The 71252-nt window shown below is 44.6% G+C and overlaps 1 protein-coding gene across 4 annotated transcripts; it reads left to right on the top strand.

Moving 5' to 3' along the window:
- The first annotated feature begins 23940 nt into the window (after nt 1-23940).
- On the top strand, nt 23941-62818 carry MRAS (muscle RAS oncogene homolog). Of its 4 annotated transcripts, none has more exons than XM_051787039.1 (7): nt 23941-24064; nt 24555-24727; nt 45460-45673; nt 54082-54235; nt 57431-57530; nt 58850-58929; nt 61872-62818. In XM_051787039.1, the coding sequence occupies exons 3-7, from the start codon at nt 45481-45483 to the stop codon at nt 61969-61971; spliced, it is 627 nt and encodes a 208-aa protein (XP_051642999.1). In that variant the 5' UTR covers nt 23941-24064; nt 24555-24727; nt 45460-45480; the 3' UTR covers nt 61972-62818. The 4 variants fall into 4 exon arrangements, with proteins under 4 accessions (XP_051642999.1, XP_051642998.1, XP_051642997.1 ...); XM_051787038.1 differs by lacking the exon at nt 23941-24064 and adding an exon at nt 24173-24299 and having other exon boundaries at nt 45463-45673; XM_051787037.1 differs by lacking the exon at nt 23941-24064 and adding an exon at nt 24173-24299.
- The last annotated feature ends 8434 nt before the right edge of the window (nt 62819-71252 follow it).

The raw sequence follows: 71252 nt of genomic DNA, 5'->3' as shown, positions 1-71252 counted from the left end.
TAAGCTGGTGAACAGAATGTGCTCTGGGATGCTGAGGTGATTTGTAAAAACTGGTCTTGTGCTGCTTGAATTTTCCCAATGTTTTTCAGTCTGGTAGTTTTATTAACTGCTTTTCTAGTACTGTATTATAAATCCATTAATTGATTTGGTTCTAGCTGTAATATTGACTTGATGAGTGGTGTTTCACAGTCCTGGTTTTTAAGAATAGTAATTAAAGAGTTGATTGAAAAGACTAAAAAAACTACAGCGGTTTGTTTACAGGCAGTCAAACTTTTGTAAAGGATCTAGGCTAAAAAAGGTTTTTTTAATAAGTAGAACCACTTGTACTTTGTTCTTTTGTTTTACAAAAGGGGAAGAAAAATCAGCCAGGATGAAACTTCATAATGCTTTCTCTGTCACATAAACAATAAATGCTGAAGCCTTGTCCTATGTATTACTAGTCCTTTAAAATTATTTATGATTAGGACAAGATCTACATGGACACAGATATTTTTCTCATGTACTTTGGCAAGGTGATCAAAATCAATGACTTAAAAAGTCCAGAGCATTGTATCTCAGAAGAGCCATGTCCCTGAAAGAGGTTTACAAAGTCACAATTCTGCCGTGAATCATAACTGATTAGCTGCTTTAAACACCAAAATATTTATAAGAATCTAGCTGAAAATCATGAGCTGTCAAGATCTAAAGGGCTGTGGGACTTCTGAATTATCCTAGATTGGATCAAACTTTTTTAAGAGGTAGGAATACAGGAAACTATAACTGCACACAGATCATTATCTCTAGAGATTTTAATTAATTTCTGCCTGCTAAAAATCACTTGACTTTGGATTTAACAAAGATGAAACTTTCATTTGTTACAACACCATATATTCTGCAGTGTTAGCACTTATATAATAGACGTGTTTTGTTTTTTCAGCATATACTCTAGGAGGTCATCTAATTTTAAAGTTTCTGATGACTCCAAACATAATGATTCTGGGGAGAAAAATCTCTCAAGTTTGGGTCAATGAATCTTACCAAGTAATACAGATGCTACAAGTCACAGTCTTCTAAGCCCTTAATTTAAAATTCTTTTGAAGCTCATATTTTATGTCTGAGTCACCTTGCTAGCAGGTGCACTTGGTGGAGGGAAGATGGTGCTCTCAGGGGGGTTATTCAGGCTCTGTTTGTTAAGCTGACTTAGAATGACCCTGGTATGGCTGAGACTTTCTATATTTATTTGAAACCCCATTCTTTATCCTGGCTCAACCCACAGATAAACCCAGAGCATATTTGATCATAAGAAGGCTGACTTGTGTCACTTTGGGAAACCCAAAGATTACCTTTTCAGAGGGAACTGGGGAATCTCTCTTGCTGGAAGAGGGCCTAGGTAGGACCCCACCTCCAGATGCTCCAGGGATGCCCAGGCTCCTGTGTGAAACAGCAGCGAGTGAAGACAAATGAATCTGGGCAGGGCAGATGCTGAGGTTTGCCTGCTTTCATAATGTGGCTTTTGCAACTGAAAACAGCATTCTGGTGTTCTGAGGAATGCCTGCCCAGGGTAAAACTGCAAGTGTGCCTGGGTATTGCCAGGCCTGCCTTCTGAATGGGTTGTTCTCAAAAATCAACTCAGGCTGGACAGGATGTGGTCTCACCATTTTCCTGACACCCTGGTGGATTTTCACCTCAAGGATGTATTTCCTGATCCTAACATCACTTGTTGTGGGGTCTTTTGAAAAGCAACTGTCATCTTGGCCTATTTTGTGTCCTCTCTCAGTTGCAGGGGAGAAGCAGATGGAAGCTTCGGGCTTCTTCACTTTTTAGATATAGTATGTTAAGAACATAATGGCTTCTGTAGCCAAGAGTGGCTCCTAGCCAGGCCAGAGGACAAAACATTTGTTTGCACCATATGTGAGCCAAGTGCTAAGCTTTAAGAAATGTCCAACACCTCAAAGTAGGGGTGTATGAAGACTTTGTCTGTAATCTGTGAGAAAGATGTGGTAAGATGTTCAGCTGCAGGTAGGGCCTGTGTGTAAGAGGAGGTTGTGAGAGCAGGCTGCTATAGGTGTCTCTTCTGTGCTTGCTTCTCCCCAGGTACTACACAGAGACCCATGGCAAATTAGGGCAGCACTTCAGTCCCTCTCTTCTTACGTATATTTAGATCCAAATGTGTCAGAAACTCAAACCCTTTCTATTTTCTTCTTTTTCTGAATTTATCAGTTGGCCTCCTACTCTGTGTATCCTAATTGTGACAGCAATTTTTTAAAATTGGAGGAAGAAGTACACAGTTTATCAGCTCATTCATTTTGATTTCCCTGAAGTATTACTGTAGACAATATTTCCCAATCATAGCCCTTCAGAGGCTAAAGAAAAGTTAGAAGCATAGAAATATCACTCAACTGAGCTCAACTGAATTGTGCTAAAATAGCCCCATGCTCCTGCAGGCTATTGTGAATCGTTACACTTGCAGCTTTAATTTAGAAGTGCAAGTACTTTATTCATCTCTCAAGCCCTGCAAAGTTGTTTCTAAGGCAATTCCTGCAGCTTTTGGACAGTCCGAATTGACCCAGACTCAGAGCAGTCTTGAAATCCTTTACAGGTCCCCTCAACATCTGCTGCTCCCAAAATGACTGGAGTGGCCATCTGTCATTTTTAAGCCTTCAAATGTCAGGCAGAATGAAAACAATGGGGAGAAGGCTGTTAACTCTTCACAGCTGTATCTGTTGTCTGAGTGAAAAACGACCTTTTCTTACTTTCCTTATCTGTGGTGTCCTTGGACTCCCTGCTCTGCTGGCTCTTCTGCCTCTCAGCTGTCCCAGGTGTGCTCACAGCAGAGTTGCCTGCTCCTCTTCCTAGATTCTTCTCCCCTCTTAAGGGAAGAATAGGGAGCTGAGTAGACAAGGGATTAAATTTTAGTGCTTTCTGATGACAGAAGTTTTCTCTAGCTCCAGACAGACTGTTTCCATCCTGGCTGAGAAGTGCTTGAATGTGAAGCGCTCACACATTAGGTGGTGCTAAACTCTAATAAATGCAAGCAAAGTGATCTCTGGAGGTGTTACCCATCTCACTTGCTGCCACTTGGCAAGGCTCCACACTCGTCTTCATGCTCTGAATGTTGCCCTGCACAGCACTGATAGCCAGTTCAGAGGCTTGCCAGTTTGCAATCAAACCTGCCATCAAATAATTCTAGATAAAAACTTTCCTGAGTACTTGTTTTCTTTTTCAAAAAACTACACCAAATATTATCATTATATTATATTATATTATATTAGGAACCTGAACTTAATGTTTTGGGACTTTTCTGTTCCTCGCTACATCTCTGTTGCATCTGAGGGGCAACATAATAGTGAATCTGCAGTTGGGTATCTGGTAGAGCTTGAGACCATTCTGCAGAGTATGAGGAAGATGTCCATGGTTTTCCCTGTACGCTGCTGAGCACAATTTTTTCATGCTCTGCACACAGCTACAGGCTGCATGAAAGGTGGTGGGATGCAGTGAGAGTCTGTCGTTGCAGACACCTATCAGAGTTTGCTGTTAAAACATTTAAAAAACACAGAAACGTTCCTTTGAGTTCTTTTGCGTGGGGGAGGCTTTGAGTCAGGAGATCAGGACATTACAGGATAATCGTGGACAATATTAGAAATGAAGGCATGTAAAATAGCTGAAGAGGTGCTTTGAAACAAGCTGTCGAGTAATGAATAATCACAGAGAACTTAAATGAGACTCATAGTACAGCCTTTTGTTTCTTAAGGCAACCTACCTCTCTTGGACTTCTTTTCCTCTCTGAGAACAAAAGGCAGAATCAATAAGCCAGTCAATGAGACTACTGGAAACCACTTTGAAGTTTGTGATGAAAGAGAATTTTCCTTCCTGTTTGAATTGCAGATTCCTTAACACAAAACACGGCCGGATCACTTCCACCTCAACAAATCCGATTGAGGAGCCTAAGCTCTCATCCCACCCTACCACCCAACCCTCCTGAGTACCACTCCACCAAATGAGTTCAGTCAGCTGCAGTCTGGACTGCAGACAGTGCTTTTCAAAGTAGGAGCTGAATCTATTGTTTCACCATCACAGCTCTCAGGGAGTGTTGCAGTGGCTATTTTAAAGATGTTATATATTATGGGGGGGGGGGGGGGAGGGGGGAGATGTTTCTCTAAGCTCTTTAGCCTTTTGGTTTTTGCTTTTAGTTTGTGTTCATGGGTCGAGAGAGCTGCAACAGCACTATAATCATTAACAGTGAAATAAGTGTTAAGTTGCACATAAAATAGCACTTGATAGTCCCAAACAGTTAATGAACTACTGGTTAGAAACTGGTTGGGGGAAAAAATGCTTAATTCCAAAAAGTGAACAAGTTTGAGTGCTACGAATCATATCAGTCTTACTTTTTAAATACCTTAAATATACCTTTTAAATATATAACAGGGTGAAGCTGGATTTCTTGACTTTCTAGCTCATACCTGCAGGACAGCACCACTTTGATTCTGGCAGCCAGAGGATGTTTGCTCACTATTTGACTCCTACTTTACAGACACAGTTTCTCTTATGCAACTTCAGAACTGCTTGGTGGCAGGGCACCAATGGAAGTAACTAGTGTACAGTTATCCAGGGACTGTTACATTTTAATCCTTTGATGCTTCTTATTCTTTGCTGCCATTAGGAGCTAGTAACCTTGACAGAGATATGGGTGGTCTTACAAGACCATTTCCCTCATGCAATACAAGATTGTCCTTGACCAGGGCAGCTCTCTTTCCAAACTACCCCAGACAGAGATGGCTTCTATGCTCTACATGTTTGCAGCACCTGGCAATTTCCTTTCCATTGAATCTCCTTAATATTGTCACCAATTAATATTTTACCCCATTCAAAGATGAGACCTGAAATATTAGGATAGAAAGTTCCAGACAGATTAGTAACTGGCAAAGCAGAATTTATGTAAGCTTCCTTAACCAGAAAAATTACCTTTCTAACACTGGATGGTTCACAACCTTTTCTTGCATCTTACTGCACAGTCACTCAGCCTTCAGTTGGTTGGCTTTCAAACCACCAGGGTCTGCTTTCTGTCTGCAATGGTTTGTGCTGCTCATCTAGTGGGACCCAGGAGACCTGTCCACATCCCACCAGGCAGCTCCCTGTAGGTCCTGTTTGGTCCTTCTATTAATCTCCCTTTTAGAGGGGAAATGAAGAATGACAAACCTTGGTGCCTCATCTTACTAGTGGTAAGTGGGATCTGGGATGAACAGCATTTTAGAGCTCAAGAGAAGACATCTCCACCTTCCCTTAGCCTCTCCCAAACACATTTCAAAAGACCCAGGTATGCCACTGGCTTCAGTTGAAGACTTTTAGTGTCCCTGTCACTGTTTCACTGCTCATAGAAATCCCTCCCAGTCATTTCTGAAGGAAGCTTACCCAATAGAAGTGCTTTCCTACTGCAAGTTGTGTTAAGCACTGGGGTTCCTTCTGAGTTAGGTTAAAGCTGCAGGGAGACATCTTGAAGTGAAGGGTGGGGAAGAAAAGGTTAACCAGCTGACTGCAAAACCATTCCCTTTAACGGAAGACAGGGAGGTATGCTGCATTTTTTATAGCTTGGGACACAAAAGTTCACAGTATGTGGCATGGATGCAGAGTAAATATTTCATGAGTCTCCTGACAGACTTTTCCCTGAGAGGAAGGAGCTGGCATGGCCATGGCAGCCCAAGTGCTTGCAGCAGCAGTCCATGAAGCCTCTGGTAGCTAAGGCAGCTTTCTCAGAACCTGAGGATCTTCCCTCTTGGACTTCTATTGCTCTTCGTTAAATAAAACTTGGGCCCCTTCTTCTCAGAGGGTGCTGTGCATCCAGCATACACTGCACTGGACATCGGAGCCTGACAGTACTGACGATGTGTTTGATGGCAGCTCTGGTGGCTGAGAACCGGCCTGTCCTGTACTTGTGAATACATGAATGCTCTGTCAGACAATGTAGCATTTTAGCAGCATTGTTGCAAATGCCCTATGGGCTACAGAGATCTCTCTCTGGAAAAAAAAAATGTCGTTTTCAACCTAATTTCGACATGGTTAGCAGAGTTTGCAAACACAATAATAACCTTGAGAAAACTGTTTCTATGAGAGAAGAAGCTTTGGTTTAGTCTACAACTGTTATTATTCTATCTCTTATGCTTATCTCAGCTCTATGGCAGCAGGACAGATTGCAGAGAAGTTTGTTACAGCTTGCCGTGAAAACAGATGGTGCAACAAAGGAGTCAAAAACAGGGGTAAGAAAATAGAGGATATATATCCCTAAGATACTTTGGCCAATTCTTTAAAAAATGTCAGGCATCAGCTTTCTGGCATCTAATACAGATGTCAGATGGGTTTTTTTTCAGTAACGAAGTAAATTACTCTACATCCTTCTAAAAAATCCCTTTGCCTCAGTTACCAGAGAACAACAAGGCATCTTTTACCCCAGCTGTTGCAAATTCTAAGGCACTTCTATAGTCCCACCACCAAAAGGTGCTAAAAAAATATCCTTCCCCTTATAACAGCATAGTGATCCTTACCATTTATAAATGATGATACTTTACAATCAAAGCAAACCAAGGATTTCATTCACCACTTCCCATGAGCAGGCAGGTATCAGGCATCCCCAAAAAAGTCAGGCTTCATCATGCATTACAGTGACTTGGGAAAACAAATGCCATCACACCGAACTTTCCCCGCTTCCTTCTCCCCACAGCTTTATATGCTGAGCATGTTGCCATATGATCTGGGATATCCCTGTGGTCAGTTGGGGTCATCTGTTCCAGCGGTGTCCCCTTCTAGCTTCTTACTGGTGAGGTAAGGAGCAGAAAAGGCCTTGTCTGTTTAAGCACTGCTCAACAGTGATTCAAGAAGTGTTGAAAGGTGTTTAAGAGGCATCTGGATCTGGCATGGGAGATATGGTTTAGTGCTTTAGAAGTTACAGTGATAGTGCTGGGTTGATGGTTGGATATTTGATCTTAAAGGTCTCTTCCAACTTTGATTATTCTATGATTCTATGAAAACATCCATGAATTATCAACACTGCTTGCAACACACATCAAAACCATAGCCCCATACCAGCTACTATGAAGAAAATTAACTCTATCCCAGCCAAAACCAGCAGAGTCTTCAATATCACACTGAATAAACTGAAAGGTTAAGCTGGCCAGAGCACCAAAGCTAGCATGAAGAAACAAGTCTGGGAGCATGGAAGGACAAGGGTTGTGATGTTCACTCTGCCTGGCACAGGACCAGCTCATATCATTTATTCTGTACAGAACTTGAGAAGTATCTTAGTGTGCACGTCTGGAGGTCAGTAGTGCCACTGCTGCGTGTGTGAACACTTGTGTGAACATTTTGCTACTTGGTCGGGCCCCAGGCATCTCCAATGACCGCTAAAACCTAATTATTGTCCTGGCCTCCTGGCGTGGGGATCTGTCCTGTGCCGGCAGCCACCCACAAGCTGCTGCAGGCAGCAGCGTGTGCTGTTACAGGACTCTCCACTTCGTGTCCTCGCTTGCCTGCTTTTTGGATCAGCTAGGAAAAGGGAGGGCTCAAGTTTCAGGAAGGACAGTGGCTGAAAAGCAAGAAGAACTAGGTACTCGCGTTATTTACGACAGGAATTAATCTGAAAAATTCAGTCCTCTCCAGGCTCTGACTGAGCACCTCGGGGTTGCAGCATCTTTGCTGATGCCTCTTGGGTTTGAATGGCTTTAAGATGGGACCCACACTTTGTAGACATTGTAATCCACATTCAGGGGCTTGCCTTAGCTCCTCGAAGCCTGTGAAGCATGGCAGACTGACCAGGGGGCCTGATACAGAATTGAAAATCCCCAGGAATCCCTCTTGATCCAAAGAGCATGCCTGTCTCATCATGGATAAGCAAGTGTGAATGCTTTCACACCATATCTGCTAATGAGTTACTGGACAGACTGTATTGGTCTTATTTGGAGTCCTGATTCTGTAAAGCATCAGTGTGTGCTTCATGCTAGAGGTAATTTTTTCCTTGCATATTCACTGATAACTAAATGGTCCAACTGGGAAAGCTCACATAGATCCCTGTGTCTGTTTCAGACTGGAGAAAAAACCTGACTGAGTTTTCACAATTGTCCCTGTTAAGTATCTAGCTTTATATTTCAACTAGCTCATTAATAAAATCTTATTCCCTATTTGTCTAAAGCTTGCAAGAATAAGGTCTGTGCAACTCATTCATTGCAATCATCTGCACATCACAGGCGACTTAATACCATGTGGAATTGCACTTCACACTTCCTCTTTGCCCAGTTCTTCGAATCTGAAATGGGTCTATTCATAACAGAAATTATTTTAATAAATGTAATGAAAGAATTTATTACTAATTTGATAACTTCATTATGGTAACTATTGCTCACCTTAAGGAAATAACTTTGCAGCATTTATATTATGCAAACAAGGAGTGCACAGAACAATGTACCTGCTCCAAAAGTTTTCACCAGCTTGGACAGAGGAGGATTGAACCATGTTGCAGAGCAGCCCTGGGCCTTGCCATACCAATTACTTCAGGAATCTTTCTTTTCTGTCCTTGGGAGATTGGAGCCCTGGGAGCTTTAATTCCGTAGCTGGTAGAAGACAAAAACCTATTTCAAAACTGAAGTCTTTTGTGAAGAAAACATTATATTTCAAATGATTCTACTTTTACCAAGTTCTCCTACTTTAAGGTCAAAACCTGTGAGTTTTTTCAGATATTTTCTCACACAAAAGTACAAATGGGAGAAAATCCAGCCCTTCCACCAGGGGTTTGTTCCAATGACAAAAACTATTTTGCCTTATTTCTTTTGTGAAACTTTTCTAGCTTAAGTTTACAGCAAATCATTCAAGCAATGCCATGCACTGCAAGGGTAAACTCCCAAGGGATAAAATTTCCTGTTAATGGCAAATATTCATGGGATCAATTCATGAGTGAGACTTTAACCCAGTAATTCCACCAACAGTTTAGTAGCATAATAAGAGGATTATCTCCATCAGCTCTCGTTCATGTTCCCCAAACTCATTCCTCATCAGTCCAAAGTCTTCTAATTATTTTCTAGGACTCCTGACTTTTGTCCAATTCAGCATTAACTTAAACAATTGTCTCTGACAACATTTCAGGTCTATTTAAATCCAGCATAATTCAGTCTTTCTCTTCTGCTATGTAATTCTTGATTCCTTTTCTTTGTCCAGAAAAATATCAGGACACAGGCCTCCAACCTGATCCCTTTTCTTATGAATTGTTAGGATCCAGTTTGTGGGCACTGGGAGGTGGGTGGCAGAGCAAGTTTTGTGTGCAAGATCAGGACCAGAGCTGAAAAAACAAGACCATATATTTCTCCAGGGTGTAGACCAAAAGCAACTGGAAGGTTTGGGCTGTCGCTAGTGTATTAGGTGGGAAATACCCACTACATTTAACTAGGCAAATCTCTTACAGCAGAGCCTGATATTCATGGCACAAGAGAGAGAACTTCATCAATGGCCAATTTTCTGTGTAGCTGTAAATAACACTGTACATCTTTGCAGAAAATGCACTGAGAGAACTGATTCTATTTGGGTGACTTGTACTGAAGGAATAATGCTATTTCAAAAATAACCATTATTGGCTTTAGTTTGATGTGGAATACAATAAAGACTAGGCCAAATTATGCAGGGTTACTATAATTATTTTGAAAGCTCAGCATGGAAAAATTTGTAACAGCTCATGTGCTCCCATCAGGAATCGTTTCAATTTTACCCTCATGAACAGTTGTTCATTCATTGCTGATTGCAACAACCTTTTAATCAAGAAAACAGCCTGGATATTCTACTCCAGCTGGTAACAGGGATTGAGGGAAATGGTGACATTAATTTTACAAGCTGAATTTGAGAACCAGATTTCTTCAAAGAATACTTGCTAAATAGAAAGAAGTGGCTTTAAAGCTGCTTTAAAAGGAAAAACAGTGTCAAATTCAGCCTTTAGGCAGCGTGTTGCAAATGTTCTTGGGCCCAAGAAGCAGCAACGGGAAGGTCTGTGTCAGAGTCAGACTACAGAGGGAGCTTTTCCCCATTGCTCTTCATGTAGTAGCAATGGGCAGCAGCTCTGGTTTGCTTCACCAGCAACAAATTATAAATCACTAAATGCATGAGCCAACAAACAACAGAACAGCTGGAAGCAAGGATTTTCCCTTCCGTTTTCCTCGCCGCTCCAATTAGCTCATGCAGCGCTTGCTTACTCTTCAGTGTCCAAACCCAGCATCTAACTGAGTACCTTAAAGGCTGTGTTATCTGACAACAGAAAGGTGGACAGACTCTGCAGCTGGCTTCCCAGAGAGGTAGATGTAGGGAAGGGATAAGATAACAAGTCTGTTCTCTGTTTGCTTCAAGTCCCATATCCCTTGCAGGTTACTCACCATCACAGGTGTCAGGAAAGCACCTTTCACTCTTTTCCCATTCTTAATGTGAAAGAGGGGACAAAGACAGACAGGAGGATCTCTTTAATATTTGTTGTTGTCAACTTTTGTGGTTTTTTTACTCCTGGAAAACGTTGAGGTTAAAATTGTTGGAGGTAGCTAGTGAAAGCATGAGAATTCTGGATGAAACCTGCTTTGAGGTTTCCCCCCAAAGCATACACACACGCTTTTTCAACAGAAAATGGTATTTCTGGAGGAAATAACTTCTCTGACCACTGTTTGATCAGCTCTAGGACTATCACTGATAGTCCTAGACTGATTGGGTTTAGGGTTTTTTTTTTCTGTTGCCTCTTCTGGAATGTTAGTAGGGACTGGGAAACTTGAACCTATTCAAATTGATCTCTTCATATTTCTCATTCATTTGTGTATTGAGATTATTCCATAATGATAAAATGTTTGGATTTGTCATACGGAATCAAGCAGCTTTGATATACCATACTTTACCCCACCCAATAGGGTAGGGTATAGTAGAGATTGACCTCTGTCATGGTGATATTTTCCTTATCTTTTTAGCGGCATGAAAACTGGCAAGTAAATCTTCTATAGAAGCTCCCAGCACAAAAATGAAACTGAAATATTTAATCCCCATGGAAACAGCTTATCATGGATGGAGGATTTCCCCCAAAATCAGATTGTGAGCTTCCAAGAACACATCCTGAAAATGGTGATTTCACATCAAAGCTGAAAAGGCAAGTGGGAGGAGGAGAGAGGAGATTTTGGGGAGGAGGGGGAACCTGGCTGCTGGTGTTTACCCAGCCCGTGCAGTCCCTCCCTCTGAGGTCTAACTTCTGTGATTTTAGTGTACATGTGAGCACTTCCATAGATTTTAAGCACTACGGGGAGAAGTGCCATTGTTAGGTATTTAATCTGAACGTAAAGAGGATCATCTTTCTTCCTTTAAAATCTAAATCCCTTGTTCGCTTAGTTTCTTAAGAGGGGAATGCAATCAGATGGGTTTTTTTCCCAGTACGACTGAGAGTCAGACTTCTTTTTTGTCTTCACTCCCAAAGAAAAGTACAAGTTACAAAGGAATGCTTACTTTTATTTGCAGCTTTTTTCTGATCACTGAAGTACACGTGGTGTGTCAGCTCCTGAAATCCCTTTATTCTGTGCCTGAGTCTGAACTCTTCCAAGTATTTTATTTTCAGTCTACTATGTCGCTTTCTGCTTTCCTCAGAGGTTTTCCTTCTAATTGCATCATTTTAAAAGTCAGTACCCACATACCATCACACATCAACATCAGCTTTTCTTAAGTCTTAGATTTTCCGCTCCTGTTAGTGGATCTCCACTTCTAGGCAATGATCAATGCACTTGATTGCTTATGCCATCTTCCAGCAGTGAAAGAAGGGAAAATCTCTCATGAATAGCCCAGACCACTTTCCACAATCCATGGTTGAACTAGGTCCCCCTGTCCCTGTGACGGGGATTTATTTTCTTTCTGCAAGTGACTGTATTGTCCTCATAGTCTTTTATGATAAGTTCTTAAATGTTTCAAGTATGGCACTTGGACTGCTCTTTTCTGTGGCTTCCCTGCTAAAGAAACACTGCTTGGGCGCTCAAGTTATGTAACTGCTTTGCACAGCTGAGGGGGAACAGATGGGTGGGTCCCAGCTAGTAGCCCACTTCAGAACCTTTTATTGCTAATCTTGCTGATTTGGATCTTGGCTGAGGCCTGTGTAAAAACTGACAGTACCTGACAGCTGGTTTTGAAATGAACTGGCAGTTTCTATTTTCTAAAGGTACATGGTTGATATGGAATACTGGAAATTTTGGGCAAACGCTTTCAACAGAGAAGAGGCCAAGGATGGAATTAACATGCAATCTGAATTACTGCAGCATGCTGAAGCATCTTTTTAACTCAAATTAACCTCTTGTCAGTGCCAACCACCTCCATGTACTCAAACCATTTACATTATTCCTTTGGAATTCAGACTGTTGCATAATTCAAAAGATAATGTCCTCAGAAATAAAGACCTGTGCGAGCAACATCATCCGGTATCCAAATGGATTTTGGAGAGGAAATATACAGAGGGTGAGGTAGAACCTCAACACTGCAAGCAGCTTTCCATGCATCCATGCAACTGTATTCAAGCAGAGCCTCTTAAAGCGTTAGCAGCCTTCTTCAGCTGCAGGCTTCCACTGAAACCTGAGACCATCAGCTTTGCTTCTTATAAAGAGGTATTTGCGAAAATGTTTGGCCTTCCATAAACACCACCCACTCCTGGTGAGTGAGGGGATGGGGGGTGAAGGGCTTAGTCCTTCTTCACTAAGGCATCATATCATTGATTTCCTTCGGAAAAGAAATAGTCCACTTTTACTGAAACTTGGCAGCAAGCAGAAGTATGAAGAGTAGCACAGTCCCAGCAGCATCCCCATAAGGTCTCCATGTGGTGCATGGATGCTGGTCAAGCAGTGACTCTTCAGGCTGAAATTATTAGTCTGCCTTTGAAGCTCTTCCAAACTCAGCTCCTCTTCAGGAAGCACTGAAGAAGGAGCAAACTTGTACCAACCATGGTGGCAATTTTAGTGACTTTCCATTTCAAGACAGTCGTTTTTTGAGTAAAGAGTTTCAGTTTGTTTGTGACCCGATCTAATGCCTGCCAGATTCACTGAGCTGCAAGTAGGTTCTCTCCTTCTTAAATTTGCTTTGTTTGAAGGTTTTCCATCAACTATCTGTAAAACAATGGAGCAAAGAGCCTTTTTTTCCCCATTTCCCAGTGAGGCTTGATTTACTGATGTTGGTAAAACAGATGGTAGGTTATGCTTGGGGATTTCAAAGGTCTGCAGTTCTGTCTAGTCTAAGTACCCTGACTTCAGCAAAGCTATGAACTAGATGAATATCTCCATCTTGTGCTAGTAACTCCTTACTAATCTTATTAAATCCCTTCCAGACCCAGATCAATATCTGAAATGCACTCTGTCCTGTAATTAATCTGATGAGCCATGCTAGTCTTGTTTACAAGTCCCTTCAAATTTTTCTTCAGAGAATTTTATTTTAAAATTAAACTGGTTTAGCAGAAGCAGGGTCATGATCTCTGTTTCTCGGTAGCTTTTTCATGCCCTTATTAAATCTTCTGTACTGAGTGCATTCAGTAATTCAATGATTCTCCTGGTGAATAGAATTTGATACCAGGGTCTTAAAGACCCTGCAGAGGGTCAGGTCTGGCAGTTTGATGGCTTGTGTGTGAAAGGCATCAGTCAGACCAGCCTGACCAATTTGTGGATTTTTTCATCGAGACAAAAATGTGTGATGAAGCATGTGGAACTGCATGAGTTAGAGCAGTGTCAGCACTCCTGTCTCCTACCTCACACAGTCACGTGTCCTAACCAATACTTGGTCTGCTTCAGCTCCTGAGGGTAGAGTCCACCTCTTGGTGAGGATGGTTTTCTGACACCTGGCTCTTTAGGAGCAAAGGGCTCTTCAGCAATCAGTGATGAACTACTAATCAGTGATTAGTGCTACTAATTGGTGAGGGCATGAAACCACCAGCCCTTAGCTTCATTGCCCTCCGAAAAAAATGGGCATATGATCTTAGTTCATTAATAGATGATAGATCATAGATGACAGCAAGACTTAGAAGTAAGCTGTAGGAACAGAAGGAGTGAATGGAATAATATTGTGACCCAATTTTGTTGCCACTGACCAATAGTCACATAGCTCATGTATGTGAGAGTGCAGCAGGCAGTAATTAACACACTACAGCTGTATCCAGGCTCAAAACCACAGCTGACTGCTCTAGTATTGACAATAATTTCCAGTTTGAGCAGGAGGCTGGACTACAGACCTCCACAGGTTCCTTCCAACAAGCCTTTCCAGGAGCCTGTGACTCTGTCCTGTTCTGTTGCACAATGTGCAAATGTTCACACCCTGGTGTCAAGGAAAGGGGTCTAAGGATAGGGAGAAAATATTGAATATACATACAGGGAATCATTAGAGAGCTGGAAACAATATCACAGTGCTGCTTTCTTTTTCTTCAGCAGTCTTTAGTATGCTTCTTTGGAAGGGACTCAGCCAATTGAAGGCATCAAGAAGGAGGTGCTGAAGAGGTTTATGGCAACAGGGACAACAAGCAATGCAAGGCTGAGACAAAACACTGAGCTACTGGGTGAAGAGCAAAGCAATCTCTACCAACCACAGAGATTACCTAGTTTTCCATGGAAGTCTGAAGTTTTCCCATTTAAGGAAATCACAAACATTTTTGGCCTTAGATTTAAAGTTTCTCCATGAGACACAAAGAATATTGCACACTCAAAATGCAGTACTTGAAATTACTGAGGAAGTGTCACGTCTCAGACAGTACAGGAGCTGCTAAAGGTGCTCAAAGGTCCTATGAGGAGGTTCATCCCAACCCTTTTTATTATTTGAAGCTTATATCATCATAGGATTTTTTAGGTCAAAAAAGACCTTTAAGATCATTGAGTCCAACCATTAACCCAGGACAGCCAAGGCCACCACTAAATCATGTCCCTAAGTGCCGCATCTACACCTCTTTTAAATACCTCCAGGGATGGCGACTCAACCACTCCCTTGGATAGCCTTTTCCAGTGCTTGACAACCCTTTTAGTGAAGAAATTTTTCCTAATATCCGATCTAAACCTTCCCTATTGCAATTTGAAGACATTTCCTCTTGTCCTGGCACTTGTTATTGGGAGAGATGAGGAGAGAACTCTGCCCTTGTGTCCCTTCTGCAGAGACTGAAGATACTTATCAACACTTCAGCTAATGATTTGAGTTTGGCACAGGTCTAGACTGCTCTTGTGCCCAGCTCATGTACCTAGTAGCTGGTACATAACTAGTTTGGATACAGACACCATTTAACAACATCTTCCTAATCTCTGAGGGCATTAGCTTGCTTCATTGTTCTCGTTGCATAGTGAGGAAAGCCTGACCTTCCAGCTTGTGAAAATCACCCCACAGCTATGGCATTATAATTTTAGCCTGGGTCTAGTGACTCAGCCCTGACCGGGAGAGCTAACTTGACCAGCCAGAAAATGGCAAGCTCAGCTCTGCAAAGAGCTGCTCAGCTACGCTGCTGCTTTGTGGGATGCAAGGCTGAGAAACACTTCTGAGTCGTGATCCAGGACACAGCTTGGCCCTGTGTGTGGGCTTCACTCCCAAGGTCACACAAGCATCTCTCTTCCTTCAAGAAAATTTTAGAACAGTGCTCAGCATAGTTGGGATATCCCAGTGTGGGGTGGGGATAAGGGAGCAGCTCCAGGGCTCCTCCTCTCACCCTTCATCCTCAGGAGAATTAAACATGAGAGCTAAGTGCTTGCTTTTCTGAAGCTATTACTGGCAACCAATGCAAAATGTCCCTTTTCATGACAAGTAAATGACCTGCTAAGTACAAGCTATAAAAATTCAGGTCATATTTTCTGTTTCATTAATATGCTGCCTGACAAAGCCTTTGCCTGCTGGGGCTCTCTGCTGGCAATGGGAGTTAGAAAACCCTTAAGGATTTCTCACTGTCATTATGAGATAGAAAGGTAAACAGGCTTCTAAAGGAAAGGCGGCTTCCAAAAGACAGGCTGTCTTTGTGTTCTGATCCTATGAACAACCACAGGAGGAGGCAAGTAATGCCATTTACACATACAATCCCAGTAGTGTGGGGTTCAAATGCTTTTATGTTTCACTAATAGCTTGGCCTGACTGTCCCAGAAGTCAACAGAAAGGGTTTTTTGATTGCAACAGGCAGTGGACCAAAAATGTTATTCAGACACAGAAATGTTTGTAAAGGAGGAGTAGAAGAACAATACTAATCAGAAGGAAACTCCAAGGGAGAGTCTCTCTGAAATGCTTTTCTACAAAAATCATAGAATTGTTTAGATGGGAAAAGATGTCTTAAGATCATTGAGTCAAACCACTTACTCAACACTGCCAAGACCACCATTAAACCGTGTTCCTAAGTGCCACATCTATACCTCTTTTAAATACCTCCAAGGATGGTGATTCCACCACTTCATGAGCATTGTGACCACCCTAGCAGTGAAGAAATTTTTCCTAACATCCAGTCTTAAACTTCTCTGGTGCAACTCGAGGGCATTAACTCTCATCCAGTCGCTTGTTACGTGGGAGAAGAGGCCAACCCTCACCTTGCTACAACCTCCTTTCAGGTAGTTTATAGAGAGTAATTCGGTCTCCCCTGAACCTCCTTTTCTCCAGGCTAAACAACCCCAGCTCCCTCAGCCACTCCCCATAGATCCTTTATCAGCTTCATTGGCTACTGTAGTCTTTGGGCCAGTAGCGTCAAGAATTTACTGGAGATGCTTGTTCTTTCCACATAAAACTATCTTTCAGAAATCAGAGAACTGTCTCCCCTCAGGGGACATCCAAGGTGGATTCAGAGGGTACATCCCTTCTAGCTGTAACTACAGGGGTTTCCAACAAAGGATGTAGGGAGGGTGAACCATCATCCACATGCTTCACTAAGGCTGGGTTAATCTAAAGCTGGATTCTGGATCCAAAGTCTTTTCCCTATGTAGGGAGTTTGGGCTTGAAGGACTTTGAAGAGCATTAGGTTTTTCTCTTGGCAATATTGAGTAGGAATCATTCTGCCTTCCTGACTGAGTTCTCTGTGCTTGCAGGGTGGTAATTGATGTGCTGGCAGTAAGATCAGGCTGTCCTGCCTAGGGCTGAGGTCTGGCTTTCCACCTCCAGTTCAGTTCCCATCCTCTCATCTTTGCTGCTTATAAAATGAGTTTCACAGGGAGAGCATGGAGGCTGAGATGTAGCAGAGAGATCCAAAACATAACCTGACATGTCAGTGCCATTCAGAGGGTTATAAATATTTCCTTGAGCCACCAGGTATTTCCAGATTTGGCATCCAGGTGCCCTGATGAATTACTTCTGTCCAAAGATGGGCTTTAGGGACCCGCCTGCTTTGTGTCCTCCTTTGTGCTGTTCACTACCATGTACCTTGTTTTCTACAGTGCTCCTGCCCAGAATGCCAATGTTTTGGAGCAGCACCATCAGCCTCATTCCAGGGATAGCCCATCTGCAATGAATGCATTGATTCATAGCTTATTTTCAAAGCCAGAAGGAATTGGTATGCTGATCTGCTCTGACCTCGAGCATGCAGTGGGCACAGGAGTATTTATAGCTCTGTTTACAACATTCTGCTCTGTATACAAGTGAATAAGGACAAGTAAAGAGCAGGTTCCCTGTCCCAGTGTAGGTTTGACAGCCATTACAAGCTCAACTTCTTTATTAAGGTATTGCCCTCAGTAACTGGGAGGGCAGAAGAGGCCTGCCGACTCCAGAGCTTGTGGGTAGAATCACCCACACACAGCACTTGTGCATATATCTATGGCCTGACTGCAGCAGAGCAGAAATAAGCTCCAGTGCAAGGAGAGAGACGTAGGAAATCCTGGGCCTGTGTTTTTTAGTCTCCATGCTAAGCCTGTCTTGCATCTTCTCCTGGGGATCATCTGTCCTATGTTCTAACCGTATTGAAGCAGCCCAAAAGATGCAGGACGTCACTGGATAAGATGGTTGAAATGAGCCTAGGAATAATAAATAACTTGTAGGGAGGTGCTAGAGAGTAGCAGGACAGAGCCACCACCAACTGCAGCTGCTACAGCTCTCCCAAATAATTTCTCAATGTGTGTTCCCTGATTTGTATTTGGAGTCACAGACTAAGACACAGCATGCTCCAGAGCACCCTGGTGCTGCATCTCAGATGGGGTGATGAACTGACCTGCCCAAAGCTCAAGCACTCCAAGAAGATCAGCTCTCTTCTATGTTTGAAACTGAGATCATTAAAACTGAAACAATGCTAAAAGTTACATCGCTTTCCACTTGCCATGTCCTGTCTTCATGCCTTGCAGCAGTCCAGGCCATTTGTCTTTCTCTTGTGCTTTAATTCTGTTGCCTTAGCTCTTGATGCATGGTGAATGTCCAACCAGAAACCTGAGCAATAACCAGATATTAACTAGACAAATTAGGTAGTTTTTCTTCCTGTTCACTCTCATATTTCTGCAGGTTAGTGCCACACAACTGCTTTTGGACTGTCAGTGCAACATAAGGAGCCCTCGTAATTCTTTCTTCAGTAAAATGGAATTCACAGTATCTTTTCGAATATGATTTTCGTAGCTAAATTTTGCTACAGTTGTGATTGACATGTATCCTGTCAGGTTCATATTCCCCCAAGAGCCCGCCTTTTTCATCAAACTGTGTTGGTGAGTGAACATGTAATTGACTAACATTGTACATCCCTCACATGAAAACCCTAAGAGGGAAAGTAATTGCCTTTTCACATGCACAAATGGTAAAATCTGCTGGAGCTAATGCTTTGGTAGTTAGGAGAAACAGTTATTAATATTTCTGCATGGAAGTTGCACAGTCACCAAGGCCCTCTTCCTCTTGGGCAAAGTACATGCAGTCATCTCTAATCTGTTCCATCTCTCCCCAAGCAGCTCACCCAGCAGTGTGAACAAATTGCCTGGAAATGTCGTCATCGGGCTTCATCTGGCACTATCTCCCCTTTTGTCTCATCATTGATTTCCTCATCTCCTCTGCCTTAAAACTCACATCATACATTAATTTGTGGCTCTCCAGTACTGAAGCAGCTGCACTGTGCCGTCCCTGCTCAACACCAGCAGCTTTCAGCCTCTGAAGTGTCCTTCAACTACTGCTCACATGAAGATCTCCTGAATGTGTCTCAAGTGGCCTCCCTGCCTGCTACATAACAGCATGTGCTCTGCCAGCTTTTGTTTCATCACAGGAGAGCTTAGAACTGATCTGCTTTCGGAAATTGGGTAAGATTCGGTCTCCTTCCTACAGTGACTCAGTGTGCTGGAGAAATGACTCCTGCCTTGTATGAGCAGCTACTGTGCAGCTCTCAGAGCTGTGCCAGTCTCTGCTAGCCACCAGCTGCCCTCTGGAGAGCCCCTTTGCCAGCAAAGAGCTGGGGCTACTCCGCGCTCTGGTCTTATGATTGCTAAATATAGAGTCCATTGATAAATAACATAAATGCATGAAGGGCACAAGAACCAACAGTTGTTGCAGTTAGCTAATACAGCCTTTTTCTGTTCTTTTGCCTGTGTCTCTGTGGCCTTTCAACATCACCCTTTGCATTTTGAGTAGATATCTCTGCACACCAGATTCATACTTAGTTCTCATTGCAGGAGTGACCAGGATCAGGCCTTTAGCATGTAATTCAGCCCAGAGAAATGATTCTGTAAGAAATAAAGTCTTGTCTGGCAACTGATGCTGTGGTCACTCTGCTTGCACCCATCAGTGTTGTCTGGTCTGCTGCCATTGTTTAATAGCCCTATTTGCTGAGTTAAAGCCAGTTTGGGCAGCTAAGCCACAGGGTTTTGCACAGCTATTTCCAAGGCTCTAATCTGGCCAGCAGAAACTTAATTTCCTTGTGTTTTATTAGGACTAATAAAGTCTCACCTTTCCTCAAAACGTGTAGACTGAGTGCATCTGACATGGAAGTAAGTGCAAGATGGTGAGACCTCAAATGTGAAGCCTGTACTCCTAAATCAATGGTGATCTTAATGGGAATAATTCCATTCCAGGGAAGTGTCAGATAAAATGAGTCTATTTCCCTAGGGAAGTGTATTCTTTTATAAAGCTCTGCTGAACCTTGCCTTTCTAGAAACCAAATTGGCAGTCTCTTTGTTTTGCAGCCAAATTCCTCATCCTAGGCCTGGAATATGTCCTGAAAAATATTTCTAGAGAATCCCCTGTTATAAATAACCTGGAGGAGGGAAGTATTCTATGCATCCTTCCTGGAACAGAGAGCAGTAGGCTGCAAAAGGGTATGAAGAAAGGGTTGATCTCTTGTACTAGAGGAGAAGAAATATCTTGATTTTGAAGCTGTTTGCAGTGTGTGCTCAGGATGAGTCACATGAAAGGCAAATTGAGATAAGAGAAAAGACTCCTGAAAGAAAATGACTGATGTTAATCTCTGTATCCCTGCTTACATGGTCTTTGCTGTAGAAATAAAAGCACTGAACTTCCCTGTAATGTCTCCTCCTTAAAATGTGCAGCACCACCAGTTCCCCTGAGCTTCCTCTCTGTGCCCTCACTGTATGTTCTCTTTGCATAAAGCCTTTCAGGAGGTTTTTCCTTTGTGACCTGTTTATAGAGGGTGCTCATGGTCAGCCTGTCCCAGCCCTCCTGCAGCATGTCCCATCTCTAGCCACGCTGGCTCTGAAGCAGTCACATGTGAACTTTCATCATGTTTCTGTAGTTGCATGTGAATATCACTAGATGTCCTCTACTGCTAAGTAGCTTTACCGTGGTTTGTGCCAAGCACCAGAGAAACTAAGTGAAATCAATCTCAGCTGTTAAAGATGTCTATTTTATAGCTTCATTGTTCCTAGTCCATAGATGCACAGCAATATTGCTCATCCATAGCTGGAAGCAGTGATCTGCTACCTCTGTCCAACTGTAATTACAGTGACAGCAAAGCTACTATATTGGTTCCTTTCAGATTTGGAGCCAACTGGCAGTGGTAGGCGCACCTCAACTTTTTCCTCTGCAGCTCATTTGAGGCTGAACCATCAAACAGCATTCAGGCTTTGGTCTCCCTGCACTCTTCTCCAAATCCAACACCAAGGGTCAAGCCTTGCTTGGGCTGTGCTCTAGCAAGATCTGACACAATGCAGAATGGTGCATACACCTCTGCAGGGTGCAGCTAGGTAGAGCTCCCTCCTCTAGCACAGCCCAGCTGCCCTCCAGGCAGTGATGCCAGCAGCACCTTGGATTAGCTCATGAGACAACCACTGCATCCTCTCAAACCCCATCTCCATCTTCTAACTTCCCTGTAGGGATGTGGCACTGGCAGGAACTGCACAGACAAAAATCCTACCTCTTGCACTGTTCCTGCAGAGAAAACATTACTTTTTTTTTTTTTTTGGTGCAAACAATCCCTGCCTTGCTATAGTGCTGTGCAAACCCTTGTGCTTGCAGCTGCCTGCTGAAGACCTGGGGCAAGGGAAGTGTCCCCAGCAGCCCAAAAGGCAGCTGGCAGCAAAACAAGCTAAGAGGCTCATGCTGCACTAACCCACTCAGCTTTAATATGGGATAACAGCCACATTCATTTAGACCTAATAGTGAAATATTACGCTATATAAATAATGTGTCCTCTGATTTAGAGGGAGCTTGCCTGAAGTACAATGTGACCTGAGCAGTTCAGAGACTGTATGGTCACTTTAATCTATTCACTGAAGCTGAAACAGACTGGAAATGTCATGTGCTTAAATCTGTATGGGGGGAAATGTTGGCTGAAATTTTAAGACACTCTTTTCTTTCAGCTTTGCATTTGGTTCCACAGTTTGAAGCGTCGCCCATCCTGCACTCACATCCCCCCAGGGAGGGCTGGTAAAGGGGAAGTTCTTCATGCCTCTGCTGTCAAACTGAACGTGATGTTTTGTTTGAGGGCTCCTTGGGGTGACTCAGCAGGATACAAAAATGCACTTAAATAGGAGTTGTATTGTATAAGCACTCAACCACAGCAGCAATTCCCCTTTAGCAATGTTGTTAATGAATACACACTACAAGAAGTTTAATGCTGTTCCAGATACTGGCTGGAATTGAAAGAGGACTTTTTGGCTTTCCTCCTTACATAACTGTAGTATTTCTTATGGACAGGAAGGCTACTGAGAACTGACGAATAGCCTGGATACCCAATATACAGGAACCAGGCCATGGGCTTCTCCTCTCAAATGTTACAGACTTTGGTACGAAATGCATCAGAGATCTTCAGGTCTGGGGGTTTGGGTGTCTGAATATTGGGCTTGGTTTGCAAATGCAGTTATCTCCACAGAAGCAGAAATGTGCCTGCTCTGAAGGGCAATCTGTTTAAGATGCCCAAATACAAAGATGCTCAGATTTAAAGATCTTAACCTGAAATCTTTGGCCTACCAGTCCCAGGACTGATGTCCCAGTAGCAGCTAGTGACAACATTTCTACACTTCAAGGGTGTATAAATAACCTGTGTGCAGCTTTGCCAGTTCTGCCCTCACTGGTGGCAAGATGTGCTGATAGCAAAAACCAGATTCCTCTCAGCCAGTCACCTCCATCGCTGCACTGCCCTGGGAAATCCCCCTCCATCCCAATCTGTGCTGGCAAAATGAGGAGACTCTTTTGTACTAGAAGGAAAATTTGTAGCCAACAGAGAAGCTGAGTTTCACACCAACTTCATGTGTAAATATCTGACTCTTGTTGACAAACACATCTTACAGACCCAGCTGTTGATTCATGTGAACAAAACACCTCTATCCCACGCTTTGGTTGGGAAAGCCTGTGGGAGTCCTCCTGGACATGTCTCCTGTGTCTCCCGATGGGGTGAGATTAGTGAAGAATATGCAGGGTCAGCAGTCATGGGGGCCACAGCCAGGTGTGTTATGGCAGCTTGCTGTGGGTCTGCTCCCTTGCACCTCCTCCATGCCGCTGGACCAGTGCAGATTTTGAGGCAGACACTTGTGTATCTTGTTTGTGAAAGGGCAGCGTGCTCCTCTCTGCCTCTTACTTATGTGGGAAAGATAGCATGGAGGCTGTCTTGTTTCATGCATGCTGCAGTGTGGCACCAGACTGCCTTGGGTAGTACCTTTTGGGGGAGCAGTGGAGTGTACTTAATGCTAATTTGGCACAGGAGGGGAGCTGAGGCTGTTTACTTGTGTTTAAGAACCATATCAAATGTACATTTTCTTTGCACACCAGCAAGGAGGCAGGCCCTGACCCAGCAAGGTAAATCAGCAGGTGCCTAAATGTAGCTCTCTGAGATGCTCTGGGCGCTTGGCATGTCTCTGAGCACCCCGCAGGGTTGTGCCCAAGATAATTCCATGGTAGGACATGGGCACAGCCAGCCTGGCCCATCCTTACTGCCATGGATTATTCCCACATGGGCATTGCCAGCCTCCTCTGTGAGGGCAACACGTGTCAGTGAGTGCATGCCCATGCGGGAGCAGGACTTTTGCTGTCTCTGATGCAAGATGTGAGGTGGCAAAGGAGCCCACAGGTGAGATGTGAAGTGATGCTTTGGTTCTGTCTCCCAGTGCCAGCCAAGAGCACAAAGGAGAAGTAGGAAAAGTAACCACTGCACACGTGTTCCCAGAATCCCATCTAGGATGAGCTCCGGTGTATTAAATGCAAATTCTGTTATTGCTATAAAAGTCGATGAGGTTTGGTGGGAGGGGGAAATGTGGTGGGAGTAGGGCTGGTGTGCGTATAGCAGCTGGTTCTCAAAGGCTCAGTGTGTGCTGTGCTCATGTGGCATGAACGGCGTTTGTATCATCCCGTGCCCTCCGGCTGCTGCCCCGTCCATCAGGCAGAGAACCGGCTGTTCACTCTCCTCCTCCTCCTCGTTTCCTGGCGGCAGCACAAACCCCCACGGCCCGGAGGGTCGCTCCGCTCCCCCTCAGCCACAGCCCCGCGGGGCCAGGGGTGCCGGGCGGGGAGAGCCGCGCCGAGGACCGGCCCCAGCGGCTTAAGGTGCCGCGGCCGCTCCCGCCCCGCGGTTCCACCTTAACGCGGCGGCGGCGGCGGACGGGCCCATTGCCGCGCCGGGGGTCGGCGGGCCCGGGCCCCCGGGAGCCGCCCCGCCACCCGCACCCGCCGGAGAGTGGCACCGACGCGGGTCCGAAGTGACAGACACGTCCTTGCTGCCGAGCCGCAGGTGATGGCGGGTCCCCGCACCGCCGCGAAACCCCCTCCGGCGGCACCCGGCCCGGCCCCCGGCGGCGGGGCCGGGCTATTTATAGCAGCCGCCGCGGCGATATAAGGGATGGCCGGCGCGGGCTGCGCTGCCGCGGCCGCCGGGGCGAGAGCGGGTGGGGGCCGGCGGCGCTGCCCGGCCGCGGGCGCCTCTCGGCGGGCAGGGGCGGGCGCTGAGGGCGCGTCCCGCAGCCCGGGTGAGCGGGCGGGGAGCGGGCTCGGTGCGGGGCTGTTCTGTTCTGTTCTGTTCTGTGAGCGGCGCGGGGGGGACACGGCCGGGCGAACAATAACCCGCGGTCCGTTCCGCCCGTGCCCCGCGGGGTGCGGGACAGCGCCGGGGCACTCGCGGCGCTCCACGCGTGACAAGCCCGCGGGAGGGGCGGGACCGCCGTGACACCCGGCGGTGACCGCGGCGGGGCTTCCCCCTCGCCTCTTCTCTCCTCTCCCCACAGCGATTCCTGCCGAAATGCGGCGCCCCGCGCTGGCATGAGCCCCCGGGCCGGGAAGAGCGCGCCCCGGGCACCGCCGCTTTCCCTGGCCAGGGCTCGGTGTCGCGAAGGAAGGGCTGTCGCCGGCCGTGGCCGCGGAGCCGCCGCTCGCAGCAGCGCCGGACGCGGGACGGACGGTACGGGGGCTCCGTGCGGCGGGTGGGCTGCGGGCCCCGGGGGGCTTCCCTTCCCTGCCGAACGCTGGGAAGAAAAGGGAGTGTATGGCGCAGTGCTCGGAATGCTATGGGGTCCGTGTCTTCTGGGTGTGCGCGCTGAGGAGTCGCTCTGAGTTACGCTGTGTAATGGAAGGTCTTTTGTAAGTTGAGGGTTTGTTAGGATTTTGCTTGTATCAGGGGTGTTCCCCTCCCCGCCACGGATTCAGAGCTACGATAATGTTTTACTTTCCTACCCCATGTGTCTTCTGATCTGATCTGGGTATGGCGAGGTTTCTTATCTTGCATTAAAATTGCTCTTGGACAACTGAGTACTTAGTGAAAGCTTCCATATTCACGTGTTTGAGTTGTTTGCTAGACTTTTAGAAGAAAAATAGAGATGCTATCTTCAATTACGAAGAAACAAGGAGAGAAGGAGGTACTGGTTTTTTTCTGGTTTTACTTTACTTTTACTTTATTTTTTTCTCCCTGCTTTAAGAAAACAAACTGAACCGCAGTTGAAGGACAAGGATTTTTCAGTTCTTGTGATTGGGATTGCTGGGGATTAGAAAGAAAACTTGTAACTTTTTTGTTGATTTGTTTTCATCAACGGCTCAAGTGCCCTAGAAACAGTGTAGAAAGAGCTGCTTCCTAGACAGAGAAACTAACATGCAGCCACGCTGGCTGCAAGCTGAGGAGCAAGTTAAGTGTTAGACCTCGGGTGGACCAGTCTCAAGCATCCTGCATTTCGCTGCTCCACTGAGCTTCCCTGTCCAACTGTTCACGTTAGGCAACAAATTGGGACTTCACACTGGCAGGTCAGACTGGGCTTTTGTTAAAGAGCAAAGCACACAGTGTGAGGCTTTTTCCCAGCACAGGGAACTGCAGCCCTTCAGCACTGTCAGCTGGCACTGTTCTATAGTAATGTTACAGAAATATGAAAATCTAAGCCACCAACTCCTCAGGTAGCTTAAGTCATCTAAGTTTGGAGTTTGGTTGCAGGCTTAAACGGCTGCTGTTGACTGGAAATGTTCTATGTATGTCTTATCTGGAAACTGTTGTTCATGCAATAGCTGGTACTAAGAAAAGAACACCAACTTTGTGGTCATACCTGGCTATAGATCTGCTTTCTGAATTTTCACTGTGAAATTATCTGGTTAGCTCAGGCTCTTTCTGCATGCGAGAGATGCATTTCAAAGGCCTAAACCTGTCATTTTTCTTTATGAAAGGTTCTTTCTGTTGCTCTGAATTTGTAAAGAGCTTTGCAAGAACAGGGTCTATTAAATTAAGAAGGCTAGTAGAAAGATAAGAGAGAACAAGGGGTGTGGCAAGGAAATTATGAAGTGATAGCTTTAAAAAAACCACCTCTCTGTAGTATAGCCTTGGACTGCCTAAGAGAGGTAGAATTTCTATTTCAATATACTTGAGTCTGAAAATATAAAGCTGACAGCATCTCCTTAAAAGTAATAGTGTATATAGAAAAAGAGGTGGGTTTCATATTATAGTTCTGCATCAATTTGTCTTTCTTTGATTTTGCTCCTCCATTCCAGGAGATATCCTGTATGATAGAGCACATAGCCCAGATTGCAGAGGGTCAAACGCCCCACTAGCATGACTCCCAAACCAGAGCAGCTGCACCAGGGTCAGAGCTGGTCTAGCACCAGTTTTCAGAAATGATGTGAGAGGCAGTTCTACTTATTGTTTTTGATGGGTGTTTCCATAAGCTGGAACTAAGAATTACAGAAACTAAACTTGTCTTCTTCATGGGGGGAGTTTTTTGTATGTGTTGCATTGGGTGTTTTTTTCTTAAACTGGGCCTGAGGCTAACCCTAAGGAGGAATAAAACTCTATCATCTGGTGGTTAGAGAGGACTTCCTTCCATCTCCCCACACATTTTTTTGGCGCTGGCAAGAGACATGTAATTTGGGGAGTGGAAGTAGGAGGATGAGTCCTGTGTGTTGTCATTGGCGAAGTAGTACCCGATGGCAGCGTAAGGGCAGGTGCATATAGGAAAAATGGATGCGATGATTCATTATTGTTGACATTATGCTGTGGTTTCTTCTGTGGGCTCTTCTTTAACTGCAAACAGAAGCAGTGCCTGTGCCTGAGACCTCCATGGCCCTTTAGCTCACACCATGTGCTCCTGGTGGTGTTGAGACCACTGGGGCAGAAACTCTGCTCCCTCCTGCTCTTAATTCTGGACAGCTCCTTGAGGAAAGCTGTTTGGCTTCATTCATTTCTGCCCTTTCATTTTCATCTTCCTTCTTTGGATGGGAAATATTTTTTGTGGCTGGATTCAAGCCAAGAACCTCTACCCACAGCTGCCAACCCTGGCATCCCTACTGACCTGCTGGCTCCAGGTGAGTCAGTTCATTAAGATGAATCACTCTGCCCTATGAAAGTTTTAGGCTCCAGACTTCAGCTGGACCAGTCTTAATAATTTGGTTTTACCTGGTTTGGTTGTCACTGCTTCAGTCACACTGTCACTCTGGTGGCTCCTCACTTCAGACTCACTCAGCCTTTACAGTGGGGCCTCTGCTGGGGTGCAGTGCCCCTACACCTTGTGTAGCTGCTTTTGCCTCAGCATTGTAACTTCTCCATGGCTACTCATCCCTTTACCTCTCTTACCTGCAGAAGTGGAGGCAGGAGGGATTGCACCTCAGCCTGGGAATGTGCAACCCTCAGTGCAGAGAGTACTTCAGACTCTGGAGGTGGAGAATATTAACATGAATCCACAGGAATGAAAAGGGGAGTGTTTTTGTATGGTGGTGGTGGTGGTGGTGTTTGCATAAGCTTTTACTGTCATAAATAAGTAGACCAGGGTTGAGGGGACAGATTCTATATGAAAAACAGGGAATTAATTTTCAGGCTTCCAAGACAAGGCTGAGGAAGAGAAGTGGTGCTAAAAGATATGGATATGGAAATGTCCCTTGAAAGTGACCTTTTAAAGATCAGTGATATTATTCTTGGTGTATAAGGCACTCAAGTTTAATGAAGGATTGGGAGGATTTGGTCCCAGTGAAAACAGAATGAGCGTGGGACTGTCAGATGTGAGGAATGTTAGCCCACTCCTCAGTGGAGTTGCTGCTTCTTTCTCCTGTTGTTGTTTATAGAGGTATTTGACAGAAGATACTTACTGGGGAGGGGAAAATAACCTTCCTCTTCTACTTCAATGTCCCTGGCTGTATTTTTTCCATGGGGAAACAAAGTTCCAGCACTCTAGTGGGTCACATCCTGAGTATTTGTATCCAAAGTAAATCTAGAGCAAGTCCATCAACTTCAATAACATCTGCAATAAGCCACAACTGGCTCTTCCTGAACAGGGGAGAAATGAACAGCTGTTACTTCAGATTTTTTTGGCATACGCATTCTTTTGGGATTTATAACTCTCTTATTCTCTGTTTGAGAATGTAGTGGAGCAATTGCTGATCCATGCATGTGTCTATGTGAGAAAATGTCAATGGAGGAGTAATATGTATGGAAACCTTGCCTAGAGATATGGCAGACTGGCCACCTGTTCTTAGATGATGAAATAATTGTACAAAAATATGTCTCCTGAAATAATGATTGAGGGAAGAGGTAGGGGCAGGGATGGGAGAAGTTAATATTTGTTAGTAGTTTGCTGTACTTATACTACTTGTGGTACTTACTCTCCTGCAATTTTACTGCTTCAGACACTAGTTTTTCAGTAAGTGATGCTTAGTGCTGCTCAGGCACATGGGTTTCATCTGAGAGACCAGTCCAATTGCTGGAGCTAGCTGAAGAGATGAGAAGCCTGCCCCCAAGTACCTTCTCTGTCACAGACTCGCCTGAGGTGGGTAGGCTAAGGTCAGCAACTCTTATAGATACCAATGAATCTGCCTCTCACAGAATCTACTTTTCTTCTTTCTAAAATGAGTTAGTAGAAGTTAGTTCTTTGTGGGGTGTGTTGGGGGCATAAATATAGCAAATGCTGAGGTATCTGAGACACGCTGGGATGGGATTCCCCTTCCTTCTTCTCTTCTGGCCAGAACTGACCAGCAGAAATGCTCAGTGTTTCCATAACCTTTTATTAACTTTTAGCTAAATCTCATTTGCCTCAGAATTTATTTGCCATTGATAGGCTCAAGATTAAAATCTCGAACTACTTGCTTGTACTTTCGTCTTCTACTATAGAGCAGCTTAAGAAGTTGGTGACACTCCTTCACCCTTCTCCCAGGTAACATAATGCCTGTCCTGCCTTCTCTTTAAGAAGGTCTGCTTCTGGAAAGAATGTTGTACCAAATATATACCTTTATGTGGGGTGGTAAAAATGGCATATTGTATCTTCATCGCTTCTCTTGACTGTATCTTCCTGGTTCTTGGTCTAGACATGAATGTCACTGACGACTTCCTGGGGACTATTTTGTGTCTGAATGGTGACTTGTAAGGATTCAGGTGATGGGCCAAACTGGTTTATGTAGTGAGTGTTGTTAGTCCACTGAAGACTAAACAGCTGCTCCAAGTTTCTATCACCTCCAGTGAAAACAGGTACAACTTCATCAGCTTGCAGCCAGTTTACAGTAAATCTACTCCTTGAGCTGTGGTCTAACCTGGTTAAGTGTCTCCTGCAGTCAGGTCTGTTACTCTTGTATGTGAAAATAAGTCTTGGTGTGCTTTCTGACTTACTATAGTGGAAATAAACCAAGAAGGTCTTTCATGTACAGGCTCTCTCACCGGCATGTATTAGTAACGCTCATCAGCTTTTGACTGGAACTTTGATGGCATAATTACTCTAAAAGGGTAACATATTCAAAACTACCTGTGTGACTTGGGGAGTTAGATTCCTAAGAGTCTTAGTCATCATTTTAAACAAGAATCAGCTTTTTAAGCTACATATACTCCTGAAAGTTTTAAGAAAAGGCTTCTGTTTATCTTGTCTTTAAAAATACCAGTTTCCAGAATGAGAGTAGCAGCTCTGCCACTCAACTCATTTCAGATATTAAATAAGAATGTTGAAGAAACAATCAGAAAAATACTGTGGTAAGTAGAGTCTCTTGGATAATCTTAATAGAGAGGTCCAGGAGGTAAAAATGTACTTTTCAGTCATCTGACAGCAGGATGGATATGAGCATGCATTTTCAGCTATGTCTTTAGGACAGCTGAGAGGATGGATGATGTCTCAGCTATCGCTGTAGCAAAACATACATTTCTCCAGACAGGATTTGGTGCACTGAATTCAAACAACTTGTGACTGGAACCGGGGCAAACATGGTTATCAGAAGAAACAGATAAACTAAGAAAACAGTCTTGCATGCTCTGTTTGTATAGGTAAGGCTTCAATTTGCTGTTAATCCTAGGGTTCTTTTTGAGCAGTGATGGATTAGTCTTGATACTTGTGAAATTTTTAAAGCATTCCTGTAACACTTGTAATGCAAAACATATTTATTTTGCAACATACCTGTGAGATAGGGACCTGCGATTTATCTCACTTGTACAGCTGGGGAACTGAAGTATTCACTAAAGCTAAACACAGCACACAGGATTGATCACACAGGAAAGTCTGCAGCAGGACAGGCAGCAGGGTGCTAAAACAGGGTCTCAATTCCCATGGAAACGAACAAGCTCTGGTCCATGTTTTTCCCATCAGGTTCTTCCTTGGTGCTTCTGAGGCACCAAGGGGGCATTTGTTTGGCTAGACAACGTGGACTTGGGCTTTTCTAAGGAAGAAAGCTCAAGCCTGGTGATGGAAGGAGGAAGATAATGTATGTCTGGAGGAAGATGAGGAATGGGGAGCATCTCCCAGCTAGAGATGTTGCCGCCACCCCCACTTCTTCAGTGAGTCTGGTTTCCCCCATGCTGGCACGGGCTGCTTCCCAGCTAGTGAAACTATGTTCCTCTGGGCAAATCCCTGCTCTTCCTGTGCCCAGAGCCAGCTCTGCTCTTCTTAATAAAGTTGATATGAGTGGCTGGCCCGATGATGGAGCCTTCTGCCCAGCTCCACAGCCTTCTGTTGTCACTTTGCTGTGTCTCTGTGCTGCCTGGGCTCCCAGAGGGAGGAAAGCCACCACTACTCCATCTCTGCCTTGTGAGGGGCACCAGTGTTTTGGTTTGGGGGAAGGAAGCTGTCCAAAGCTGGCAAGAGGAATTTTGTGTTTTGAGTGCATGGTGAACAGTAACAATATGAGTTTTAGTGCTCAGAATGTATCCAAGTTTATAGGATGCTATATTTAAAAGAGAGAAAAAATGAGTCATGGGGAACTATGCTAATGCTAAGTATTTATGTCTACCTCTTGTGAGGCTGAAGGCAGCGGGAGTTGTGCAACATTCTTGGGAAGTGTCTAGAGGGTTTACGGATCAAAGTAAAGCCCACTGAAGTCAGCTGTAAGTCCTGCTGTGCCTTGCTCGGGGTCCATATCGTGTACCATGTGTTTGGTACAGTGAAATATTCTTCTTGGAAAACTTGGGAGTGCTCAGTGCTGTTGAATTCCCTGGGCTTGGGTAGAAGCTTGACTACCTCCCAGTGGTTACTGCGCTGCTGCTGGAAAGTCACACTTGGGTCGCAGCCAGGGAAGGGATGTCACTGCTCCTCTTGGGCCGTGCCTGCAGCACTGCAGGAATGGGTACCTGCATCCTGAGTGGGAGCAGGCAGAGCCTGGGCATGTCTTACTTCTTGTGCTCCTCCACAAGAGCTACAGTCCCAAGGAGATATAACATTGGGGTCTGCTGTGGCACAAGCTGATGGAGCTTTTCTTTCAGAGCCAGGGACACAAGGATGTCAGGGTTCAGATACTTTCACTTATGGCATGTCTTGACACTGATTCAGTTGGTGCTTGTTTTATTTAAAAGTTCCTTAATGAAATAGCCATCTGAGAGTGCCAGTGAATTCAGCTTTCCAAGTGTCAGCATGGCTCAGCTCCTGTCACAGGTAGAGGAAGGACTGGAACTAGGATTTCACTGCTGGGTGAGCCAACAACAGAGGATGGAGATAGACTCTGTGAACAAACCCTGATAGCACCATGTGCCCAAAAACCGCAGATTTGGTAACAGCAAGGGACTCTGCAGCTCCTCTGTTTTGTCCACTTATTGAAAGGAGGAGGTTTTGAAGTGAGCAGAAAATAATTATTCAAGTGAAATCTTCAGCTTTATTGGACTCTTTCTGGTTGTTTTCTTAGGATTTGGATTTTTTTAAGACTTGGTCATATCAGTATGAAAATGAGCGTGTTTAAGCTTCCTTTGATGTATTTTTCAGTGGTACACTATTGCAACCTGTTCTGTTTTTCAGTGTAAGGGGTGCTCTGGTTGGTGGAAACAAATTCTTGCTCATCTTGCAAATGTAAGAGGGCTTGAATAGGGATCTGCTATTTGCATTGCTGGAAGCACATAGCCTAATGATGAGTCTGATAGACAACAGCTGGAACAGAGACCCACCCAGCTCAAGTTAAAAGGATGTTAATGGACATTGGCTAGTGAGAATCCCATCTAGTTTTTTACTTGAACTGGCCATCCCACTTAGAGATATGAAAACACCCCCTGTAGCATGTCTCCAGGCATGGGAACTCCAAAAAAGCATTTAGAGGATGTGATACAGGCTCTTTGCCAGTTGATTGTTGGGACACAGAATGACTCTGAAAGAGTATGAAATGACAAAAAGTAACAGGATGCAGATGGAATTTAATCTCTCGACACATCCAGACACTGTTATCGGTCTGTCATCTGTACTTAGCATACCCAGATAGCTCATGAGTGGTCTGCATAGACAGCTGGCAATTTAGTAAAGATTATGATCTTCAGAAAATATGTAGCTGATGTCTTGTGTAATACTTGGTATCGAAGTATTAGTGCCACCAAAGTGCAAAACTTGCCAAATAGGACTTTGGAAGAAATTGTTCAGTACCAAGTGCTCAATCCCAGAAAGAGTCATGAAGGATATTCACAGAGCTTGTGCTGTGTGGTGATGAACTGGGAAAGGGGAGATCACTGAAGGAATCCTTTTGTCTCAGTAGTTCTTGCTGCCGAGCTGCAGTTGCAGACAGAGTCTGGTTTGGTGGCTGCTGGTGTTTCATGAGGACAAAAATCCCTAACTAACCTTGGAGCAGGAGGAGTCACACCCCACTGCTCTGGGAAAAACCCTAAGCTGTTGTGAATTGTTTTTGTGAAACAACAATGCAATGTCAAGTACTGCCATTGTAGCTCTCAAAGTAGTGTGTGATCTCAGTATTAAAGCACCTGCCTATGTCTGACATAGCTGTCCAAGGCAGGTATAGCCCAGCCTGTGCACTTCACTTCCACCTGAAGAGACCTTGGTGGTGAAGGATCATGACTGAATTTAAGTCCAAAGATCATGATGAGCTGTAGCGATGAGGTGGACTTGAATGAGTGCTTACAGCTCTTCCCTCAGAAAATATTTTGTAGCTCAAGGGCAGAGCACTTTGAGAGAGACTTCTCTGTTTCCTCCACATGCTGTGGATGCTTTCAGATCTAATCTGCAAACAGGTGAAATGACAGGCATGAGGAACTGAGCAGACAATTTGCTTTTCTGGAGGTTTGGGCTGGTCTGAAGAGATACTGAATGTTCTGTTAAGATGCTCTGCTGAGCATCACTTCCTCTGCACATCCTGCAGAATGGCTCTACAAAGCACAAAGAGGCTGACAAGCTGCTGCATCACCTCAGTCCTGTGAACAGCAAGGGTTTTGTTACGTGAGATTTACCTGTGAAGTATTAAGTCTGTCTTCAAAAGTTTGACTTGGACCAAATGACTGTGGAGCATGAAAAGACTTTCATGTTAATCAGCAAAGTTAGCTAAGAGAATATATAATTCCTTATTCTTTTTGCAGTGTAGAAATTCTGTTTAATTAAGCATCTGGGATTTGAATTATTTAATAACACAATAGTTTCAATCTACTTTTCTGTTGGGAAAGATCTCCAACAACCCCATTTTATTCCTTGGACTTTTAAATTATGAGTTTCAGAAACATTTCGAACCTCAGGAGGATGACTTACTGGATCCAGGAGGACAGAGAAATAGGACTCATATTTTAAGGTCTCCTGAGCACAGCAAGTCTCTCCCTGTTGTTTACATACCAATCTCACAAGAATATGGAAATAAATGCTAGGCTTTCAAAGCAAAGGAGAAAAATTGCATTTTCGGGCATATCCTGCATCGAAAAAATGTTTGGTTTTGTACAGCATGAAAATAAATCCTTTTGCTGCGCAAAACACTGGGAGCAGTTGGATGGTTTGGAGGTCAGATTGCCTCCTCTGGTTTGGGGTAAAAGCGAATAGAACAAAGTAACAGTAGTGGCAGTTCATGTGGGCTTGGAAAGACTCTGAAGAGGTGGACTGGCCTAGCTGAGAGGTGGGAAGGGACAAAGAGGAGTCACCTCAGCCATAGCAGTGAAGGACTGCTGAACTCTGGCAGTGACTGGAGGTGTCACCTTCAAGGCAGTGATGAAAGAGCTGAGGAAGTGCCTGCCAGTGTCCATGGTTGGGGCAGAACTGCAGGGGGCCCTCATGGGCAGCAGGAGATGAGGGACTTGCTGACAAAGCCTCTTGGCCCCAGCAAACTGCTAAAACATCTCCCAACCTCAGGAGCACTCCAGCTCCCCAAGCCCTCCTGACCCCAGGCTAATGCATTCTGGCTTCTGTTTGGGACTGGTGCACTTCAAAAGCCTTGTTGATTGGAGGGGTGGGTGGACACTGTGGGTGGAACTGGTGACCCAAAATACCATTTCCCCTTCCTAAGGCTGGGCGTATACCAAGCTTGTGTCTCTGTGTGGTAAAAGAATATGAACCAAAAGTGCTGAGAGATGCAGTGGTTAAATTGAAACATGCTGTGGCAGGATGAAAGTAATCTTGTCCCTTACCAGCCCTTAATGCTTTGGGGCTTTATTTTATTTTTTTTCAAGTGGCTGTGATCCATGCTGTTTCTATCTGTGCTTTTAATAGAGATATTTTTATATGCACAGACATGTCAAGATGCCATCGGGGTAAACCATCCTATGTTGTATTATAACTCACCAGGTCAAGATAAAGTAACAATATCTATAGTTATGTTTCAGCTAAAATTTTATGTTTGAAGTGTCATTGAAGGTGATGAAGCGTAAGAGAAAGTCTCTTACATGGAGATCATGTCCCTTGCGGATAATCCAGTAGTACAAAGAAGGGCCAAATCCAAATTTCTTGGTCTTTTTGTGAGTCTGGTATGTAATCTATGATGCAAATGAGAGATTTACCTGAATTGCCAAGACTAAGGCAAACATCTCTTTGCTTGGTGTTTAAAAAATAATGGCATGCAGAGGAATGACATGAGATCTACCCTAAGGTTAGAGAAACAGAATACTGCATCTGGCTATTTTTAAGGAAAGACCTTGATATCTTGACTCAGTTGCAACTTTGCAGCAGGATAGCTGTACTTCAGAGCTGTGTGGTGGATGGCATTTAAAAATGGATCTTCCTGGGCTCTCATGGCAGAACCTAAACATTTCTTTGGAACTTCTCAGTTAAGGTCTGTAGGAGATTGAAACTTAGAAGAATCTGAACAAGGAAGTGTTCAAACAGAAGAGCAGAGTAATTAAACCAGAGCAGTGCTCTGGAAGAGGACCAAGGATTCTCCTTTGAAGGTAGCTCTTGATTTAACTCAACAGTCTAGACTCAGAAACTTTGTCCAGTTACTTTGCTTTATTTGGTTCATATGCAATCTTACCTCTGAATCAACCCTTTCCATTGCCCAGGGTAAAGCACAAGCCCTGTACTGTTGTGGGAGCCAGTGCTCTGTACCACGGCAGGTACGGCTGCAGTGGACAGTGGCACTGTAGTACCACTCACAGCTAAAGAAAAATTAGTGTGTCCAGCTTGAGTAAATGATGAGCAATGTGGTGATAGCAGTGTTTAACTGGTGCTTTATCCTCTCATCTCATCAAAGGTCCTTACCTTCCCCTTTGCGAAGACTGAGTGGTGTGTTCATTGTCTGCATTTCTCTGGGGAGGGAGGTCCTCAGAGGGTCAGCTATAGCCCAGCACATCTCCTCATCCTTCCAGGATAGCATCCTCTCAGGGAGTTTTACTGAAGTTTCTGCAAATCTGTCAGTGCCAGCCTGATGATAAGACAGAAGGCATCATCTTTGGTGTGGGGCACTGGCAGCCTGAGTACCTTGAAAGCTGTCCTCTGAAATGGGTATAACCATGTGTGGTGTGTTTCTCCCATGTGAATGCTAGATCCAGTTTATAGGGCAAAAGCAGAAGCTGTTATTGTTTGGTGTATGTGAAAGATGCTTTATGGCAGTGACAGTGGAGGGTGTGCCTCTCTCTTTTCTTTTAACTTGCAAAAGAGTCTGCTGTTGCTTTTTTTTTTTTCCTTTTTTTTCCCCCACCAAATGGTAATGTGGGTTTTGGGGGAGTTTATCTTTCCCTGGAGTTGTGAGTGAATTTCTGATGTGATTGCACAGAGGTAGTGGTTGTTGGAGCCCTGCTGTTGCCTCATTCATTGGAGGTGCTTCACTAGAGTGCAGAACACTTCTGAGGTATGATTTCCCATAGCATGCTAATCCAGTGAAGTGCTGTAGACTCACTTGCTGGCACTGTTTAAATCCATAATGCAGCACCACCTGCCAAACCACAGGGCATAATGGAAGTGTTAATGAATGTTCATATATACCCTCCCACACGGCTGCAAGTTGAATGACTTAAAAAGTCGAGGCAGAGAGTTTAGGCTGAGCATAGAAAGAACCAGGCTTAGGGTATCCTGGTGCAGGTCTGTGCTGAAACTGGAGGGTGAGGGGCAGGCACAGAGGTCTGAAGTTGGGTCAACTGACCTGTAGGGTCCTTTCAAAGATGTGTTGATTTTTCAAGTGCTTCTCTATGGATTCATCCACTCATGACACCTGAGAAGAAACTTGGGCGTTCAACAGCAAAGTGCAGGTGCTGAGCAACACCAGCTGGGACCCCAATACCTCTTTTCTAAAGGGGTTTCCTTGTGAGATGCTTCTCTCCAGTGCTGGCAGAGTGAATGCACTTGACAGAATGGAGGACTTGAGTCATGCAAGGGTAAACTTTGTTCCTCAAGGGTGGTTTGGCCAGTTGCCCACTGGTCTGAGTGTCAAGGTAATGTGTTTGCCACTGTAAGGCCTTGTCTAGGCTGGCAGAGAGCAGGGAGAGAACTGACAGCCGAGGAGTTTGCCAAAGAGAAGGGCTGAGAAGAGGCACCAGGCTGGCCTGGCATATGGCTGGGATGCTGGCAGTGCACCCTATCCTCAGGCAGGTTCACTGGGATGCTGTGGCTTCACAAAACCGTGCAAACCACGTGTAGGGCAGAGGGCACAGCCACCCCTCACCCTACTCTTCATCCCAGTACTCAGCCCCAAATTCTGCCCACACTCCCCTTTGAGACAAGGCTGTTAGATTTGCCAAGTACAGAGTCAACTCCCCAGCATGCTGTACGTAAATAAGAGGCTTATGCTCTTGGCAGACACTGTAACGAGCCTGGAAAAAATTACTGTTACGGGTCCTGGGCCAGTGATGTGATCTTGGAGTCTTCCAAGTGACAGAGTAATGACATGGACCTGGGAAATGCCTTGAATAACCTTCCATGCAGTTCTCGGATTTAGATTCATTCAATTTTGAGTAAAACAGGCCAAGTGCCTATTTGGGTAAGCTTAGGAGAGGGCTATTCCTTCATCTTCTGAAGTCCATGCTGGTGAAGCTGTACTAAAGCTCTGGCATTACAGACTAGCATACTCTGTGCTCTTCTTTACCTGTAAATGAGTATTAGATGGGTTGTGGGGGAACCAAGAGGACTGTCCTCAACCCAGGAGCCTGGGAAAATTTACAGAGAGCCCTACAAGCCTGCCCTGTGACCCGGGGTATAGAAGTGTTGCAGAAACATCAGTGTTGCCCCACAACTCACAGATAATTTCAGGGAACACTGTGATGCAAAGAGTGAACAGGCAATGTATCTGTTTTTTCCATAGGATATGGACAATAACAGTCTTTTTGCCTAGGAAGGACACAATCATGAGTCAAGTTTTAGAGAAGATTTGCAGGTGGAGGACAGATTTTTGGAAATGGCCTGGAGATCTCCATTCTCCTCACCTTCTTCCATCTGCTGCTGGGACTTGACAGGATTCACCCATTCCCTCATGAAAATGCTATTACCACAGAACTCCACAGTCTTCAGCTCTTTGCAGCTGTCTAAGAGACACAAAGTGTGTTTGCCAGGAGGGAAGGGAGTCTTTAAAAAGCCATTTATATCCTGAAGGACATCCACTAGCAACACTGGAGATGTAAAAAGCATTAAATACCAAATTGAACCTGACTGGAAGACAAACTTGGAGCCAAATACATTGATTGATTTGCGGGAGGGTGACTGGAATGAGATGGCCCTGTACCCTTTCTCTCCGTTAACCATCTCCAAGACATCCATAGGTGCCATGAAGTTTGTGCATTGGCTCAGCCGTGCCTGCCCTATGTGCAGACAGCACAGTGCCCATAAGATTGCAGTGCAACAAGCCATCCAGGAGCTGGACAGAGAGGTGGATGGACCCCTTGTTTTGGCAGAGGGAAGTGGGGCTGTGGTGAGCAAGGCAGGGTGGAGCTAAGAGGACAGTCCATGCTGGGTAGTTCTTGGTGCTACTTAGAATCCTCTCGCAGCTCTGTGCTGGGGTACATGAATTCATTGCCTGGACCACTTCCACCTGCCCAAGGTGAAGCTGGATGAGACTGGGAGGGCTGTTCTGGGAAGGCTGTACATCTGGCTGTGCCATGCACGTCTGGCTGCATCACCAGTGTCAGGGCTGCATGCAGGTAGCAGAACATTTGGGCTGCACACAGAGCATTGCTGGAGCACTTGGTCTGTTGGTTCAGAAACCTTACTGAGCCATGTAAGAGCATAAAAACCATCCAGGGCAGTGAATTTGGGGTCTTTTTATTGGCGTGTCAGCAGGCTGGGATGTGTAGGAGGGAAGCTGCCCATTTCCAGGGATTGTGTGAGCAGGAAGGGCAGCTATTGGAATTTTAAGCTGCTTCCTCCACTGTAAATTTGTTCTTGCTGTGTTATCTGTGGCTGGGCAGGGCAGGGGAACATCTTGGCTATCTGATTTTTTGCTACAGTATGTTTAGGTCAGCTTCATCGGTTCCATGATAACATAGGAGAGGCATTCCTGGCCTCACTAATGAAGAATTTGCAAGAGTAATACAGGAATCTGTCATCCCCTAATGTCTCCTGAGAGCTTTGGAAATAAATGAGTAAGGAAAGGATGGTGGATTTAAACACACGAGAAGTGATGGAAGTAAAAGTAGCTGAGCTATCCACTTTCTCAGGCCCCAGTTACTTTGCAAGGATATTCTCATTTTGTACCTTGGCAAAAGACTTGGATCAGCCTCCAGTGGACACCCCTAAACTGGCAACCATACAATTTTATTTGAGGTCTTAGAGATACAGGAATGGATCTTGCATAGCTGCTTTCTGGTTGCATATCTGGATTCTCTTACAGAACTGCTATCGGCAGTGGTGTAACGACAAACGACCCAAATCTGACTGAAGTGTTGTTTTTAATAATGAAAAAAAATAATCTGGCTTCTGCATCTGACTGTTGGCTTGTCAGAGTGACAGGAATCTTCTTACGTATTTTGAAAAGGGCACTGCATCAGCAAGAGAAACAGGCTGAAGATTAATGGAGTTGTTGTGGGAGGTGTAGGAGGAGCTGCGAGAGGGAAGCAGAGTTCGTTTTAGATTACATTTGTCAATAAGATTGACTCGTGCTGTGCTGCATTTACATACAGATGGGGACACTGACAAGCACGTGATTCCAAGTAAAAATGAGCGAGTCCCTAAACCCAGCCTGGCCTTGGGAAAGCTGCTGCTCAGTGGTACAGCAAGTGCTCCTTCTTACATGGCTTAGGGATTTGCAGTGGAAGGAGATGGGGGGCCGCCTACCACCTAAGCAATTTCCAGTGACGTGGCTTTTATTATTATTATTTGTTCAGGCTATAATTCTGTGTTTCCTGAAATAACCACCACGTATTCATCAGGCAGCTACTGCCTTTAGCTGCCTTTTGTGTGAATCTCAAGTGCTTCATTACTCCCCCGGTGTGTTTGCTTTCTCTTACAGTAAATCTGAGCAGCATCTGTGTGATGGGGGAGGTGATGCAATTTTAGGTTGAAAAGGAGAAAAGGTCTGGCTGGACAGGATGCCAGTGAGGAGCTTAGGGAACACAGCCCTTGGGATACAGCATCTTTTTGCCCAGAGGAGAATTCATGAGGCTGCTTCCAGGACCCACAGCTACATCCCCCAAATTCAAAACCCAACTGATTGCAGCTCTTTGCCGGGTAGAGGATTTTATTTTTAAGCAACAGTTGGTTTATGGCTTTTTTTCCCCCTCCTTTTTAGTAGCAATCTGATAGTGCTTTGATCAGTGCTCCAAAAGGAAATGCCTGTAATTTCCTGTGCAGGTCTTACCAGGTGCTGGGCTCCATCAGATCTCCTGGAAGCTGATGGGAGTTGAGAGTACTCTCACCTGTCAGGATCCCTCTTATTAGAAAACCTCAGAAAGTTGAAATTTCACATTTTCAATTAAGTTGAAAAACTTAATGCCACAACTACAAAGGGCGTCAGACTCTGGCTCCCCACATGACAGATCTCTTCCATGCAGACTTCCCACTGAAGACTGGCAGAGAGTCCAGCTTTTGCTCAGTGTGTCCTTTTTAAGGCATGGACCAGGAAGGAAATCTGACAGACTGGAGGAAACCTGGCTAAGAGTTAATAATCCTTATTTAATAATAATTGTCAGTGGTTGTTCATACACCTACAAGTCCTTTGGATCTTGAAGACTTGGGACATGGTCAATGCCTACTTGAGGGAGGAATTCCTGAAGTTCATTCACTCCTGATCAGCATGACTCAAGGGAGGCAGCTGCCTTCTAAAAGGGCATGTCCTGTGTTTCAAGGATTCTCAGTAGCTCCCAGCCCAAGGGATTGCCTACAACACATTGGGCTGAACTATTTTGGTACCTGGCGAGCGTCTGTGGGTGTGTCATGGTGGTTGTGTGGCTCTAGCCAGCAGTCTGCAAGAGGAACAGAGAGGGAAGTGTTCAGATCATGCAGAGTTTCAGCCCTGGAGGCATTGCATGGAGCTGCTAATGCTTACAAAGTGCCTGGGTAAAGGGTGTAATCGAGTGAGCTGTGACTAGAGGAAAAGTTATTAATTGCAACCGTAGGTGGCTGATAGTCTTCCTCAGCCTCAGGTGAGGTTGGTGTCCTCAGGTATACAGAGCTCTGGCAGGGCATGTGTGAAGAGCCATGAACCAAAGCAAGCTGATGATAGGAAAATTCCCTTGGCCATGGGCTGATGGAACTGGTCAGCATACATACTTACATATTAGTATGTGCTAAATCTCAGCCTATTGCTGAAGTGTTCGTGGGCTCCCTGAAGTTGTCTGCTTTGGAGAGCTGCAGCAGAGGAGGAGGGAGCTGGTAGTTCCCACACAGACCCTGCTGTAGCTTTTTCTGGAGGTTTCATAACAGAATTAAGCAATTTGTGTTGCATGTTGCCATGGAGACCGTAAATCACTGTCGTGCTGGGCTTCTCAGTCAGGGAGCCAGCATCTTTAATTGCACTAACCTCCCCTGCAAATCCAGGGCTTGGTTCTGAGCTTGTTGACCTTCTGTAATAGCTTTGCCCTGAGAGCTATTCCTCCAGGACAGCACAGCTGGAACCAGGGAGAGGGGTGCCAACACACAGAATATCAACTATCTGGGGTCCATTTTATTATTGTCATATGTGGCCACAACTCTGCTCCGATGAACAGAAATTGCAGTGATTTACAGAAGCTGAGATCTGACCCACTTGCATTCAGGGCAAGTTTTGCAAGGAGAATAGGGATTAGATATACTGTGTATATTTTGTGGGTACCTATTTGGGCTTGGTGGTCCAGTCACAAACTAAGCTGAATTTGGGGTTTTTATGTTACTTGGCTGCTCCAAGGGGATAGCTCAGCCCTTCCATTCCATCCCCATGCCCAGACAGGTAAATGGGGTTTTATGCAGTTTATTCTGAATCCATAAAAATATCATTTTTGCTGAGGAGACTCAGCCTCAGTGATACTCTTGGATCAGTGTTTCTCTTTTTTCCTTGCCATCTACCCCAGAAGTAGCCACATTTCTGACTGTCTCAGCATTACTGGCTTGTGCTGTCAGGACACTGATCTTGCCAGTGGGTATGAAGATGGTTGTATAAATCAGCCTCCTTCCAGTGACTTACCCAGAGCCCTGATGGCGTTTGTCAGCGTAGGGTATGGATCCTTCTCTTGGCTCCTTCAAAATAAACAACTATATAAATTGTATGATTATCATCAGAACTTATTAGCGTATTACCACATGCTGCTTTGTATTCAGACAATAGATAAAAACATTTGTGTTTCGTTTTTCCCAATCAGATCTACAGCAAACACGCTTATTCTTGCTCCCATCTGAGGAGGACTGTGTCAGTACTCTTGCCAAAAGCAGATGAAAATCAGCCCAAGTCTTGTGCAGTTGCCTGTAGTGACATAACCAGATGGTGCAGAAGCTCTGTGCACCTTTGGGAGTGCTTAGTGTTTTCCAGGAGGTGATACATGTTGTTTTAAAGGTTTGATTCACTGGATGGTTAAGATGATAATCTTGTCAAGGCATGAGTTGTCTTCTTGCCTTGCTTATCAGGGCAGGTGGAGGGGTAGAGGGACTGAAGTACTTGGCTTTCAGAGGGTTTTCGTTATGTACATGCATGATGGGAGCATGGGACTTGCTGTCTCCGTAGAAAGAGGAGGGTTTCCATGACCAGTAGAAACAATCCTGCAGAAACATCTAGACTTGCTACCTTTTGACACTCAATGGAAGTTTTCATCTATTCATGCTAGCATCACCTAAAATACAGGGGGTTGTGCTCAACAAATCAGACTGCACTTCTTGACTTACTTTTATTTTTTTTATTTTTTTTTTGAGTTCAGTTCCTGCTGTTCTCCCCAGGCTACATAATACTCAGTCTGGTAGCTGAGACACACAGTATGACCAAACTTCTGGAAATGATGGGAAGCAAATGCCCTGATTCAACCAATAAGTGTGTGGGGCAGAGACACAGTTTGTACAATGGGCTAAACATTATTCTAGGACTTTGGGGAGCATTTCATGCAGGATAAGCTTAAGGCTTCTTAGGAGCGATTTAAAGGGGCTGGTACAAAATGTCAATGAAAGTGTAATGCTTGTCTGCCGAGCAACAGCTTGTGGTTTTGTCATGAGGTCAAAAATCTTGTACAAACGGAGTATGTTTTTCACATCCCCAGACTGTCCCCACCACGTCAGTAACAATCAGTCCTTCATACTGCCTGGGCAGAGGAGGATGGGGTGAAACCTTGGCCATGGGCAAAGCAAAAAATTGTTGTCAAATGTGTTGGAAGGGGGGACAGAGTTTTAGCCAGGGTCTGTGTCCCAAAAAGCCTGTGAGAATCATCTGACCCAAGCAGGATTATGCAGAAATAAAAGTTGGTCCTCCAACAAAAATGAGACAGTTGAAATTCATAGGTTTTTCTGCAGCCAAGCCTGCTGCATATTAATGTGTGGTCTTGTAAATATGAGAAAGTTTCTTACTCAAAAATAGGAGTAAGAAACTTTTCTTTGGAATTGTAGTGAAGAACTGCAGTAAGACTGTTTGAAACCTCAGGTGGTGCTTGGCCTTCTTCTCCCCATCCAGCAGCTGTTGCTCCAAAGGTAGTTGAGAAACAAGCAGACTTGATTATGCTTCTTCTTGCTCTGAAAATGTTGGCTTGTCTCAACTTGGACAAGAGGCCTTTGCAGTTCTCAGGCTCAGCAATCTCATCCTCTGTTTCCTCCTTATGGGCTTTTCTTTTTAGAGGAGAAACTAAGCCCTCTCTCAAGGTATGGGGTTTCCCGTGTACAGAAAGAACAGAATATGTTAATAGCCAGCTTGCCAGCTCAAAAGTGCCTTTTATGGTTCAATATTTTGGATTAAACTCAAATAATGATTTTGGAGAAAGGACTAGAGAAACCAGAAACTAAACTTGGATTATGGGATTATGTTCTTGTCTGTTTGAAAAGTAGTCCAAGTTGGCTTTGGGGCCTCTTCAGAAGTGAAGCGTCAAAGTGTTTTGTTTGGAAAACAGAGAAAATGAAAGAATTTTGGGAAGAATGGGGGGCTAGTTTATACTATAGGCTGAAAAAAATCCCATTAGTCAGCATTCAACTTGCACTGTGGGTGTGGCAGTCTCAGCTTCTGTACAACACCTGGCACAGCTGTGGCACTGAGCACACCAGCCTAGTTTGGTGGTTTCTGAGAATGGAAATGTTGAAGTTGTCTTCCTAGTGAACAAGAAAACCCTAGAGTTATTGGGAAGGCCTCCAAAAGCTTGTGTGGGGTGGTGGGAATATAGATTGGGAGCCAACAGTATGGAGGTTCCCTCTGAGCAGTCCTCATCGCCCCTCAGTGCTGACCCCAACCAGCACCTGCAGCCCAAAGGGCACCAGCTAAACCAGAATGGATGGGAGCAGGTGGCTGCAGAAATTGTCACCACAGCTGCTCCTGCTCTGAATAGCTTTTTTCAGGAAAACCAGTACCAAGGAAATCAGCTGCCTTCTCTTGAGCCTTATCATTACAATGGATTTTTTTATTATTATTATTATTATTATTTTCTTTTTAACTGTGTGAAAGACTTCCCAGAAAATGCAGCGGTCATTCAGATCTGGGAGATGGCCACCCATTTCCTTTGTGATTTGAGTGATCACTGCTTCCCACGGGTGGGTGGAGGGAACTGCCTTCCACAGCATGTGTACAGAACCTCCTGCCTGGCTTCTACTTAAATGAGCAGTCACTGCTGCTGAGTGTTGGAAAGGGCTGTTCAGCAATGGCTGCCTCTTCTCTTTTATCCACACACATGTGCCATTGCCCAGTTACAGCTAGTGAATTTTTTTCTTCTTTCTTTTGAGTCAGTTCTGAGGTGAGAGGAGTGGTGTGACCATGCTGCAGGGAGGCTGCTTTCCTGCCTGTTTCACAGCCACAGACACCAGCTTTCCTGCCATGGCAGGGTGGAGGTTTGTTTTTTTTTTTTTTAAAAAAAGGGCAAACCAAAAACCACCTATCATTCCTGGCCTGCTGCCTTCTCATTTTTATTTCTCAAACTTGAAAATGAGGGGGAAGAAAATAGCTAAGTGCATTTTTGTCTGCTGGTGGAGCCAGGATGGGACCTTTAACTCTGGTTCCATCCATCACTGCCAGTTCTGCCTGCAGATCTGGCCCAAGGATGTAACACACCATCTAATGTTTCCTGTACCTTGGGTTAAGCAGTGAAGAATAGCACAGCTCTGTCTTACCAACGAGATTTGGTCACTGGCAATGGGAAACTGTCTGGAGATTGACAGCTGCACTCAGCCAGGGTGATTTTTGTCATGGTCATGTGGATCCAGCCCCTATAGGAAAGGTATTCAGTAAGTTTTCAGTCATAAGTTTTGCATGTGCATTTGGTGGCAATTAGCAATCCTTGTAGACAAGTCAGGAGTAAACAAGCCACAGCAGTGGAGTTGTCTGCACTTCTAAGTGCTGGGTTTGAGCTGGGGTAGAGCTCTTGGGAAGGGTCAGTGCAGCAGCTCCTGTCTAAAACGATTTTGGATGAAAGGGCTGCCTTCATTCTCACTTCTTAGGCAGCAGGTAAAAGCTGCCTTATGCATATTGCCCTGTTTTCATTGCTGACGAGTGATTGGAGATGATTTCTTTCTCCAGCAGGTTTAGCACACTGGAAGCATGGCTACAAGTGCTGTTCCCAGCGAAAACCTCCCCACATACAAGCTGGTGGTTGTTGGAGATGGTGGTGTGGGGAAGAGTGCTCTCACCATTCAGTTTTTCCAGAAGATTTTTGTGCCGGACTATGACCCAACTATTGAAGACTCCTACCTGAAGCACACAGAAATAGATGGGCAGTGGGCAATTCTTGATGGTAAGCAAGCTACTCTTGTACTTTTCATTCTAGCTGAGCGTAAGTGCAAATAGACGTCCCACAGCATGTTGTGTCCTTGTGTCCCTCCTGCTCTGCTGTGGGCTGGCAAATTTGAGCACAGGCTGGCCTCTGAGCTGTGGTGCATGGTCTGCAGCTGGTATCCAGCAAAGCTTCTGCTTCCAGTTGCGTTGTTTCCAGTTCTGCGCAGAAATGTTTCTTGCAGGACTGTAAAAACCTACAGATAATCATTGACATTTAGAGCAGGCTTCTACAAAGAGTGAATTATAACACTGCCAGGTGGCTATTGCTAATGATACTTCATTGTGGTTGAGCTCATCCCCTGGGAAATAACAGTGAGTGGGTAACTGAGTGAGGGTTATAACCAGAAAGAACATTTAATCAAAACTATTGTCCACTGACAGTGAAGAATTGTTACACCTCTTAACTCCCATCATTCAGGTGTGATGTTTTCATCTCTAATTACCTGTTTCATTTAAATACTGGTAGGGAACCAGCCTAGAGATCTGTTGTAAGCAAGAGTTTTCAGTTCTTTGAAGAAAAACTGCCTTTTTGTTTGTTTTTTCTAACAAAACAAACAAAAATGAAACAGAAAACACAAACAAACAAAGTGGAACAAAAAAAACTGCCACACTCTTAAAAAAACCAAAACCAAAGTTTCTTGATTAGCAGGTGAGGAGAAAGCCCTGTATTACCTAAAGCTGCAACTTGTTTGTTTGTGCTGCATGAGTCAGACTAAACACAGCTATAAGGGGAATTTCTCTGTTAAATGTTGTAAGTTTTTTGTTTTGCTTTATACAAGAATTAGGTAGTACATAAAAGCAAGCAAATATTTTGTGCCTTAATTACCAAAGTGCATGGATGTGGCCATTAACACAACTGAACTAAATCTAGCCTCACTTGTGCCAAGTTCCTACCTCCACCCTCTTGTCAAGAAGGTGCTCAAGATCTTAGATGTCTCTGCATATGTGTTGTTGCTGTGTGGGAACAGAAAGCTGGGAGATTGTCATGAGTGATGGAATGTGGATGGCGGTGGGATTTGCTGTGAAGAGTGTTGGCTTGGTCTGGAAACTTGAGATCTTACTCACACTTTTAAGGATTTATCAGATATGTGAGTACAAATGGCTGCAAAGTCCTTACAAGAACAGCCTTTACTCAGTATTAAAAACCAAAATCAACAAACAACCAAACAACGTAATCTTGCCAACACTTGTTCATTTGAATATGTTAATAGTTGATGTGAGGGAGTATTTGTGAAATTGGTGCTGAAATGTGTCTGTCATTGTCATCTGCACCAGCGATACCTGCTCCCAGTTAACCATCACATAATGTACCGGTGCACCTTTATTTTTAAAATGCTAGTGCTGTATAAAAGAAAAATCCAATCCTTCTGTAAATTAAATCCATTGTTTTTAGTCCAGAATCCAGCCCTCTGAAATGAGCAACCTTTACCTCTGCTGGTATGCCCCGTGTTCTGGTATAACAGTACTAGCTGCTGTACACATTGGTATTGGCTGAAACAGTCTTGGCTTTGTAAATTATTTAAAAGTAGAAAAGGCATCTTTCACTGAATATTTGGAATTTTTGTTTAAACAAAAAAAAACCCCAAAACACAAATCTGACCTGGGTGGGAGTGGAGAAAGAAATTGTTTTTCAACAAGCAGAAACTTACCCTTTCTTTTAATGAAAAAGCCTTTCTTTTGCTCAGATGGAGTTCAGTGGCTGTACTTGGCCTGAACTGAATTCAGCCATGGCCTTGAGTGGCATGCTGGGAATCCCTGGCTTTCAGAGTTAGCGTGCCCACAGATGCCTCATAGCCAGAGAAGAGAAACTGCAGCTTCTCCTCCTCTTTCCTACCACTTGAGATTCTGAACAATCAAAATGTGGGAAGAAGGCAATATTCTCACTTGGAAAAGCATATGAGTCTTTACTCTCAGCTCAGTAGACACAGGGCATAAAGACTGACTATCACACATGTCTTCTGCCACAGCTCTCTGTCATAAGATTTGGATCTAGGCTATTCTCAGAGGTCACCATCTACTGGGACAGCTGCTCTTGTTGTGGTTACATGAATCACTCATGGTATAAAATTAGGGACAAACATGATAGGAAGGGTAAAGATGCATCATGGTGAATTCTAGACTTTCCAGTTGTCCTTTATGACCAAATCCTTTACAAGCTGATGTTTCATGCAGTGCTTGGTAGGGAGAAGCAGCTGCCCACCCCCAAAATAGGTTTTAGAACATGAGACTACCAAATGAGGATATAACATGAGGGGATGCATAAGTTTCTAAGTTTTCAAATGAAAACAGTTATTATTAAAAAAAAGCCAAATACATTGACATCCAACAACTTTAAAAAAATAAAAAAAAAAAAAAAAAAGGGAAAACAGCCCACCCTTTTCCAAGCTGTTGCCTGAGCAGTTTGTACAAAGCATCTTGAGCATTTTGTAACTGTACCAGCATTATGTTGTAGAAAACCCTTCTGCTAGCCAGCTTGCATAAAGCATTTGGCTTCCCTCCATGAAGACCTCCACCCACATTTATTCAATAGCAGTAACTGGCAGTGTGATGAAATGTTTGACTAGCATTTCTTTCCTTTGCTGAAATCTCTCACTGAAAGTAGGCTGAAATGAAATAGGCTTTTATTTCAGATTTTAGATCTTGGAGCCAAACTTACATTCAAACTCCTACTTTACATGTTTGCTTTCTGTTTTGGGATTGTCTCTGTACCTATTTTTCTCACCAAAGAAGAGTCTGTGATAGTTCCCTGCCTCCCAGATGATTGTGGGACCTGTGCTTGTTGTAGTCAGGTCCAGCACTATGTGAAAACACTTCATTGTTGACCTTATGCCAGCTTTAGAAGATGGTCAGTGCAGTATTTGGAGGACAAGTGCTGTAGAGTGGAAGAGGGCACTTAACCCAAATCAGAGATGCACAGGCAATTGGTGACTCGCCCATTTTTTGCTTGCTGCCACTCTAACAAACATTAAGAGCAGCCTCCATTTTTCTCAGCATATGTTATCTCTATTTATTCCCTGCTGGTCACACTGATATCAGCACAGTGATGTGCTCAGTGAAATGCATACACACACAGGTGTGTACAGACACATCAGGTCAGAATTAAGTGGGGGCCAGGGCTAATCTGCTTTGCTCAGCTTTTGCTCCAGCTGAGTTGCGATGATTAATTTTGTACGGTCCTTTCTGTGCGCAGGCTAACTTAGCAAGTAGCAGAGGATTCCTTGTGGTGTGGCTGCAAACTGCCAGTCTGGAATTATTAATCTGGGAGTGAAGCCAAAAGTGGAATACCTTAATATGGCAAAAAATACCCAGTGGTTCAAAATTCCTTTTGGCTCATAAACCACACAGAGGGAGATGAAGAGAAGACCACAAGTACATGGCTTGGGCATGTTGGTGAATTGAGCTGAACTCTTGGCTGTCAGTAGGGCTGTGCCAATTGATACCAGCAAAGCAAGGAATTGTGTATCCCGTGCATCCCTTTTTGTCGAGGAGTTTTGCTGCTAATCATCCCTGGGCAGGCTACTGCTTGTCTGCTTTTCTCCTCAGGAAACTTGGGAATAAGTCAGCCAGGAGGCCAGAGGGAGATCAAAGGTCACTTCAGGCTTTCAGGCAGGAGGGTTGGTTTGTGGCTCACTCTCTTTTGTTTTTATTTAAACTTTCAGTAGCATCATTGAGAGCCTTAAAATTCAAATTAAATTTGTACTTTCATTCTTTTATTTGTGTGTACAGTATTTCCCCTCCCTTAATTGCTAGGATTTTGCAACCTTGAAAGAGGGGTTTTTGTCTTGGGTTGTGAGGAGCTTTTCCTGCCAGGAAAATTTTGATGTTGCAACATGGAAAACACAAGGCTTTGAATATTTGCCCTTTGTTAGAGAAAGAACTCCTTTAAGGGCTTGCATCTTTATTCTGTTTATTGATGTGGAAGTCTTTCTTCTAAAGGCCCCCTCTTCTTTTTCCTTAAAAAAGGACAAGGACTCAAGTACTTGGGTTTTCCATGTTGTAACATCTGTGTATTTAGTTAAGGCACAGAAGAGCTCATAAAAGCCTGAGTGTTTCCCCATCATGGGTTTTCTACTGAGGAAAGCTGTCATGCCAGAGGCAGTGTGGCTGTATCTGAGAAGCAGCAGAAGCATCAGAGTGACAAAGTGAAGAATCTGCCTTGCCTTGTGCACAACAAGGGCCCCTCATACCTCTTCAGGGTGTCTGGGGGTGTCGGTATACAGAATATGAGCTGAGTGACTCCAGTACTCTGCACAGTGCCCAGAATACCAACTCCTCAGCTGAAGCCATTGGCTGATGGGGATGCCCTCTTGCTGCTGATGGAAGGAAGACTGAGACTGTGGAGGTGGTTTTCTTCAGCCTGAGACTCTTTAGGTTGACTTGTCAATTCAAGTCAAGTTTTCGCTTGAGCTTAGGTTCAAAGCTGCAGGGCAGTGAAACCCAAAGGCTGAAGGACAGAAAATGGGTTAATCTGCCTGTCTCTTCGTCTTTGTCCCCTTAGATGCCATGGACAGTGAAGAAACTCTCTTGAGGTGACCTACACACCCAGCTGCCTGGCAATGTAAAGATAAAGACGTAGGAGGAAATTTTGCCTAGGTATGAAAAGAGTGAGGAACTCACCTGCACAACTAGATCTGAGCTCCCTGAAGGCTGGGAAGGCTGTAATTGAATCTGAACTGAATCCAGCCTAGGCTCCAGAAAAAGCAATGCCATGAGTTCATAGTATGTCTCTGCCCTTGGTTTAGATTTACACTCCTTTGTCTCTGGACAGGCACTCGGAGCACTGCCGGTTGCAGAGACATTGACACATAATATACCTTGAAGCACCAAGAGCTTCTGTTTTGGACAAATTTGTGTGTATTCCTGGGCTCCTGTGCCTGCTCAGAAGAGCTCTTTAGGCAGCTACACTCTTGTATAACCCATCAGGATTCACAGGAAAAGGGTGTGGAGAGCTCTAAGGGGGCAGGAATCAATTAGCAAGGAGTTCACAGCAGTTGGGGGTCACATCCACTGGAAAGTGGAAAAGGCCATCTCTTTGCTAAGCAACCTCTTTCCTGCAACACAGGAGACCTCCCTGCTGGGCTCTCACAACGTAATTGCTCTTAGTTTAGTCTCCAACTGGCTTCACGATAGCTATAAATGGCTTTGCCCTCTTTGGATGTCTGTTCCTACATCAGACATAGTCCTTGGTTTCTCTCTCCTTCATCTTTACCCATGTGCTTTCATTAATTCTCCTCCTTGCTTCTTCTTTGGTCAAGTTTGTGGGAACTTTACCAAGTTTTCTGTTGGAAGTCCCTGACCATGTGCTGTGCAGCCTACAAATCTGATTTCAGTTCTTGGAAGAATGATGTAGGAGAAACCTACTGTGTTTTGCTTCAGCCTTGTTTCTACACTGCCAGTGAGACAACTGCTGGTTTAAAGTGTACCAACTCACAGTTCTCTAGTCATGGTTATTTCTGCGTCCTCTGGCATCCTGTCTGCAGAAAAGGGAAGTTTAAATGAAGGTGAATGCTGGCTAACATGCTAAACCTCCTCACCCCTTAGGGAAGCCAGTCACTTTCCCAGTTCTACCTTCCCAAGTTTTCTCCTTGCACTTTCCAATTTCTGTAGGTAGGCGTCTTCTTGAAGCTTTTATGCCACAAGATTACACCACAAGCAAAGCTGCTTACATCGGGCCCTTTTTCAGTGCTGTTGTGGTCCTATCCTGCTTACAAAGGATTCAGATTGCATTCTCCTCTGTTGTTTACTGGAGGGTTGTCTTTATGAAGAGCACATTTAAAGTTAAAACAAGGGCCTTCTCTGGCCATCCACAAGATGCTTAACTTTGCATGAGTAACCTATCTGAGATTACCCTTAACCTTCTCTGCTGTGTGTCTTTTACTTGCACTTTCAAATTGCCATTTTAAATGCTGCCTGGACTTGCTCACCTTTCTATCAAAGCTGCAAGTGAATTCCCTTTAAATAGCAGCTGCTGCCACAGCAGCTCTGCCTGTGTTTAGTGTGATGCCATGGCCAAGATCCAGGTGTTGTAGGAGCAACTGAGCAGAGCCCTGTGCAGTCCCTTGGGTATCCCCACAGCCCCCACCAGGCCTTGCCCCCTCTCTAAGGGGATGCAGCACTTTGGAGGGACAGCAGCTGGGAATGGGTTGATGGGTGCAAGAGCAGAGCTGGATGCTCCTCGTGCTTTTCATGGAAGGTTTGCAAATGTGCCAGAGCAAGGGGAACCCTCTAAGCAAATTACCATGCAGGATACAGCACATCCATCTCCACCTTCCTGCCCACAGTTTGTGCTTGGACACCTGCCCTGTCTCAGGGGGAGGAAGGGCAGGAAGGGCCAGCTCCTGGAGAGAAGCTATCCCACTCCACCACAAATTGGGTATGTGTATTGGAGAGGGGAAAGCAGTGGGTTTGTGTGTGTGGTGTTGTCAGCTCCCAGCCCTGCCCTGACATCACATTTAGCTGGTGCAGGAGTCAGATGAGGGCAGCCCAGCCTCTCCATACGGGTTAGGCAAGTAGAATTAATTTCCGCTTCCGTCCTAACTACACAGTCCTGGCCTTACTCCATGGTAGCAATTCTGCCCAGGGCATAGAAATTCACTGGCACATGCAATCTCTTTGGTCTTTGGGTTGCTTTTCTCTTTTGTTTTTCTTCTTTCTTTTATGCAGTTGTTAAGAATAGCCTGGATACCTTTGAGCTGAGGCACTTGTTTCCTAGATTGAGGGGAGAAGCAGGATAAATGGCTATGAAGAGACACAGGTGACTTTTCAACAAGCTTAGCAAACAAGCCTAAGTCTCAGGGTCTCTGCAAGGGCCTAGAAGCTCTTTTTACCTTAAAGGCTCATGGAAACAGACATTCAAGACCATTTAGGGCAGGCAAACAAATGAGGCTGAAGGCTTACCATCACCTTCCTTAGATCTCCCAGTCTTCCACTATAGCTGCCTTTCCTCCAGACATGCAGTGAGGGGGTGTGGGCTGGCTCGTGGGGTGCAGTGTGACATGCAGCGTGTCCATCTGTGGCCCCCTGTGCTGATTCAGCAAAGTGGTCTTTACTGTGGCCCTATCTGGAAATCTGGGGTAAGCCTGAGTACTTACCCCTACAGGGAACATCTTGCTGAGACTGTGTGCCTGTTCAGACTAGAAAAACCTGTATCAAGCCCTGCTGCTCTGTCAGCAGTATGCTCCTGCCACAGTCTCCATCCACTGGTGCCCTGGGCTTTCCCCATCACCCGTGTGCAGCAGATGCTTATGCTGTGGCTGTACAGCAGAGGCAAAACAGTTTTCCCACCCAGCCCAGTGTATTGGAATGTGAAAATGTTCCCAGTCACTATGAAGATCCCACATTTGCCTCTGGAATGCAACGATGCGTTAGGACTATTAGTTCTGAGGAGCTGATGCACTTTGAGCTCACACCATGTCTGACTGGCATAGCCTAAACTCCTTTTGTACCCTCCTCCTCCCAGCAAAATCCTGGCCATGTACAGGAATTAACACTGAGGTGTGTATCAGTATTTGGTGTGTATCAGTATTTGCCCAGGAGGCTGGTGTAGTTTGCTCTACATGATGTAGCTGATGGGACCCCCTGCGAGACAGCGGTGGGGAACCAGTGAGTTATGGTTCCATTAGAGGAGGTTAATCTAGTGGGGAACAGCATCTGGATTGCTGTCACAACTGAGGTGTTTTAGGGGATTTGAGCATAGATTTATTCACAGAAGCATGATCACTGTATAGGATATGCAAGGCACTTAGAGCTTTTCCACCTGTTTTAGTTAGCTCCTTAGCTCCTCAGCACACCACTTGGGACTAACTGTTTAAGGGGCATTCCCCAGAGCTGTACCGTCTTGCTCCGAGAGCTCATAATTGTGTAGAAATAACATCCAGGTGTTGAAAAAAGGAAAGTGCTTGTAGCTATTACCGTTGGTTATCTCCCAGCTCTACTTCACTGTGCAGTTTGTAAGTTGTCCCTGATATTTAAACAGGCTTTTAATAATCTTCCAGTATTGCATTTTTCTATGCTGGGAGAGGGAAAAGTTTGAGGGCTGTGAAATACCTTGAGCCATATCTTGCCAGAGGAGCAAATCCCCAAATTCAGTGGTCAGCATTTGGTACAAGAAAAGGAAAGTGAAATCCACATGGTCATCTTCCCCTGCATCCACTTTCAGCTCAGGCACACAGGAATGAGTGGGGTCTGGGACTGTTTTTTGTTTCGTAACTAGAAACCTCTTTGTCTGTCCAACTTGATTTCATCAAATCTTACAGCCTGTGAGAGGACTGCAAGCCCAGCAGAGGCAGAAAGGCCATAGGACACATAGTGGTGACAGCAGCTACAGTTCCTCATGGTAACTAAAAACCCCTGTCTCTTCTGTCCTAGTCCTGGACACTGCGGGCCAGGAGGAGTTCAGTGCAATGCGGGAGCAGTACATGAGGACTGGAGATGGTTTCCTCATAGTCTACTCGGTGACAGACAAGGCGAGCTTCGAGCACGTGGACCGGTTCCACCAGCTGATCCTCCGAGTCAAGGACAGGTGGGTGCCACAGAATCACTGCCTGACCTGCCAGGCTCCTGTCCTGCAGACCATGCTGGGGGGGGGGCTTGCACATCTCGCCCCAACTTTTGCCCTCCAGGTCTCCTGAGAGAAATCTTTATGTGGGAGTTTGTGGACCTAAATGTGAGGAATAAGAAGTGTTTTACCTCTTCTATAAGCATATAGTGTTATCAATGTAGAAAGGTTCAGTGGTGTTATGATAGTATGAAAATGAGTCTGGAAGACAGAAAGTTCTGCCAGAATGGTCTGGCAGAACCATGTGAGAAAGGCAGAACAGACACCTTTGAAGGTAACCAGCTTGGCTCTGAAGAGGGAGGAAGGATGCTCTGTGCACAGTACAGACACTTTGGAAACACCAGCAGGGAGTCAGCAAACATTCAGCCCTAATTGTTTTGTGTGGCCTGACAGCATCCTCCTTTTCCCTGGCTTCATCTTCTGCCAAACAAACCTTAGAAGGTCTTGCATAATTTGGTGGTGTGAACAAGTGTCTTGAAGGAGAAAAAACTCGTGCTTCTCATGCTGGAAGGAACTGTATTTCTTACAAGGGTTGTAGTGCAGTTAATGCATCGTGCTCTGCAGCAACCATTTTCACAGAATAAAACATCTCTGTGTGACTGGGGAGAAAGCCAGAGAGGTCATCTGCTCCCCTCCCATGTGCATGGGAGAGGGTACCACTGAGTTTAATCGTGGTAAGTAAATGTGTCCTGGCAGAGCGAGGGGAAGCTGCCGGTTTATCTCCAAGATAACTCCCTCTTCCCACCCCGGTCCAAGAGGTGATGGATCAATCTTCATTGGGTGGGGTGTGAATTAAGCCCTTATATGTCTGCAGCTTTGAAACACTTAGTTTTTCCGTTCATAATGACTTTTAATTATGGAAGTCATCAAGAAAAGTCACCAGAGGGTTCGGGCCTCATTGCTGGCTTCCTTTCACAGCTCTGAATAACTTCCCCACAGGAAGGGTGGACTCATATCATGTGAGGTTCACAGCTGACAGCTCTTCCAGTAAAGCATCCAAAGCAGAGCCCACAAGAGTGAAAAGTAAAGGAAAAAACACCCTTTGATTTCATCTAAATGAAGAAAAATGTCAGTCGCTCAGTCAGCCTCTCACATCACAGCAGTATTTTCTTCACTACCAGCTTAGCTTGGGGCAAAGTAAATCTGTTTCTGAAAGCTAAAGAAGATGGGACAGAATTTCCTGTAACATGCCCCAATTTGATGCTGGTTTTATCTAAATCAACTTTGTGAAAATAAGATGTGGTATTCATTGTTTTACCCTGCTCTGGACTGAAACTTTTACCCTCTGTAGGCTGTGCGAACGCCGCAGCGGTGTGTGAGAGGCAGGAAGTGAAACAGGCTGGTGAGGTTGTTTGAGTTTCCCTGCTCAGCGCCGCTGAAGCGCAGAGCGTGAGGAGCTTATTAATGCTTCATCTAAAACCTGAGCTCGGTCAGAAAATTGCAGCAGTGGGAGCAGCGTGAGTTAAAAACTGTCCTACCAAACCCACAGGTACCTGGGAGCAGAGAGACACCCCGGTTTTCAAGCTAGCAGGCAGTTTTGGCAACTTAAAATCCAAAAGAATTGCAGGCTGCTGTGTTAGCAGAGCTGTTCAAAGCCTGCCTCCCCTTTCTTTCCACAACTTTCATTATAGTAAAATTTCTGACTATAGCAGCTTTGTCCAACTAGCAATTGTACAGCTTACAATAGGGAACAAAGTCCCCATAGAGTTTTTATGCCTGATGTAAACAAGAAAAATGAGATACTTTCCATACGTAATCCCTTTCTAATCAATGTGCTGCAAGCCAAAAAGGAATCAAATAATCCAGACAAGCAAGTGTTTTGCTCCAGAATGATCAGAGTAAAGATTTGTTAGTGCTCAGGTATTAACATTAAATCACAGTCACATTATCAGAATGAATAACTCTAAGACTCAGTTAAAATGCAGAGTGCAGTACTGTATTTTTCCAGCCAGAGCAATGGGGCAACATGCCAGAGGGAAGATGGAGCCCTTATCATCTCGATGAAAAATGACCCAGAAATGCTGTTTGAAAATCCAGAGTTACTCAGGGAAGTGTTTTTTGCAGAAATGAGTGTGGCCAGCTGCTCCTTACCCCAATAAAATCAGCTCTGTTACAGCAGAGAACACCAGGATCATTTAAGAGGGTTTAAAGTTAAATATAAAACAATACTGCAGTAACTGTTGGTGATCAGAAGGGACCTCCTCCCTCCCAGCAGTGGCTAAAAGGCCCTGCCCTAAAAGGTTCCTTGCTCTGTGTCATGAAGCTGGAGGAGAGAGAGGCACTGCCAGCACCTCCCATGGCATGAGCTGCCTTTGTTCTGTTTATCACTGGAGCTGTGGAGATTTCTGCAGGGGGGGAGCCTTGCACAGGACATGCTATGGATAGATGGATCTCTTCTCAGGTGGTGGCTGCAGACAGTCACTTACATGTCTGGTAAAGTTAGAGAAATACTCAGTATTATTAGAGAGGTTTTGGTATTTTTTTCTGGAATTAGAAACAGGAGATGGTAGGTAATAGCTTTGGAAACTTGGCAATTCTCTTTGGTTCCCTCCAGCCTCCTTCAACCTACCACTGCCAGTCTTTCAGTTTGCCTTGGGGTAACAGCTGATGGGCATCTTTTTGCTCCCAGTCATTTTCTCCCCCATTTGATGCTACTCTAAGCACCACTTTCCAGAGTCTATCTTTTCTTCCCCCCACAGTGGATGACCAGGACTCCAGTTCTTCTGTCATCTCTCAATATCTTGCAATGATGAGCAGCTGCCAAGATATGCAGTTACTGAGATGCCTTAAATGTTACAAAAGAGTCCTGGTCTCCTGTCCGAGATCTGTCTCTATGTCTCAGTTAATTTCCTGGCTAATTCCGTAGCTCTTTTTTCACCTTAGCTATTATCAGGCATTGCAAAAATGGTGACAGTAAGTTCCCGAAGTCCCTAGAAATAACAGTGAATGTGTTCATGCATGCAACTTAAGTAAATTTTTACAATATGAACATATGTATAGCACAGTCTGGGGGTTTTTTGTTGTTTCTTTACACATGTGTGGTATGTCTGTAGCTGAAAATATTAGATGATGTCAGCATCAGAAAGTGAAACTTATGCTCAGCATTTTTTATTGTAGCCTGCTAATAATTGGGTGATGGGTTTGATTTTTTTTTTCCAGAGAGTCCTTTCCAATGATTTTGGTGGCAAACAAAGTTGATCTAATGCATTTACGGAAAATTACAAGAGAACAGGGAAGAGAAATGGCAACAAAACATAACGTAAGTTTGTGGGATTATTTAATGGGTTATTGTAAGTCCTATTACAGACATTCAGAATTGAAATCTGTGCTCATTTGGAGCTGAATTAAAGCTTACAATTAAACATTTGCAATTGCATTTTCGACTACTACTACAAAGTAGCAGCTATGCAGTTTCCTTTCAGTAGGGCCAGTTCATCACTGAAACAAGAAACTCTGCTGTGCACTAGGCTGTAGCAAAGCTGTGGCCATCACAAAGCCACATATACAAGGTGAAAACATGAAATGTTTAGAATGAGGGAAGAAAGTGCACTCTCCTGGAGTGAAAAGGCAGAGTCGGGCATTACGAGATATACCCAGGTGTCTGTAGGAAGTGAGCTTGTTAAAGATAATGAAGTTACAGGGTTGTTAAGCCTGTATAAATCTGGCCTGCTATCTTAGCTCTGCATTATTCATGCTGTTAGTTTAGCCTGAGAAATTGGTCTTAGATGGGTGTAGATCGCATGCTGCTCCACTAATCACCTCTAAATGCCAGCAGCCCTGAATACCCAGAGGGAGACAACAACTCCCCTAGGAGGAACAGAATGGAAAGGTTAAAGGCAAACAAGCCTGAGACCTCTTGGCAGCTTGCTGTGCCTAAACGGCAAGCTGTGTGTTGTTTCTGAACAAGCCACGATGGCAGTTTGGCAGGGCAGGTTCACTCCTTCCCCTCCCCAAGGAAGCTGGCTTCTGTAGGAGCCAGGACACCTAAAGTGAAGCACAGCATGTTGCATCCATCTGTACATGCACACTTTGGAAAAGACCAGGCATGAAAATACCTTATCAGAGGCAGTTTTATAAATCTGCCAGTGTGCTGGACAAGCACTCTAGGAGGCCCCATCTGGCTGTCAGACTTTGAAGGGGAAGATCATTTTACACTGGAGGGGAATTGTAGTCATGAAATATTCATGCAGTAGTCCTAATAAAATGTGACAAGCAAGAATTTTTGGCAAGTGCTAGTCTTTCAACAACCTTCGGCTATTTTCATGTCTGCAAGCACAGCTAAGGGGGAGAGAACATCTGACGACATGAAGTCTCTGATTATTGTTCCCCAAACCCAGAGCTCTGATAGCAGCTAGTTTGCCTGGTGCTTATTCCAGACCTTTTGTAAGTGCTCCCTGACCTTGCTGCAAGCATGAAGGTGTTGATAGTGGTGTCATGGCAACATTCTGTTTACCTGTATTTCCCTGGTCTCTTAGGGACCCAATTTCTTCAGCCTTTAGGCCTTTCATTTTGAAACGGGTTTGCTACCAACATGTAGGCTGTTACTAATCTCTTTCATGACACTCTCCTCTCCTCCAGATTCCCTATATAGAAACTAGTGCCAAGGACCCACCTCTGAACGTTGACAAGGCCTTCCATGATCTCGTGAGAGTAATAAGGTAAGCTGCAAACTCTTCACTTGGTTACTGCTCATGGATGGGACGTGCAAGAGTCCTGGCTCAGAGAGCTAATGGGGAGCAGCGGCTAGGTTTGCTTGCAGTGGAAGATTTCTGGGGTTTATTAACTTTCTTGTCCTGTATCTGCATAGGTATGTTACAAGTACTTAGTTACCCATGCAGGACATCAGTGCCAGGCACATGAGGAACTAGCTGTGGCCATAATGAAAATATATTATTCAACAAACAGTGCAAAGCCTACTCTAATGATGAGCTGTAAAGGGCTGGTGTTGAAAGCTCTGGACCAGTAATTTGGGTTTTCATACTTTTGTCCTCTCAGGGTCTCCTATTGCCAGAGGTTAAAAAGGACTTGCAAAAAAATCTACAAAATTCTAATGTTGTAGCTGACTTCTAACATTTTCTGCTCACTAAATGGAAAAAATTAAGCCGCTTTGTATAAGAAACAGCATGACCTAATGGTTAAGCCACAGGTTTCCTCCTCAGACTGCAGAGGTTTGTTCCCAGTTTTGTCATGAGCTGCCTTTGCTCGTTTTGGCAAACGCCCGCTCTCTGGGCGAACCCCTGCTCCGGCTGCCAGCAGGGAGGGGCTGCCTTCCAAAATCCCGGCTCCCCTGCAGGAAAAGAGCTGCATGCACATCTCAGCATCTCTCTTGACTGATAACCTCAATTCTCTTTGAGAAGATTTGTTTTTCTGGCACCAGTTGTCTGGCAGATTTTCTGGAGCTTCATTTTTCATGTTTTGGGAGGGTGCTGAGCTGAAATCATGCTCCTCCCTGCCGTGCAGTCAAAGTGCCTCGCTCGGCAGTTAAACCACAAGGCATTTATTCACAGCATATCTGTACTTGTGAATATCCTAGCACAGCCTCAAGTCAGCCTCCATCAAAAGCAGATGGTACTGCCCACTCTTCCCACATGTCTCAAAAGCAGGGGGCAGAAAGTCTTTGGAGAACTGAGTTGGAAATGTCCCAAGCTCTTTCCCAACTGTTCTGTAGCTCAGCATTAGCTGGCTAGATATTACTTTTGTGTTGCAGCAAACTCTTACCACCATCTATTCTGCTCTGCAGGAAAGAAAAACATAGCCAAAATAAGATGGGAAGGCTCTGTTTGCTTTCTCTCCCTAACACAACTTCAGGCAGGCTGAAAGGAGAATTGTAATGAGGCATCACTAAATTTAAACGCTGAAAATGTACTCCATAACCTCAAAAATAGGTGGTATACCTCAGTTTCCTGAGTAGCCACCGTGAAAGTCATTGCCAACCGGGTAAAAACCCCCGTGACATCAAGGACATCAGAGATGTTCACAAGAGCTGAAACTTGGGTTAAATCAGGAAGCAGGGAGATGTTGTGTGATCTGGCTGGTCACTGGCCACTAAGCAGCTTCACTTGGTCTTTGGACATTATAGGATAGCATCACCCATCAAGTATTGCTTTTCTGTTTTTTAAGTCAGCTTTTCCAAATAAAATGTAAATTTCAGTACCCCAATAACTGTGTCATTCCTGGAGTGCTTTGCAAATGAAAGGCCTCCTCAGAGTCCCTCTGAGTTCTCAGGGTGAGGATGCTCGTTCAAGGCTGGCACTGTTTGTGCTCTTTGTACTTGGCTTGGTTTATTTAGCTTCATGCAAGAAACTGTTGTCTGGAAGTAATCCAGAAAGGAGTGGGGTGATTGAGTCCACCCAATAGATCTTTTCAATTTCCTGATGCCCCTTTTATGCAGTGCATGCACAGAGACTGTCACAGCAGAAACCTTGAGTGGGCACAGTATGTGGTTTTCTGGATCTCTGAAACAGTGTGAACAGCTTGTGGTCGCTTAGTGTTAATCCACATTCACTTTAAAGAATTTTTTTAATTTCATCTTCCTAGTTTTGAGCTTTAAGGTTTTAGGTTTTTCATGCCTCCAGCCTTCATATTCACTGAAAAAAAATCTTATTAGCCAAAGCTGACTTTTTCAGATGGTTGCAAGAATCTGGAAGCTGCGGCTGTAAGAAAAACGCCAGTTAAAGCCATAGTGATTTGTGCCCCAGCTATGTGTCATCCTGGTCTGGATAACTTGGTATGAACACTAGGTTTAATGCCTGCCGTATTACATCACAGTCAGGCTGGTTTTGAACTATTCAGACTCTCAGGTTTGAATCTACAGGAGCTGCTAGTGTTTGTTTTATCTTGCAACAAAATCTAAGTCTACAGGCTGCCTATCAGGTGTTTGAGCCACAAACAATTCTGTTGAATTTGCACCACTGGGCTGGCTGAGTGGCTGCTGCAATCAGATACAGTTGCAAACAGGCACTTAGGCAATGCTGTGCCGTAGTGCAGGAGGGCTTTCAGCTGCATGTTTGTGGTGACTGTGAGTTCAGCCAGGACATCTTTCTGGGGTCAGCTCATTCTCTGTGCTGAGGTGCTCTTCACAACTTCCAGGGGAGACCAGAGCCCCATTGGCAGCAAACTTTTTTTTTTCTGTATTATTTTTAACCCCTCTCCATAACCAAGTCCTCAGCAGTACATCTGGCCAAGGGCAATGCCAGCTGAAAGAACATCTTTCCAAAAAATGTTCTTTCTCTGTATCTCTCTCATATCTCTCATGCTAACTACTGAGCGTTAGCAGCAGTGTGATGGGTGATGTTGCATTGCTTAGAGCATCCCTGTTTCTCATAGCAGGGGAGGAGGCAGCAGTTCACCCAGGGCAATTGGAGGCATATTGCCCTGGCAGGACATACATCCCTGCCATTAGCCTTAATTTTTGCTTGTGGCTCTTTCCTCCTTCCTTAAGGATGCAGGCGGTTGTCAGCTGTGTGGCAAGAAAAGCCATGCAGTGGTGGAAGGGTATATGGAGATATATACACAAATATCCTTGTGCACACCAAGGTGCTGTTCTGCAGTCTACCCTTATGTCTCACCTGCTTATTTTCCTCTCTATCTCCCAAAACAGGCAACAGATCCCAGAGAAAAGCCAGAAGAAGAAGAAAAAGACCAAATGGCGAGGGGACAGAGCCACGGGCTCCCACAAACTCCAGTGTGTGATTTTGTGATGGGACACCCTGTCAGTGCCTTGGACACCTCCCTCCTCCCCCCTTGACCCACCGCCAGCCCAGGCGAGGAGCAGCAGTGTGGTGCCAGCGCGGCCCCATCACCCCCTCGGGGTCCCTGCGGCAGCTCAGACTTGGAGGAGGCAGCTCGGAGGGTTCGGACATCTCCCCGAGGGGGCTGCACCTCAGGGCCAGTGTGGGAGCTGCACGAATGGGAGGCGGAAGGAATCAGCAGGACCTCGACTGTCGAACATCCCCAGCGCCTTCCAGGGGCCTCCATGATGTTTATTAAAAAAAAAAAAAAAAGGAAGAAGAAAAAAAAAAGAAAAAAAAAGTGTTGGTTTTATCTGCAAAACATTTCTCCTTGTGACCCATTTCTGAACAGCCATGAATAGCCCCCCTGTTTGGTACAGTCATCTGTGTATGTGTGGGGGAAGGGAAAGGGCTTTTCTTTCTCTAATTTTTTTTTTGTCCTCTTCTTCTTTCTCATTTTTTGCTCAGTGAGTGTTCGGTTGCAAAGAAACAATGGCCGGGGTTAGATTTTTTGCACTGAACTCTCTCTTGGGCGGCAGTGCCAAAACACGACTTCATATGAAAGTGCATAGATTTGGAGGAAGAAAATTAATTCCAGCTGCTCTGGGTGCTCCAGACATTGTGTCAGACTCTGGAGGGCTGCCAGCTCACAGACCATAAACTCCAGCTTAGGAAAGGAGGTTTGGGCTCGGATTATATTTTTTTTTCTTACCCTTTGTCAAGAGGTTTTGTTTCTGTTTTGTAACTTGGGACATGTCAAACTTAAGGTGTTTTGTTAACCTGGAAGTATTTAAATTAAAGTAATTTACAAATGGAAGGGTATGTCATCTTTAAGGCGGGGGGGGAGAGGAAGGGAGAGAGGAAGTAAAACCTGAACTGAATTTGTTATCTGGGTGTTGAATTTCTCCCTCATAAATGCATGTAAACTGGTGCGATCTAAATCCCTGTTTATTATTCCTTAACCTTTCCCTGCAAAGCCACTCTTGGGTAGATGAATTGTTTTGCTTTTCCCAGGCTCATCTCACACACGGAGGAAAAAAAATCTGCTTATGGGCTTTGGCTCAACGTTTCTTCTTTTCCCTCCTTCTCTGAGAGCTGGTGACTTGAAAAGAAGAGGTGTTTTGAAAATGATTCAAGCGGGATGTGTCTCTTCATGAGCTTACTATATCTAAAATGTCTCCCTGAAAACAGCAAAGGTTAAGTATGCCTTATGAAAAGGCAAGGCAAAAAACCTGCAGCCATTCAAACTGCCATCTGTGGCACCAGAAATATGGCTGTGCACATCCTGGAGGGGCCACGTGTTCTTTCACACCTTTCCTGGCACTAAGAATGGTGGTGGCAAATTTGTCTTTAATTTAATGGAATGTCATCTGCTGGATTGAAGCCATCAGCTGCATTCACATGGTCACCAGGCCTCTTTAAAAGTAGCAACTTGCTTTTCATCAGCTTCAATCCTATTCAAATACACTTTGTGGGCATGACTTAAAATATTGGCAGAGTATGAATGCCTGAGATTTATGTGTCTGAGCACAGAAAATCCTGGTATTGGATATTGAAGATCCATTCAAGATGGTGGATCATCACAGACTTGTCTATTTGCCACCAGATTTCATTTCTTGACCCTTTGCCAGACCAGTTTTTAAAATGCGAGTTGGCATTTTTCAGGTGAATGAGGCTAATGGACACTTTTCCTAATTTGTCCAGTCTTGATCACAGCCAGAAGATGGCAAATGCCTGCAGCTGGCTCAGCAAACTGCTTACTGTAATGCTGGCTCCGCTGCCTCTGTCTCAGTTTGTGTGATGACAGACGCTGTGGGTGGATTAAGGAGAGGGATATTGGAAAGATGTGTCTCTCATGGACTCCTAGGTTGGATGTAGACCATACACTTAGTAAAGCTGCAGCATGCTGTGTCAGTTGAGATATGGCTCCCAACCATCGCAGCGTTTCTCCCAGTGTTGGCTGAACTGTGGCGACCAAAACCACCTGGTTCAAATTCTGGTCCTTGAGACTTGCCACTGTCTTCTGGAGAAAGATCTGTCTGTAGGCATCTCATTTGTTCTGCCATGAAAACCTCTAGTAAATCAGGAGGAGTCTGATCTTTGCAACCAGCGCATTTTGCTGTAACCTCTGTAACAACTTTCCTGTCAGAATCCCTGTCTAGCCTGACTGCTGGCTTAATAGTTTTAATTATACACAACTTGTGCTATGGAATCCCACACGCAAGAAGACAGTGGCATTTTCAGGGAGCCCTTTTAATACCGCCCTAGAGCCCTTCCACTTAAAAATAACTTGATTTCTGCTGAAACCCCTCATCCTTATTATTTTTATCTAAACCCTTGGGAATACTTGCCTGAAAACAGCATGTGTGTCTCTTGAGTCACATCTGCCGCGTACTCAGCCCTGCATGTGAGAAATTATCTTTTTCTGAAGCTTCCTAATTGTTCCTTCATTTTCTTTAGCAACTAACAGCTATTGCAGAATAACAGAGGAGAGGAGGAGGGGAAAGGAGCAGATTAACAGCTGAATATGGAATAGTGGCAAACGGGGAAAGCATGCCCATTTTCTTCTATGTTCATCAGCTTGTTTATAGCAGGGAGTGTTTTCCAACAGGGATTGCATCTCTAACAATCCTAGGGAGCTGAAAATAGCAAGGTATACAAAGCCTACTGCCACCTAACTCACCCTTTCATGTTCAGGGCTCTTAGGAATCCAAGAGCACCTTCTCTGCTATGCAGAGCACCTCGAGACCTGGGTGGTGAGACACTGATTGGTGGCATTTACGCTACAGAGAGCGCCAACTGTGCTGGTGTGTGACTTATATTTTTCTATGGAGCATCCAGTGGATAGCAACATTTTTGCTGTAGTGAGAGTCTGGAGAAGGATCCTGTAAGGGTGCACATGGGGCACATTTCCAAGGACCTGATGGTCCAAGTGACCTAATGTCATCTTTAGCCCCTGGGTAAGTCTACAATCCTTTGTCTCAGAGCAATGTGGTTTCTCTTTGGTTAAATAGGAATTGACAAGGTGGAGCTGGCCATAGCCTTGCCTTGTTTTCAAGATACACTTTCAAACAAAATGAAAAGAGAAGAAGGGTAAAACTTTGCAGATTTATTGTCATTTAATAACCAAATAACCTCCTTTTTCCATTTTAGACATTGAATAATACTTGTAGAACAACAATAAAAAAACATTAAGCTAGGTAAGTTTTGGCTTTGCAAAGGTGTCATCACCTCCCCAGTCTGGGATCACATCACAGGTGTACCACTGCCTTCAGGTAAATCATATTTCTGTTTCCTCCCTCAAGTCCTTCTGCCTATAAAGGAGCCACTGGCTTGTTTTTTTTACCAGCTTTTGAGGTGCATGACATTTATCGTACAAGCAAAGTCCATCTGCTTGTCTGGCTACCTTTGTCTCGTGTTTAAAGGAAAAGGGGGGTGGAAAGGAAAAGAAGGAAAAGTACCTGGTTAAAATACATAAATTTTCCTCTGGCATGAGCAGAGTTTAATTATTCCTCTGCCAGCCAACTCTAAATGGCACAAAAGCCTGATAACAGCAAAAACCTCCCCACACCTGAGCAGGCCTGCAGGTGGCAGCCACCTACAAACCTGCTTTTTGGCTGTCTCAGCCCAGGCCAGTGCTGTCACCGGCAAAGCTGCTCTGTGATAGCCTGGGTACATCTGAGTAAACCATGTTCAGATGATGGTGCTCAGCAGCAAAACATTGTAGATGGTGGACTAGAGAAGCAAGACTTTAACGAGGGGCTGAAATTGCTCGGTTTGGATCAGATGTTTCAGTTTAACAAGAGGCCATTGCCGTACGTTGCTCGGTTCCTTAATCTGTAGTGATTAATTTTGGATGGCTCTTTTAACCTACAGCTGTACTGGAGTTTGCAAATTAGGACAGGCTGAGGGGTTTAGACATACATGGTGTGTCTCGTCTCAAGAGGAAATGAGCATTATTAGGCACAGAGAGGACAGCTTTGTAATGCTAGTTCAGACTTTTTCTTTTGGCTTGTTACCATCCTTAGGCCAAAACAGACTGCCCAGAGCCTTGTTCAGCTCCAGTGATTTCAAGGGATGGTCCTAAGTGCTACTGAAGTGCTTGCTTGGTAAGGAGGCTATCCCCTCAAAGCTCTGCTAAGAGTAGAATATAAAGAGGAATACAGAAGATAAGAGAATTTTGAGAGACACAACTTGCAGTTTACTCCAGGGTTTAGATACATATTTACTAAGGAGGGAGAGGGAGGGCTTGAGAGCAGTTTGGCATTAGAGAAATAGCCAAGCCCCTGTGACAACTGTATACCTTGGAATGGACAGAAGAGCTCTGTGTCTGGAAATCCACCTTCTGTGAGCTGGGCTTCAGTGGTCAATGTACTCTATCTGCTGTAGGCTGGGCAGAAAGGAGGACTTCTAGTGCATGCATTAAGGACTGCATTAGAGCTACACAGCAAACATGACAGTAAAAAGAAGAGGAAGGATGCTGCAGCATGGAGAGTGTTGCCATTCTTAGTCACTGCTCCCTGCATTGGAAGATCTGCTGGGGACAGCAGTCACACAGGCTAAATTCTGTGTCTTGCATGTATGTATTTAATGCTATCTGAGAGTATCCAGGGCATTTGCCTGGGAGTTCCAGCTGTAACACAAGAATTATAGGAGATCAGTGCCCTTCTGAAGCAACAGCCATGAGCCAGGCCAGATTCATCTGAGCATCTGAATTGGCTCCAGACATGTGTCTTCAGGCAGCTCACAGGTGCTTTGAGAGCCCTTTCCTATTTCACAGCAGTGCTCAGAGAAAAGTCTGTGGGTATTTCCAGTGTCTGTGGATATCCTAGTTGTTCTCCTGCAAAGTGATGTCACTTGTGTTTTAGAGGCTCACTGATGCATCAAAAAGTCTGAAGTAGAAGTCACCAATTTCGCAAAATGTATTAATTGCATCTTGCAGCCTAAGCGATCTCCTGAGTATCACTTGCACAATTAGGCTGTAAATAATTCAATATTTGGCTATCAGGGATTCCATCAATATTATGCAGGCTTTTTGCTTCCTTTTCTCTTCCATGCAATGGGAATAAATATTTCATAGATGATCTCACAGACAGTTTCTGGGATGACATGGGACTTGCTTGCATCAGAACAGAGCAGAGAACTAGATGACTCTGTGTGTGCTGGATCCCACGATGGAGACACAAGATATTGCAGCACAGAGGTAGGCTCTGGTTTGGGGGGGTTTCCCACCATTGTGGCAAATAACTGGTGCTTCTCTCCAGCTCCAAGAAGTCACACATAAGTGGCCAGCAGGTCAAAACTTTCTGAGGCAGGAGAAATGTGCAGGTACTGTGTCACTGCTGTGCCAAAGGGAGGGTGCCAGGGAAGGAAGACTCACACAGTACACGAGACCTGCCAGGTCTGTGAGTGCAAGGGTTAGTGCTAACGACAGTGATGGGGATGTTCAGCAGTACTGAATGTGGAGTACAGACAGACAAAATTCCCTAATCCTGGCAGTTCGGGGACAGCTTTTCTATTTCTTTTGAACTGAGGGATCCCTTTTGAGGGATCCCTTTGCCAAATCCTGGGCACTGACAACAAGACAAATACAGCAGTCTGACTTGCCAAGGCATTACTACTTCTCTGGTTTCCCGCCTCCCCCCAAGTCTCTCTCCTGAAGACCAGGGCATGTACAACATTGTCTGAGAGCTCAGACTGGGCATATGGTCAGGTCCAGGCACCAAAGAGGAGGGACTCAGGGAAAATCCTGGATTTGGTCAATAAGAGCAGGAGCAAGAGGAGGAGGAAGGAGCTTTGTGAATTGGGACCCTGTTCTACAAAGCCAAATCCTCTGCAAGTCTGGCAAGAGGCATTGTATGGCCTGTGATTAAGACAATCTCTTCTGAGAAGTCAGCTCAGCTGAACAAGTCACGAGCTGGTCCTTGGGCTGCCACAGACATCACGTGGCTCCTGTGACAACAGCTCCACTCAACTACAGCAGTCAAGCCTAACCAGCCCAGACCTAGACCAATATCAGGCATGCCTCTTTGCAACTCAATAGCCCAAATTGCCTTAAAGCAGGATCCCTGGCACTGGGAACCCACTTAAAGGTGTAGGCACATGCTTATGGGGCAGGGGGTTCTTTTCTGCAAGCTCTATAATAAGAAGCGGGTTTCAAACAACAGTCCCTGGGATGTGAGCCGACAGTGGCACTGAGTTTCCCACATAGCTGGTCACAGAGTTTCATTCCCACGTGTTTTTTGCTCGGCTTGGTGAAGTCTCTTTGTCTCCTCCAGCACCCTTTGGCCAGCAGGGTTAGTGTGGTGATGGGGGTGTCTGGGCAGCCTTTGGCAGAAGGTGCTTTGTGGGGAAGAGGAGGTGCAGCGAGAGATGGGGAAAGAAAAGCAGTCACACCACCAGCATAAAACACTTAAAGGCAGAGGTGGCACTCTGATAGGTTTTTGTTGGTTTTACTTTAGCACAATTTTCCACAATTGTTCTGGGAAAATTCACTTGACACCTGCTATCATAATAATAGAGAAGTAGAACTAATGATTTTTTATTTCAGGATCTTAAAGCATTCATGAAACAATCCAACCACTTGCAATTAGGACACTCATAGATGGCAGATCTTGTTCCACAGGCTGCAGAAACAGAAGCACAGACATTTGAAAGTAAAGAAAGAAAGAGCTGAAGCTGGTGAGATGCCTGAACACCAAGCACTGCTGAGACTTGTGATCAATTTGCTTTGAGCTGTGAAACTATAATGAGCATAGACTTAGCTGAAGATAAATATTAAATGCAAAAAGAAGAGGTCTTAGGCCAGCTATCTGAGAGGTTCAGTCCCTGACAAAAACTGTAAATACCTACTAGATATAGGCTGCTTCCAGAAGTGGCATTTTCTCAGTATTTTCAATTGATTTTTTTCCCTAAACAATCTATCTCCTTCCTAATTTAGGATTCAGCTTATCACATCATAGAGATAAACTGAAAATGGAAAAGGTCACAAGTTCTACTTTACTTAGGGAAAAAAAATTACTCTTTGTAAAATGTCTTTGGACTTATTTACATGACTGCCTTTGTTTTTCTTACAGAACAAAGGCCTGAATCCTCATTGTCCCATGGAGCCTTCAAAACTAGTGACTGGATCAGTGACGGGCTGCCTGAGGAAAACAAACCTATGAGCACCAAGTGTAAGCCATGTGAGCCCACAGCTAGCCCACTTGCTTTTTTAAGTTTCCAAGAGGCAGAGGCTAATACTTATTTTTACAATGACAGGTCCTTTGGCAATGTTGTCCTAAGGCAACAACGAAGAAATGACACTATCTAATGCCAGTGGGGCTGTTCCTCTCAGCATCCAGAGGACCTTCAGACCTGGCCATGTAAATAATGGCACTGATGCCTGTGTGGAATAAACTACTTCTGCTTCTTGAGACAAGAATTAGCATCAGCTGACCAGTGGTACAGGGAGAAAAGCTGCCTATATGTTTCTTATGTTTTATAGCCAACTAACACCAAACTGCTGGCTTATTCAGCTGTAGTAATAGTCTTAGTTGGATTTTCTCTTACTTTGACCAGTATGGGACTTGTAGCATTGACAAATTGCCAGAAAGCCAGTCTGGCTACAGCACAGCATCTTGCTACTGCCCAGCTGCCTCTTCTCTGCAACAACCTTTTACCACAGGCTCTGTAAAGGTGGGACAGAGCTGGTGCTGCTCCCTGGAGAGAGGTAGGTGTCATGGGTTTGATGGCGTGGGCTTGGGTTTGTGTCTGCTGCACTCTTGTATCATTAAGGGGGTCTTAGCACCTGTTTGGGGCAATTAGGCTGTTCCCAAGAAATGAATTATCTGCATTGACTAGCTGAGGGCAGGAATAATTTGTCTGTGTTTTCAGGTGGTATCAGAATTAGCTGTTTAATATACAGATCAGACCCAGGAGAGCATCTGTGGTGAGAGATGGCCTTACCTGCCGTGTGGAATGGCCTTATCCCAGCAATCTCCTTCAGTCCCACCTGCCCTTTGTAACAATGTCCAGCAGCAAACACAGACAGGGCGGGTGGCACAGAGTCCTTTGGGCACAGCCTGCTGTACAGCATCTGGCATGACCAGGGAGGTCAGCACACCCCCAGGATCCTTTCATGTGTGCGCAGGGTAGGTGCTGGCAGCAGGACTGCTGGGAATGCACTGAGGTTTTAAATAAGGACATACTATGCTTTTCCAGATCTCTCCTGTGCCCACTCTTGCCTATTGGTGCAGAAAATAACCAAAATAACAACTAAACAGCAGAAAAATCTTGTCTAATGCCTTAGTCTTTGTGTCCCTTCTCAGTGAGGGCTGGGAGTAAAACTGCCCCAGAAACAATGGTTAAAAAAATGCTGAAGGAAGGAGAGTGTAAAAGGGAAACTACAGTCTGGACTTGCACTAGTGGTGGATGTTTTTTATTACTGTTATTGGCTATTCAAAGACCCAAAAAAAACAGAAAAGGAGAAGTGGAGACAGCAGCCTCAAATCAAACAGATTTCAAACAATTCACAAACTTCTTCTAAATATATTAATCTTCCAAAGACTCTTTAGCCTGTTAGATAGACTTAAATAATCATGACCTAGTACTTGCTGAATAACTAAAATCTTTTGAGAGTTCACATTTATACTTCAGATCACTGTAAAACAAAGGGCAGAAAGAAATCCCATTTGGATGTGAATATTTAATACGGCTGTTTGAAAAGCTGCTGCACTGACATTAATTTGGGCAGATAATCAAATAAGTATTAAAACAAACAATTACACAGAGATAAAATTAGAACATGAAAAGGTTCTAAGTTAAGCCAAAAGAAAGTGGTTTATAAAGACCATGGCCTTTCAGACATAACTGGAATAAAACACCAAGGCTGTTAATTTATATTCAGGATTATAGATTAGTGGTGGTACCAGAAGTACCTGGTATGTAAATAGAGGGTGGATGTTGGGTTTCTTCCTTAAAGACCTACCTTAGAGCCTGTGCATGTTAACTGGAGCCTTTCTGTTATGCCAAACAGGCTTTGGATCAGGCTCCATCACCTTCTGATTGGAATCCCACAATTCCTTCATTTGGCAGCTTTCAGGAGAAGCAGAAGTGAAACATATAGCAAAAACCAAGCTCCAACAGGAGTCCTGTTCAATTATGTCTTAACATTAAACTGTAGCTAATGTGCTTTTACCAGATGTCCTGATGAAATACTATTACTAGCCGGTGCATTGCATTAATTAAAGTGAAATTTCATAATGAATTCT

The sequence above is a fragment of the Manacus candei genome, unplaced genomic scaffold (genome assembly GCF_025592945.1).
Source record: "Manacus candei isolate 608988 ecotype Guabito, Panama unplaced genomic scaffold, ASM2559294v1 h1tg000023l, whole genome shotgun sequence".
Classification (NCBI taxonomy): Eukaryota; Metazoa; Chordata; class Aves; order Passeriformes; family Pipridae; genus Manacus; species Manacus candei.
Note: the sequence above shows the minus strand (reverse complement) of the source record. Positions and strands in the feature narration are given on the sequence as shown.

Bases quoted from the DNA above. Each gene is read 5' to 3' on its own strand.
- MRAS (XM_051787039.1), top strand. From the start codon at position 45,481: ATGGCTACAAGTGCTGTTCCCAGCGAAAACCTCCCCACATACAAGCTG. The intron at 45,674-54,081 runs GTAAGCAAGCTA...CTTCTGTCCTAG, and splicing joins GCAGTGGGCAATTCTTGATG to TCCTGGACACTGCGGGCCAG. The intron at 54,236-57,430 runs GTGGGTGCCACA...TTTTTTTTCCAG, and splicing joins ATCCTCCGAGTCAAGGACAG to AGAGTCCTTTCCAATGATTT.